Source organism: Medicago sativa, chromosome 7 (genome assembly GCF_051527215.1).
Source record: "Medicago sativa cultivar Bolivia chromosome 7, Bolivia_mono, whole genome shotgun sequence".
Lineage (NCBI taxonomy): Eukaryota > Viridiplantae > Streptophyta > Magnoliopsida > Fabales > Fabaceae > Medicago > Medicago sativa.
The window spans coordinates 29,043,781-29,115,598 of record NC_140755.1 but is presented as its reverse complement, the minus strand read 5'-3'; the positions used below and the strand labels follow the sequence as shown (position 1 = coordinate 29,115,598).

The following is a 71,818-nucleotide window of genomic DNA, read 5'->3' as shown; positions in this document are numbered from 1 at the left end:
TTGTCATTCTCTCCTATAGCTTTCTCACTTTGAGGCTTATCACTTCCTATCTCTCCTTCATTGTTCTTAATTTTCACAACGGGGTCCTCTAGTTTGTTACCATCCCTAAAAATAATAGCACTTATATGGTCTTTGGGGTTGGTTTCGGTTTGGCCTAGAAGGACTTCAGAGGTTTGAGGGGGAGTAGCCAGCTGTTGGGGTACTTGAGAAGTCTGAGTCTCTATCATCTTACTGTGAGTAACTATGGAGTCTACGTTCAATGTATGTTTGGCAAGAGAGTCCTTCAAAAATTCAGTTTGGTTTTTAAACTCTTGGAGCTGCTCAGATTGATTTATAAGAAAATTTTCTAAAAAAAGTTCCAAGCTGGATTTTTGAGGGACTATTTGGCTGTTTGCATAACTGAGTGGTGTTGTTTCTTGTCCAAAAAGATTTTGAGGGGTTTGAAAAAAATTTTGGTTATTTTTAAACCCTTGATTATATTCAGCATAGTTTACTTGCTCAGGACTTCTAACAACACTACCTAGTTGGCAATCAATGCCAATATGGCCAAATACACCACAAACTTCACAAAGAGGTGATACAGGGGCAGGTGTGACAGCACTAGTATTTATTTTATCAAATTTTTGTGAGAGTGCGTCAACTTTAGCAGCCAGATGATCAAGGGAAGAATTTTCATACATACCTACCTCTTTCTGAGAGGGTGAAGGAGCAACATTAGTGGTGTCCCTTCCGTAGGTCCACTGATAGTGGTTTTGTGCCATGTCCTCGATCAAAGCATATGCTTCTGTGTATGTTTTGTTCATCAAAGCTCCACCTGCAGCTGCATCAACATAAATCTTTGTGGGATACAAAAGACCATTATAAAAAATGTGAATAATAAGCCAGTTCTTTAAACCATGATGGGGACAAAGTCTAAGCATTTCTTTGAAACGCTCCCACACATCGTAAAGAGATTCTCCATCTTTTTGAGTGAATTGTGTGATTCGATTCCTTAATTGAACTGTTTTAGAATAGGGGAAGAATCGGGCAAGAAAAGTTTGCTTCATTTGATGCCATGAAGTGATAGAACCAAGTTTCAATGAATTAAACCAAGCACTAGCTCTCCCCCCTAAGGAAAAAGGAAAGTAGTGCAGCCTTATGACCTCTTGGTTTGCATTCACGGTTCCACTGAGTCTTAAAAAAGTTGAAATATGAAAATTCGGATCCTCAGTGGGTGATCCGAAAAATTGATTTTGCTGCACTAACTCAATAAGTGCAGGTTCTATTTCAAAATTGTCATCAACCGTTGGGTACACAATAGCATCGTATGACTCAATTGAAGATGGGATTGCTTACTCTATGAGAGTGCATTCCTTAGCCATATCGTTATTATCTTCCCAAGAAGTTAAAGGCAAAAGAAGAAATAGAAAAAGAAAGAATAAACAAAAAGATTTTTTTTTATATATAAAATAAAATAAAGAGAAAGTTTTTTTTTTTTATATGAAGTAAAATAAAATAAGGAAAAAGATATATATATATATATATATATATATATATATATATATATATATAGTCTAATCACTATTAAAAAGTTAATCAAATTACAACAACTCCCCGGCAACGGCGCCAAAAACTTGATAGAGCCAAACCGCAAGTGCACGGCCTATCGAAGTAATAGTAGTAAGTAAAAGTATCGTTCCGCTAGGGAGTTGTTCAACTTAATTAACCTTTAGTGAATGATTAGAGGGAGAGAAAGTTTAGTAAAAAGGGGTTTTGATTGCTGAAGATAAAAACAATATTAATAAAAAGCCTCGGGATCATTGGTTCATCATAATGACAAATCCTTCACTAGACAAGACCTAAACATCTAATTTTATGGTTTACACACTAATTTCTAAAGACCGGTTTCCCTTAGCCCCTCACCTTTCCGATGAAAGTCCGGTGAGAGTTTACTTCTAGCAACCAAGCCTATTTCACTGACATGATTACTAGAAGATGCATAGAGGATTGAAACTACTCTTTGTATCAATAATTGCGAAGACTATTTCACTGGTTTGCAATTATTGTCTAGATTCACTTGTTCCAACATCAAGACTCCGCTCTCGCTTTATGAATTGATGTTTGGGATGATGGATTAATGATTATCAAACCCTCCGCTTTCGCTTCCACAGTTTGATAATTGTTAATCCACGTTAAGACGGTGAATCTAGATTAGAAATTAGGGTTACATAGAAATTAGGGTTTAGGCTTGTTTTGTTTAGGATTGAGTCATTAGACTCCCCAACAATCCCAAGACGAAGAAGTCTACTCACTCATGTTCATTGTAGACATGGGGGAAGAAGAGAGAAAAACAGTAAAATAAATTGCAAAGAAAGTAAAATGGAAATAAAGACTTTTTATTGAAATAATACTTGAAATAAACATAGTAAAGGATGATTGTTTATGGTGGAGAGCTACTCTATTTATAGCTTTACAATTGACTTAGAAACTAAGCAACTAAAAGGGTAAAACAGTAAAGCTGCAACAGGGTAACTTAGGCCCGAAGAAAAAGCAGCAAAAGAGGCCTCTGGAGGTGGCACGGCCGTGCCACATGTTGGCACTGGCCGTGCCAAGCTTCTGACTTGGTGGGAACATATTTTTGTTTTGTATCTTCGTATTTTCGCACTGTATTTGCTCTAGTCCTCTTTCTTTCGCTCCAAGGCACCTTCCACCATATATTCATTCCTAAAATAAAATAAAAGACAATTTAAAGTAAAATATTCTAAAAGGAAATAAAATGCAATATAATTAAATCAAATCTTATTTAAAACTAAACTAAATAAAGCATTAAAATATACTAATCTATGACTCATCAAACTCCCCCACACTTGAATCCTTGCTTGTCCTCAAGCAAAAGGCAATAGACATAGCAGCAACAAAAGATTTATTCATGGCAATATTAAGAACACATGTCTCAAAGAAAGGCTTCGCTTCAAGTACACTAATTACAATTTCAAATACTTCTCATGAACCTATTCTACCCAACATCAAGTCTCAAGTGAGTGTGTGTGTGTGCAGTCCAACCCTTTTCTTGCTCCTGTATAAGACAGATATTATGAGGAATAGGTTCTATCCTTAATGCTAAAGTAACCGAGAAAAGTCCTTTCTTCATTTCATATAAGAGTGATGGGAATTTAAGTTAAAATCAGATTAGATTAACAATTAAGCACAAGGGGCTGCAGATGCTTAGGGGCTATCTATCCTCGTAGGAAGTCTTCTCGGATGTAATTGTCCTCTCCTCCTAGATTCAAAATCACCCTAAGCAGTGCTGCAAAATTTTATTTGTTTCATCTCCGCGCATGAAGTCTTTTTGGATGTAATTGTCCTTTCCCCCTAGCATTGATGAATTTGTTTCAATTTTTAAGTTCAAATTAGGGAGTCACCACCACAATTAGGAAGTTAGGGATTGTCCTTTCCCCCACATGTTGCTCCAGTCCTCTTTCTTTCGCTCCAAGGCACCTTCCACCATATATTCATTCCTAAAATAAAATAAAAGACAATTTAAAGTAAAATATTCTAAAAGGAAATAAAATGCAATATAATTAAATAAAATCTTATTTAAAACTAAACTAAATAAAGCATTAAAATATACTAATCTATGACTCATCATATGTCAAAATCCATTTCAAAAATTGCATTTGAAGTCATTTTGAGTCAGTTTAGCCCCTAGGGGCATTTTAGTCATTTCCAGTGTTAAGACCCTGTTTAATTTCTAGAAATTGTCTCTGAGTCCTTTAATTTGCTTGTATAAACTCTTGCTTTAATTCCTTGTTAAAAACCTTTTTAAAATTGCATTTGAGTCGTTTTAGTCCCTAGGGGCATTTTGGTCATTTCACACGAAATTTTGGCAGAGAGAGGTTACTTTGAAGTACCTCATTTGTGTAGATGGTTCATTTTAGTCCTTTTGATTCATTTTATTTTTGGTTTCACTTTACGTTGTTTTTCAATTTACATTTTTATTCAATTTTACTCTTAATTGCATTTTAGTCCCTAAAGTCCTATTATTTGCACTTTAGCCCTTTCCCTATTTCATTTCGGTCCTCTAAGTCTCTTTTCAATTTTATGCTTTTAGTCCTTTAAGTTTTTTTTACAAGTTAAGTCCTTTAGTCTTAAAATTCTGCAGTTCAGTCCTTTTTTTTATTATTTTTCAGTTTTGTCCCTTTAAATTTTGAATTTGCAGAATAGTCCTTCAAGTTCCCAAAATTGCAAAAGGGTCCTTAAATCCCAAACCCAGCAAGGCCGAGTTAGTTACAAGTCCAAGTACAGGTGTCAACAACACATTGGTCCAGAAGATACACATGTCAGCTATAAATAAGTGCACAGTGTCAAGAGCCATTAACTACGAGCCACATCACACAAACAAATTTCACATTCTCTCTCCATTCAGTTACGATCAAAAGCACAAAAATTCCAAGAACACAGAACAATTCTCAAACCCTAGAATTCCAGAAATCAAATTCATCATCAATTTGATGAATTCATTGCGATTCTCAGAGACTCAAGCTTGAATCATCATCATCGAATCACTTCCTCTGCAATTCGAGCCCAAATTCATCACAAATGCGATGAACTGGACGATCACAGAGAGGTTTTGAGGTGAGAAGAAAAGAGATCGAAGCAATTTTGAACCAGTGAAGAAGAAGAAGAGGATAACCGATTTATTTTCGGTTCCAGAACTTACCAGAAGCTTTAGCAAGGATCTTTTCGTTCGAATCTCCAAATAAAACCAGGTAATCCTCAAAAACTTCTTTGTTTTCATCGCAAAAGCTCAATGAAGATCCACAAACACAAATAAACGGTGAATCGAAGCATAAACTTTGAAAAGATTCGAAAAACTTCGAAACAAAACCCTAAAAATGTAAATCTTCAAAGATTCACCGTTTATTTCGTAAATCCAGGCTCATAATCATCATCAGTGAAGAAAATAGTGTAGATTAGGGTTTCATTTCAAGAAATTACGAAAAGTTTTGAAAACCTAAAAAACGTAAGATTCAAGTTCAGATCTGCTCTTATCAAAGCCTCGTTTTGAAAAACTAGTTCCAGAATCTTAAAGAGGAGGCAAAGACGAACGTAACGGTGTTAAAATTTTTAGAAAAAAGCTTCAGGTATGGCGGCGCCACCGGCGGGCCACTGTACCTGCACCGTTGTGCTCGTCGGAGAAGACGACGGAATCTTAGAGAGAAGTGAGAGCTTCTCTCACTAGGTTTGAGAGAAGAGAGAGAGAGAGCGAAGTGTAAAATGACCTGGACCGGCCTGTTGTGTTTTTAAAGGGGCTTGAACCAGACCGGTTCGCCTGAACCAGTCTGGTTCACCCCTGAACCTGTGTCTCCACCGTCTGATTTAGGGTTAGATTGACCTGGATCAATCCAACGACCCTGATGCGTTTGGATGATCCAGGATCCACTTTCTTTTGGGCCTGGACTTGTTCAGTTGCAGATTTTCGTTTTTACTTGTTTTTGTTGCTATTTCCACATTGTTTTTTTGATAATTGCACCCCTGTCATGATTAATTTGTTTTAGAAAATTTCATGAGATGTATAGATATTTTCTTGATGATTTTGTGATGTGTTTGTGCTGCTTGTTTACTAGAAATTGAATGAAAAATATTGTGACATGTTCTTGCTTTATTACTTGAATTTCTTATTAAAAAACCTATGAAAATGGTATGATTTGATCCTCTTTTTTGATGGATGTTCATGATTCATGGTATATGATTTTGTGGGAATTTTGTTACTATTTGAATGTGTGTTTGTATTGGATATACACATGTGTTGGTTAGTTGCTTGCCTTGCAAGCTATGTTTGTGAATAAATAGAGCAAATAGGTCTAAATTCACATTAAAATGCAAGGCTTACAATGACTTTTAGATTCTCATTCTAAACCCTAGATTTCATGTCTTGAAAATATGTTGAACCATGAGAACTATAAGCCATAGTTAAGCCTTGTCTTGGTGATGAATTTTAGGTCTATTACATAGTGTTCTTGCTTTCTTTATATCCATTTTCTTCCCTTTTGTTGTGATAGCTTTTCTTGCTTATATTTCTATTCTTTTATGCCTTATATTACTAACCATTTCATTTCATGTTTCACACATTCCATAAGCATTTCATCCTCCATCTTATATTCTTAGTCCTTATTATCATATACTTTAATTTTTACACAAAGGCTTAGAATGTAATAACCTAGGGATTCTTGTATTTTACTTTCATGCAACTTAAATTCTTGCAAGACCATAACATGTAATTAGGTCATGATGTAAAGGACAATGAACTCTAATAATGTACACCGACACAAGCACCGACACATGCACACACATCACCTAGATACTTTAGATGTATGATTAGGATATGCATGTTTAGATGTATGTTTAGGATTGAATGTTTAGATGAATGCTTAGGATTTACACTTAGAAAAATCAATTTTCCAAAAAAACTTGAACCATCTCACTCAAATTCTTTTTTCAAATAAACTCTTGGAACACATTCCAAGTGATTTTTTATCTTTATTTTCTTAATCAAATTTCAATGAAAATTAATCATACTTGACTTCTTTTCCAAAATCACTAATCAAATCTCACAATTTCACAATCTCATGCCATTAAGGCCTCTCAATCTCTATTCTTCAAATTCCAATTTTCAAACTTAAAATCAACCAACAAAAACAAAAACATTTTTTGGAAGAGAACTACGGTGGATTTGATCCCTTAAAAGGGTACGTAGGCAAGGAATCAAAATTCCTTCAATTCAAATAAAACAAAAAAATCAAACATTATTCTTCTCCCTCCAATTCTTCACTTAGTAAATTTTAGGTATAAATAACACTTTTCAAATAGCATTTAAAAATAAAGCGCGCGCGTAGAAAGTAAAGACGGTTCCTATAGGATACTATAGTCGTTATGGGTGCCTAACACCTTCCCGTAGCGAAAACAACTCCCGGACCTCGATTCTCAAGGGTTTTGCTTATTTTTTCCCTTCCCAAGAAAAAATGAGATATCAACGGTTTAAAAGGTTCAAACGTAATCAATGTTTGACACCCGAAAACCAAGATAAAACAACGGGCGAAAGACACAATTTCGCACAACATCAGGTCTGTACTGCACTAACTCGCAGTGGCGAGTTAAACAACTCGCAGTGGCGAGCTCAACGGGGAAGCTCGCAGTTGCGCACAACATTGCTCGCAGTTGCGAGCTAAGGGGTTACTCGCAGTTGCGAGTAGGATCGCTCGCAGCTGCGAGTGATGACAGAACAGGGTTTTGTCGCAGCTCTCATCTCTCATCTCAGCACACGAATTTCACTTCCCAGTCCTCTAAATTCATCACCAATCAACATCTAAACGTTTTTCTAAGACTAATTAACATCTGTCTACATCAAACTACATCAAAATTCACTTAATTCTTCCATTTTAATGATTTTTGACCTAATCCCAATCCCTTAAACCTACAACAATTGATCACTTCTATGAATCAAAACTTGTTAATAATGAGAGTTAGTCTCACCCTTACCTTAGATTATGATTCTGAAATCCAACAGCCGCGTTCTTCGTTCTTTAGGGTTCTCTCTGACTTCTCTTCTTTCTCTCTTCTTTTCTCTGTTGTACGCGTTCTCATTTTCTCTCCCAATTACAGACTTTTATTCTTTCCCTAATTGCTCTTCTCACCACAACTTACTCCTTCCCCTAATAATTAATTATTTCAACAAAATATAATATTTCTCTCCCACTTAAGAAAATACTTATATAATAATTCACATAATATTCTAATAAAAAGCCATAAATCACTTAAATATTAATTATGAAAAAGTGGGCGTTACAACTCTCCTCCACTTAGAATATTTACGTCCTCGTAAACGTACCTTGCTCAAACAACTCTGGGTAAGATTCCCGCATCTTACTCTCCAATTCCCATGTCAAACTTTCACCAGCTGCTCCTTCCCAAACGACCTTCACAAGAGGTATCTCCTTGCCTCTAAGCCTCTTCACTTCTCGATCCTCTATTCTCACCGGTAGGGTCTCGATTGTAAGGTTATCCCTTACCTGCACAGCATCTCTTGGAATCACATGGGATGGATCCGGCACATACTTCCGAAGTTGCGATACATGAAACACATCATGCAAGTTCGAAAGATGTGGTGGTAAACCCACCCTATAAGCAACCGTTCCGACCCTTTCTGAAATCTGATACGGACCAATAAACCTCAGAGTCAACTTCCTTGACTTCAATGCACGTCCAACACCCGTCACCGGAGTGACTCTCAAAAACACATGGTCTCCTTCTTGAAACTCAAGGTCTTTCCTGCGCTTATCATGATAGCTTTTCTGTCTATCCTGCGACTCTTTCATCTTCTCTCTAATTAACTTCACCTTCTCGGTAGTCTGTTGGACAATTTCTGGTCCCAACACCACACTCTCACCGGATTCAAACCAACACAACGGAGTTCTGCATCTCCGACCATACAATGCTTCGAAGGGTGCCATTCCAATACAAGCATGGTAACTGTTGTTATACGTGAACTCTATCAGAGGTAGATAACTATCCCAAGTTCCACCTTGCTCAAGAACACAAACTCTCAATAAATCCTCCAGCGACTGAATTGTCCTTTCCGATTGTCCATCCGTCTGCGGGTGGTACGCCGAACTTAACTTCAAATTAGTGCCCAAGGCCTCATGCAAACTCTTCCAGAACCTCGATGTAAACCTCAGATCCCTATCCGACACAATACTTGATGGGACACCGTGTAACTTCACCACATTTCTAACATAAATCTCTACTAACTGGGACACTGGAAAAGTAATATTAATCGGAATGAAATGAGCCGACTTCGTCAATCTGTCTACGATCACCCAAATTGCATCATTCCCTTTGTTGGTATTCGACAAACTCGTCACAAAATCCATGGATATAATATCCCATTTCCATTCTGGAATCTCTAGCAGTGTCAATAACCCAGCAGGTTTCTGATGCTCAACTTTCGACTTCTGACAAGTCAAACATGCATACACAAACTGTGCCACGTCGCGCTTCAAACTTGACCACCAAAACATTTTCTTCAAATCTTGATACATTTTAGCAGCTCCTGGATGAATACTCAAACTGCTTCTATGGCCTTCTTCAAGGATCATCTTCTTCATCTCATCGTTGTCAGGAATACAAATTCTTCCTCGAAACCTCAACACTCCTTGGTCATCAACCTTAAAGTCACTCTCTACAGCAGGATTGCTTGCAACCATTAAATCTACCAACTTCACATCTACTTTCTGCGCCTCTCTGATACTATCCAGAAATTCATTGTTGATCTTCAACATTCCCAATTTCACACTCCTCGGCGACATTTCGCAAACCAAACTCAAGTCTTTGAACTGTTCAAGCAACTCCATCTCCTTAACCATCATTGCCGAGAAGTGTAAAGTCTTCCTACTTAAGGCATCTGCAACAACATTAGCTTTACCCGGATGATAATTAAAACTAAAGTCATAATCTTTCAACAATTCGAGCCACCTTCACTGTCTCATATTCAACTCCTTCTGATCAAACAAATACTTTAAGCTCTTGTGATCACTAAACACTTCAAATCTCGAACCATACAAGTAATGTCTCCAAATCTTAAGTGCAAATACGACTGCAGCTAATTCAAGATCATGAGTAGGATAGTTTCGTTCATGAGTTCTCAACTGTCTTAATGCATACGCAACCACCTTACCATCTTGCATAAGTACACCTCGTAAGCCCGACTTGGACGCATCACAATACACTACAAAAGGTTCATCAGGTTTCGGCAAGATCAAAATCGGAGTCGTCGTCAAACGCTTCTTCGACTCATTAAAACTGTTCTCGCAATGAATATCCCACACAAAGGTTTTACCCTTACACGTCAACTGCGTTAACGGAAGTGCTAACTTAGAAAATCCTTCAATAAATCTTCGGTAGTAACCCGCTAAACCCAAAAAGCTTCTAATCTCTGTAACTGACTTCGGAGTCTCCCATTGCAACACTGCTTCAACTTTAGATGGATCAACTGCAATACCATTACCTGAAACAACATGGCCAAGAAAACTTACTTCCTTCAACCAGAACTCGCACTTAGACAATTTAGCATACAACTTCTTTTCTCTCAGCACTTGCAAGACAATCTTCAAATGCTCAGCATGTTCTTCCTCCGTCTTAGAATAAATCAGAATATCATCAATGAACACAACCACAAAGCGATCCAAAAATGCATGAAAAATGCGATTCATATATTCCATAAATACACCAGGCGCATTACTAACACCAAAAGGCATCACCTTATATTCATAATGTCCATACCGCGTCCTAAAAGCCGTCTTCTGCATATCTTCATCTCTTACTTTAATCTGGTGATAACCCGACCTCAAGTCAATCTTGCTGAACACGCGTGCACCCACTAACTGATCCATCAAGTCATCAATTCTTGGAAGTGGATACCTGTTCTTTATAGTTACCTTATTCAACTGACGATAGTCAATACACAACCTCATACTGCCATCCTTCATCTTTACCAGTAACACTGGAGCTCCCCATGGTGAAACACTTGGTCTAATAAACTTCTTGTCAAGTAGATCTTCCAACTGTTTCTTCAACTCAGCCAACTCAGAAGCTGGCATACGATAAGGTGTCATAGACACAGGCTTCGTTCCCGGAACAAGATCAATAGAAAATTCAACTTCTCTTTCCGGTGGTACATCATGAATTTCGTCAGGAAAAACTTCAGGGAAATCGCACACTACTTGTAGCTTATCGATCACTACTTGATTCTCCAAAGTTAAGGATGCCATCAAAGAAAACATTAGGATTCCATCGCGTTCTAGCTGCTTCAGCTGCTTAGTAGACAAAAACTCCGCTCCACTTTCCTCTTCGGCAGAAGAGAAACACACCGACTTACTAAAACAATTGATGAGAACATGGTTGTACTCTAACCAGTTCATACCAAGAATCACATCCATTCCACTCAACGGTAAACATACTAAATCAATCTCAAAATCACGATCAAACATAGACAGAGGACAACGTAAACAAACGAGAGAAGTGGTCACCGAACCCTTAGATGGAGTTTCGACAACCATTTCTCCATTCATATCAGACATAGCAAGGCCCAACTTAGAAACACAATCAAAAGCAACAAAACAAGGTGTAGCACCAGTATCAATAATAGCAACTAAAGGAGTATCATTAATGTAGCAAGTACCTCTGATCAAACGATCCTCATTCTCAGTCTGAGTACCAGTCAAAGCAAAAACCTTACCCCTGGCCGGGGCCTTCTTTGGTTCAGTACACTGAGCAGAAATATGCCCTTTCCCACCGCAATTGAAACAAATAGTGTCATCGTGCTTGCATTCTACAACGGTATGCCCCTTGACACCACAACGGTAGCACCCTCTCGTCTCAGTAGCACCACAAGCATTACTCTTGTGACCTTTTTCTCCACACTTGTAACAAACAATCCCAGCAGGAGTCTCATTCTTCTTAGGCTTCTTCTCATCATTCACTCTTTGCTTGCCCTTATCAGCTGGAGTACTATAAGGCTTCCTACGATTCTGTTGCTGCTTACCCCTCCTCTCAGTCATAATCTTATAATGAGCCTTTGAATCATCTTCGTAGATTCTACACCTACTCACCAAAGCAGAAAAGTTACGGATTTGTTGGTAACCAATGGCTCGCTTGATATCCGCACGCAGACCACCCTCAAATTTGATACACTTAGAAAACTCAACATCGTCTCCAGTATAGTGTGGATAGAACTGAGCCAGCTCTACAAACTTTGCCGCATACTCTGTCACTGACATGTTTCCTTGCTTCAGCTCAAGGAACTCGGCCTCCTTCCTTCCACGAACATCTTCAGGAAAATATCTGTTTAGGAACTCTCCCCTAAACACAGCCCAAGTAATAGCCGCACCACCTTGCTCTAATTCAGGTGAAAGACCCACCCACCAGTCATCAGCTTCCTCAGATAGCATGTGCGTACCAAAACGCACCTTCTGATCATCAGTACATTGCATAACCCTGAACACCCTCTCAATCTCCTTGAGCCATGCCTGTGCTCCATCAGGGTCGTACCTTCCTTTGAAATTGGGAGGGTGATTTCTCAGAAAGGCCTCCAACATCCTTACATCAGCATTAACACCATCACCAGCATTTGGTTGTTGTCCTATAGCTTGGGCCACCGCTTCCAAGGCAGCAGCCGCCGCAGCATCATTTCTTCCAGCCATTCTAGTTCTCTTATAACAGATAATAAATTAATACTCGGTAAATTAAAAGTAGCATACAGTAGAAACTCTTTAAATTAATACTCGGTAAATTAATAAACTCTCTAAAATAATAAATTTGTCCGGTCCCGACTTGGGCCAATGTAAAAAATTGAAAAACTCGATAAAATAATAAGATAATAATTTTTCGGGAGATCCCTTTATAATTTTCGGTCCCAAGAAAATCATAAATTAATAAGTCATAGAAACTGAAAAAAAATATTTTAAGAATACATTGAACACATTTGTTCATCTTGTTTACATTTACTGTACTTCAAAAGTCATTATTGATTTTCAATGCATATGAAGACAGTAGTTACTAATTTGTTGATTCCCAAGGTTCGCTGCAACATAATTCTAAGAGGTGTAACACCCCGTTTTCCCAACTTAAAAATTTCATTAGAATTATCAGAGTTCATCAACATAACGGAGCATCACATACATCAATACGTCACTTTCAGCAAATATAGTAATACTTATTTATTTAAGCAACCTGTCTTTATAAAATTCAATAATCAAATGCAGCGGAAATTTAGTTCGCAACGTCACATAAAATATTGGCATAAAAGGCCACAACTTAACATCTCAAATAGTCTTCATAAAATGTTCAACAATTATTAAATAAAATACGTAACAAGGAAAACAAACATCAGACAATCCCCATCCCGTTACGTATCAGAGCATCCTAGACGGCACGGTGTGAGGAGTCTACTCACGAACACAGCTAGTCTTTATTACCTGCACATTACCCACGGTCGAGGCAACATATACGCAGAAGGGGTGAGATTTCACAGTCATTAAGAACAAATAATAATTCATAAAAGATAACCAACAACATATATCTAACTTAATATCATCATTTAATCATCAATTAACAAGGTTAAGTAACCAACAACTTCATAGTTATTCAAAGGTAGCATATTCATCTTAATTTACTTCATTTACATCATTATAATTTAATGGGACAGCAACAACAACAACAACAAACAGCAACATCATCACAACATTCATCATTTATTTTTAGTTATGATGACTCTACAATGCAACAACAACATCAACAACAACTTAGACAGCAACAACATGCATGTGGTATCACCAGGGCATTAAGCCCCCATCGCTAAGGTCATATTTGGACCGTCGGGCATTAAGCCCCCATCGCTAAGGTCATAAAAACCTGTGAGGCATTAAGCCCCCATCGCCGACTATGCAACAACTCGACTCTAAATGCAACAATCTTCATTTTTAATGTTAAATTAATTAACAAATAATCCACATCAATTCATTACATCAAAATAGCATCACTGGAACATCGTAATTAGCAGCATCATCAATAATATAAACATCAGAAACTAACTCATCAAAGGAACGGGCGAAAGACACAATTTCGCACAACATCAGGTCTGTACTGCACTAACTCGCAGTGGCGAGTTAAACAACTCGCAGTGGCGATCTCAACGGGGAAGCTCGCAGTTGCGCACAACATTGCTCGCAGTTGCGAGCTAAGGGGTTACTCGTAGTTGCGAGTAGGATCGCTCGCAGCTGCGAGCGATGACAGAACAGGGTTCTGTCGCAGCTCTCATCTCTCATCTCAGCACACGAATTTCACTTCCCAGCCCTCTAAATTCATCACCAATCAACATCTAAACGTTTTTCTAAGACTAATTAACATCTGTCTACATCAAACTACATCAACTACATCAAAATTCACTTAATTCTTCCATTTTAATGATTTTTGACCTAATCCCAATCCCTTAAACCTACAACAATTGATCACTTCCATGAATCAAAACTTGTTAATAATGAGAGTTAGTCTCACCCTTACCTTAGATTATGATTCTGAAATCCAACAGCCGCGTTCTTCGTTCTTTAGGGTTCTCTCTGACTTCTCTTCTTTCTCTCTTCTTTTCTCTGTTGTACGCGTTCTCATTTTCTCTCCCAATTACAGACTTTTATTCTTTCCCTAATTGCTCTTCTCACCACAACTTACTCTTTCCCCTAATAATTAATTATTTCAACTAAATATAATATTTCTCTCCCACTTAAGAAAATACTTATATAATAATTCACATAATATTCTAATAAAAAGCCATAAATCACTTAAATATTAATTATGAAAAAGTGGGCGTTACAAGAGGCATGGACTAATTTTCCTTTTTGTTTGGTATGTACAGTATAATTACTTAAAAACTCTTTAAATTAATAATTATTAACTTATCGATAAATTAATAACTCTCTAAATTAATAAGATTCACCTTCCTTTGTATTTCTGGGTATGCTGCTCCCTTCTTGGTCTTCTTCGGCGCTCTCATATAAGAGATAAAGTTAGACGGCAACACCAGTAACACAGAAATTCTACCGAAATCACCGCTGATCTAAACATGCACTTAGTGTCTACCTTCTTCAACATGTTTTCTATTTATCTCTTAATTAATAATAATAATTTAAGGGTCCTTCACTGACATTGCAAAAGTGACCAAGAAACCAAAAGCTTATCTACCTATGCCTGCTACAGTACTACCCTTTTAAAATAAATTGAAAGTTGACATGTTGTAGAAGCCCTCGAACATGAGATTAATTGTATTTCTATTTTAAACCATTTCTTGGAGCACCAGATTCTCATAGTATCTAAAACCGGTGAATTCTTCAGAATAAATTTTGCCAACATAATGTGATAGCTTTGTATGCCTCCAAATGCAAAGTCACGCATAGTACAAGTTCTAAGGTTTGATGAAAGGCAGCCCGAAACAAATTTTGGATGGGCCCAGGTTTCAAACTCATATCGTCCAAAGTAGTCATGCCCAAGAATCTTGTCTGGTATTATCTGTTAATAGCAGAGAAGAAATAAAAAACATGTATGATAAAAAAAGAAAAATCAAATATAATTGTTAAATTTAAGAAACAAACCTGATAAAGGTCAAGATTTTGAAGCTTAGGACAATAGAGAAGCATTTTTGGAACTGTATCCCAATCATAGTTCAGCACCAAATGAGTCAAATTATGGAACGTATGAAAGGGAAAACCTCGAATAGCCTACATTATTTAAAAACAGAGCATTAAAAACAAAAAAAAAATAGAAATGAAGAATGAAATTATTCATTTTAAATCGCATGCATGCATCAATGATATACATACCCTGGATAGTCTTATGCGTAGAAACTCGACATTTGAAATTGCTTCCATTGGAATATAACATTCGGTAACATCTGCTCTGTTCAACATTTTTAAGGTTATCCTTTTCCAGCCTGAATAAGTGCAATCGAATACTTCAAATAGGTGAAGATCTTCAAGAATTGGACATTGTTTTAAAAGTATCATGAGATCATTCTCTTGTCCAAACGTAATGTTTGTCAAACGTAGGGTTTTGAGTGAGGGTAATCTTACGTGAAAAGGAGAAAAGTTGTCACCCATATCAATAAAATTGAGCTTAAGAACAACTAGTGTTGTACAACAAAGGATAGAATAAGGCAATTCAGGGGGATCACCAACAACGATATCATAAAGTCGAGATGAATCATGTTCAACGTCCATAATGAAATGATTACCTGCAGTTTGTCGCGACCGCAATACGTAGTAAACAAATTCGTCGAAGCTGTCTTTGGAGCCAGAGTCTTTGGCTTCCATGAATTCGACATCTGGAACGTAACACCATAGATTCTTCCATCTCTTTGAAAGAATTGAAGTGAGAAATGCTTGTTTGATGGGAAGAGAAGAGAGATTGTGAATCAGGATATCTTCTGGTAAATTGCTTATCCTATCTACGGCCACCGCCGTTGAAGTTTCCGGCGAAGACATTCTGTTATGGGGGCGAGGTGTTCTTTTCTTTTCTTTTCTTTTCTTTTCTGTGAGTGAGTGAGTGGTTAAGGGTTAGTGCGTTGTCGATAGATATTTTTGGGGTGAGAAATTAATGTATGTTGGGTTTGCTAGAGATCTTTTTATATAGGAGAGGTCATGTTACTTGCTCCTAAAGTCTTGCGTTCTTGCGTAAAAAAAAAAGAAGCCTTGATTATTTAGGGTCCATTTGTTACGGATTAAAATAAAAGTGATTTTGACATAAAATAATTTAGAGATTATATTTTAGAGATTTTGTGAAAAATCAGAATTTATTTTGTGTTTGTTTGCCCTAATAAAAATCACTTTTTTTAAACAAATAATCTAGTTTGTTTGGATACAACTATATAAAAGGGATTTTTTGTTACAAAATTAGTTCAATCTTTTAAATCATATTTTCTCTCTCCTCTAAAAAAAATCTATTTTTTGAGAAGTTGTTCTTAACAGCTTCTCATTTGAAGCTGTTTTAGATTATTTTTAGATTCTGATTTTTTTAAAAATCTGTAACAAATGGATGCAAAACTCTTAAAAGTGATTATTATTTTTTTTAAAAAAGTGATTTTTTTCTTAAAAAAGCTATAACAAACGGGCTCTTAGTTTCTTATACTTAGGTCTCGTCTTTGGAGACTTAGCCTAATGAAATTTGACGATGAGAAAAACATAAGAAGGGGTTGATTTTTTTTTTTTTTAATTTTTTTTCTAAGAGTTTAAACAAAGCAGAGCAAGTAAGATAATAAAATGTAACAAAAAAAAAGTAAGATAATAAAAAAGAGACAACACGATGTTATCCTGTTTTACCCTACAATTTGAGGTTAGTCCAGTCCCTTTGCATTTTCAAGGGATTTTTCACTAGACAAACAAGTCTAACATTTTCTTGTCTATACAAAGATGACTTCTATAGCTGGAGTTTACAAATAAATTTTGATTGTTTACACTTTGTACTGAGAGAGTGTTAAACTAACAATAAACTTAATTGACTTCCAATACTTCAAAAATTCTATGATATGAAGTTTTTATGAATTTCTCTAAGTGTTTGTGCGCTATATAGTTTGATAGAGTTTTGACACTTGTAAAATTACGTAAACTATATTGTGTTCTTTAAACTACAAGTCCTTGAATATGAGAGAATAAGAGAACCTTTGTTAGAAGAATGTCAGCGCATCAAAAACGTCCTTGAGAAGTTTTGACCAGGTTTGAAATAGTCTCTCTCTCTCTCTAATGGATAATTATGTCGAATAGCACTGGAGGGACCTTTTGCTTCATTGGTATTAAATTAGGGTTAAATACGTTTTTAGTTCTTATAAATATACAAAATTTTTGTTTTAATCCCCGTAAATTTATTCTTCGACTTTTTATCTCTAAATTTTTTTCCATAACCATTTTTGGTACCTCTTGTTTAACCATTTTTATCTCTTAATATTTGTTCAAGTTGAAGGTGAGAAAAACACAAGAAGGGTGGGTTGAATTGTGTTAGCTTTTTCTTTGTTTTCTCTTAAGCTGAAAACACTTGATTAGAAGCAGATAGAGTACTGCTTCTGAAGTGATGTTCAGAACTAACTTGCAGCGGATAAAAACAGAGAGAGAAAGAAGAAAGACACAAAGCAATTATACAGGTTCCTTCCACAAACAGGAAGTAGTCATGTCCCTCTTGCACTTCCAAAGAGAGTTCACTATAATGTAATATCTGATTACAACTGCTCACTGCTACAACTAACAAGAGACTTCAAACTGCCAGAGCACAACTACAAAAGACTTCCTATGCTCCTGAACACAATCAAGAGACTTCTAATGCCCAAGCACAACTACAAGAGACTTCTAATCAGATATTAAAAAGTTATATATTTAATACAAAATGTACAAATTTTAATGCAAAGTTACTACTTTAAACTTCTTAACATGTGCCAAATTACATACGATAGAAAATAAATTGTTGCAAGATTGTGCATTGTTCATAAAATGAAGTGGGACTGGTTTTGAAATATGGATAATCAAGGTCAAAATTGAAAGAGTCAATTAAGTAAGGATACATATAAATATTCAGAATTACATTTTTATTCCCTTCAAAACAAAAATCGCATTTTTTAATCCTTCTAAAATTTCCATCAACATTTTTAGTCCTTAAAAGTGCTAAAGGAAAATCTTATGGGATGAAAAGTGTGATTTTTTGGAAGGACTAAAATCTAAATTCTGAATATTTATAGGGACCATTTACTTAATTAACCCAAATCAAATTATACAATTGTCTCATCCAATTGTGAATTTGTGATTGAGAAAACTGTCTAAAAATGTAGCCCAAAGATTGACCAGTCATTTGAAGAAACAAATTTCAATCACTTGGTCAGAATCATTTGGAAGGTACTAGGCCTTTGAAGTAACATAATATCAAAAGTTTCATGATAAAACTAACATTTACAATTTAATCATCGTCTATAATTTCTCAGCATAATGTTACCATGCGAGTACAAAAAAAAAATACACATCCTAATTTAATTTAACAAAAAATTACACAAAAAAAAAATATTTGAGTCAATGGAGGAACACAAAGGGAAACTGAAGAAAGCTACGCAGTAGTAGTGTGGCATTAAATGTTCGTGTGCCCAACCAGATTTAATGTTTACCACTATATTCCTTCTGATTCTATATATCCTTCCAATTACCTTAGCAGGTGTTAGATATCATGAGTTGTCAAAGAAATTAGAGGAAGTTTACCAAAATTTATTAAAATACAAAAGTATGAACTCTTCGGAAAGAAAGGAAAAAAAAAAAAAAAAACACATCTATGACATATGGAAACATATGGAAAGGCAGGTAAATCATCTACACATACCCATTTTACTAACATCATATTGTCAGAAAAATATGCAAAAAATATCACCCACACATGGATCATATCCAAATATAGGACTATCTTCATCATAAACACGCGATATATTAAAAAATAAATTCCCTATTATCTATTGGTGATCCAAATATCCAAGATAGTGTGGCACACTAAAATCACCCAGCAAGAGGATTGAGCACCTGTCCAACAAAGATGATTGTTCCAGTCAATTCTTCTCTAATCATAAACAAGAAAGGGTGATCAGCTACAAAGTCTAGTCGAGTTGGAAAACCCATTCCACTGCTAGTGAATGCAATAGATGCGGTGGCTGCAACAGCTTCGGTGCCTTCTTCATTTACGTCAATAAAAGACTTGTGAATGATTTTAGAAATGCATAGGTTTTGAGTAGAGTTCACCATTTTAGTAAGACCTCCATTGGTGAAAGGTAAAACCACGCCTAGCTCCTTCAGCATATCAGAAGTTTCAAGTCCAAATGAAATATTGAACTTTGGGATCCTAAAGTCACCTACTTCCACTTTATCAAGAGGAAGCTTGTGTTCCAGTAACTCAGATTCGGAAGCCAGCTTCTCAAGCAAAGTTGGCAGCCCATCTTTTGCATTTGGAAGGAAAAAGTACATAGTAAATTGACGCTTATCTTCACCTTGCTTATAAGGAAAGATGTTTATCTGCACAACTTGTAGTGAAAGTGGAGATAACACCATATTCTTGTCTTGATAAGATTCTTTGGAGAAAAGATGTTTGGCGATGGTGAGGGAAACATTGCTATGGTTGTTGGCGAGGAAGGATTCTGATCGGAGGAAGTCGAGAAGCTGTTGATGTTGAGTGGGATCGATTTGGATATTGCTTATGGTTCTCTTCGGAAAAATGACTTTTGGATCAAGGATGATTAAACAAGCCACGATGTTGAGCACGAAGAAGCAGAGAACAAATTTGGCGATGGCGATTGTTTTGCGAGAGAACCTCATTCTTTGCAGGAAAAAAGGAAGACGAAACTACCCAAGACCTAAATTGACCTAATTTGAGGAGCTTCTAGTATTTAATTCAAAAAAATAAAAATAGATCTCGCCAAATTAATATTAATAGGTCGGTGCTATCAATTTTTGTCAGCAGTGTGTGAAAATTATGAGAAATTCTTAGGTGGTCCATGACCAAGAAATTTTCTTTGGTCACAACCAAAGAAAGAAGAGAGACAAGAGAGAAGAGAGAGAAAATGAAAAATATTTGTTTATTTGTGAAGAAAGAGAAAGCAAAAACTCTATGTGTGACCAAACCAAATTTCTTGGTCCTGGTTCACACAAGAGTTTCTCTTCATTATACCCCCAACTCCAAAAATAGCAAGGATAAATGGATAACAGCCAGCCAATTATATGTTGACATGCTGGTTGATGACATCATACTAGGAATAATCAATGTCGTCTTTTACGGAATGCAACCAGCTCTACGGTTGATGACGTCTACTGTAGCTGACATGTTAAATAATTTTTTTTTTCCGGAATAATTGCTAATTAATTCTTCTTTTTTGCTAATTTGTTAATTTAGAATTTTATTTGTTAATTTTATTACGTCTGCAACAACTTAACCTAATTTTTTCCCGCTCATTTGCTTTATTAGGTTTGCAATTATTTAACCTAACAAATTCCATCAAAAAAAATGCATTGCACACCAATTTCATTCCTATCCGCTTTCTTTTTTTTTTTTAAAAAAAAAAAATATTTTCTACCATATCAATGATCACGTATGATCCTTCTATTTTATACTTTTTTTTTCTGTCAAGAATTTCACACTTTTTTTTTGGATTATTTTTTAATTTCATGCCTTTTTTTTTACATCCTTATTTATTTATTCTTATTTATTAATTTTGTTACGTCTGCAACAACTTAACCTAATTTTTTCCCGCTCATTTACTTTATTAGGTTTGCAATTATTTTACCTAACAAATTTCATCCAAAAGAAATGCATCGCACCAATTTCATTCTTATCCTCTTGCCTTTTTTTTTTTTGAAGAAAATATTTTCTACACTTATTTGATGCTGCACGTTTGTTCTAGAAACTATGAGCATATCAATGATCACGTTTGATGCCTTCTATTTTATATTTTTTTTTCGGCTACCCTAATTTCCATGTAAACTTGGTTATATATCTGAATTATTGATAGGATTACCGAATTTTCTTTTATTATATTTTCAGATGTCATACATTTTATGAAGTGTTTTATTTTGTTTACTATGGATTATCACGTGTTATTTTTTCACCGTTACGTATTATATATTGCATTTTATTATTCGTATGTCAATCCCTTTACAATAAACCCGAGCGGAGCACGGGTCAAAAATCTAGTTAATAAATAAGGATAAAGCAAATGAGCGGGAAAAAATTAGGTTAAGTTGCTGCAGACGTAACAAAATTAATAAATAAGGATAAGGATTGATATGGTAGAAAATATTTTCTTCAAAAAAAAAAAGGCAAGAGGATAGGAATGAAATTGGTGTGCAATGCATTTTTTTAGATGGAATTTGTTAGGTTAAATAATTGCAAACCTAATAAAGCAAATGAGCGGGAAAAAATTAGGTTAAGTTGCTGCAGACTTAACAAAATTAATAAATAAGGATAAATAAGGATGTCAAAAAAAAGGCATGAAATTAAAAAAAAAAATCCAAAATAAAAAGGTGTAAAATTCTTGACAAAAAAAAAAGTATAAAATAGAAGGATCATACGTGATCATTGATATGGTAGAAAATATTTTCTTCAAAAAAAAGACAAGCGGATAGGAATGAAATTGGTGTGCAATGCATTTTTTAGATGGGATTTGTTAGGTTAAATAATTCCAAACCTAGTAAAGCAAATGAGCGGGAAAAAATTAGGTTCAGTTGCTGCAGACGTAACAAAATTAATAAATAAGGATTTTCTTCAAAAAAAAAGGCAAGCGGATAGGAATGAAATTGGTGTGCAATGCATTTTTTTAGATGGAATTTGTTAGGTTAAATAATTGCAAACCTAATAAAGCAAATGAGCGGGAAAAGATTAGGTTAAGTTGCTGCAGACGTAACAAAATTAATAAATAAGGATGTCAAAAAAAAGGCATGAAATTAAAAAAAAAATCCAAAAAAAGGTGTAAAATTCTTGACAAAAAAAAAGTATAAAATAGAAGGATCATACGTGATCATTGATATGGTAGAAAATATTTTCTTCAAAAAAAAAAAGCAAGCGGATAGGAATGAAATTGGTGTGCAATTTTAGATGGAATTTGTTAGGTTAAATAATTCCAAACCTAGTAAAGCAAATAAGCAGGAAAAAATTAGGTTAAGTTGCTGTAGACGTAACAAAATTAATAAATAAGGATATATAAAACCCACTCACTCACTCACTTGTTACAAACTAAGTTCAACTTTTCTTCAAAACTCTTTCTACTTTCTCTCTCTAGAAACTCAAATTCAAAACCACAACGAAGCGCTCTCTCTCTTTCTCTCTCTCATCGTCGCAACGTTCTGATTCGTGGAATCAAAGTTCTTCTGCATCCTTCGTTTGTTAGTAACAGTAACTGGTAAAATATCGCATCTTCCTTTATCAAACAATGAAACCCTAGAATAGAATTAAATCTTATTGCAAACCCTAGATCATAATTGTTGAAATATGATGCACATTTCTAGATATTTCTAAAATACATTAGAGAAAACTAGAATAATATAAAGTTGTTACATGTTTCTAGATAGTTCTATTAATGTCTAGGTTAAGTTGTAGTCTAGAAACATCCATAATATTCTAATGTAGAAAAGGCAAACAAAGACCTAGATTATTCTAGTTCTAGAAACATCCTCAAGCACCTATAAATAGACTTAGATGGGTGCAATTGTATTCAAGCCTTTAAGCCTTTGAGATGCAATGTCAATAATATTGAAGGCTTCATCATATCACTAATGTGTCTCCTCCTACAATATGCTCATCAAAAATGTGTGTCCCTACCACTAGATTCCTCACGCTCTATCTTTTCCAACAGTGGTATCAGAGCTGCGTTCGGTCATTAACAGGGTGTCGCAAAATATGACCTCGTGTCACCAACTATATGTTCTTCTATAACATGAATTCTACAAAAGTAGAAATTCTCAGTCTATGACTCAAACACAAAAGGAGTACATGTAGCCACAAGGCTCTACTCTGTTTGAGTTCAAACAAAAAACTAAGAAGGCTATAGAGGAGTTCAGATAGCCTAACAGCCCGATCCTCTAAAGTTCAAGTCCGACTAATGTCGAAGACCTATGGAGAATAAGACACTCAAGTTCGAATAGAGCACAAGTCCAGGCAATAAATATAAATGGAGACCTGTGACCTCTGATGCTTAACTTGAGTACAAGCATAGGTAACTACTAGAGCAAGAATGAGTCCCTGTCAAGAATCTACTACATGAGTGACAAGGAGACTCACAAGCAACTATGGACAAGAAATTCTCCCTGTCAGAAATCTTCAACAATGTCGACAAGGAGATTCACATGTAACTAAGGAGGAAGAATGGTCCATGCAGAAGTCTTCAACAAGACCGGCAAGGAGACCAACAACAAATATTATGGCAAGAGGTGGCACAAATTTTCTATCATGTCAAATTGATCAACTATGAAGAGTATCAATGCAGGAGGAGATGATAGCACAAATCTATGTTTGAGCAACTACGTACTACATTTGAAGTTTTTGAAATGTGCATCAAGGAGGAGTGTTGAAATATGATGCACATTTCTAGATATTTCTAGAATACATTAGAGAAAACTAGAATAATATAAAGTTGTTACATGTTTCTAGATTGTTCTATTAATGTCTAGGTTAAGTTGTAGCCTAGAAACATCCATAATATTCTAATGTAGAAAAGGCAAACAAAGACCTAGATTATTCTAGTTCTAGAAACATCCTCAAGCACCTATAAATAGACTTAGATGGGTGCAATTGTATTCAAGCCTTTAAGCCTTTGAGATGCAATGTCAATAATATTGAAGGCTTCATCATATCACTAATGTGTCTCCTCCTACAATATGCTCATCACTAATGTGTGTCCCTACCACTAGCTCCCTCACGCTCTATCTTTTCCAACAATAATGACTAGCTGGATGATGATGATTAAAGATGAGAGCAGCTTCCAACACAAAAGCCCCAAAAGTAAGATTGAATTAATGAATTGGTTAACAAAAACTTAATATGCATTCTATCACATTATCTAGAAGATTAGCTTCTAAATTGTTGTAAAACATGTTTTATCAATTGTCAATCTCACACCAACACACATGAGGGATTTTGATTTTAATGGTGTTAGATCACACTACACTCTCTCATGCGTAAATTACACTTGCACATGACCTATGAAGCATAGAGACCGACACCGGATACGACTCTCAATCTCTTTCTGCTCTTTTCTAAACTCCTTTTTCTTTGCTGGCTTTGATAGAGTCCTTTGTATCCAATCTCAAGTCAAAGACATATCGAAAGAAACGCAAAGGTTTTAGGATTCGAGGTCGTCGAAGTGCATTGAGGAGACATATTATCAAGGAGAAATTTGTCATACACGATCACAGCAAGTGCATTGAGGCAAATGAAGCTTCAATATCATGTTTCGAAATACAAGATGATTTCCCTCCAGATAGGAGTAAACCTATGTATCCCTTAACTTTGACATTTTTTCTTCTTTATGTTGATAAATAAATCTCCTAACCACATTTTATCTCTGCAGATGGCATACCTTTTCTCCTCGAGGAGATACAGGTATTGTGTTTTGCATCCCTTTTTTTACTTTCACTTTTGTTTTTTAATCATCCACTGGAATTAATAATATGAAGCAACACAGTTATTAGATTAGATACTTTTGCTGTTTGTTTCATTCGTCTGTTTTCCCTCATGTTTTTTTTTCCCCTTCTGGTTTTAGGTCCCTGCTTCCCCTCAGTACTGCCTAGAACTAGAATATGCAGACGAATTCCGCACAACTCTTTGGTTGGACAATCCATTTAAACAAATGCCATTATTTCATGAACTTATGGAATTTGATCCGGAAGAAGAAAATGATGCATAAGTGTAACCTTCTATTTTCTGTTATGGAAAACAATAAGTGGATTCTACAGTTTGAATTCATTGTTTCTTTCTTCTACTGCTGTACGAACCATTTATGAATGAATTTGAAGCTATTTTAACAATGTATATATTTAGTGCATTAGCAATGTTATTCTATTGGTTTTCGCTATCATGCAGTGATGTGTCTATAACAAAATATGGCAGAAATTCCATCTGCTGCCTGTCCAATATGGCCAGTTTTTAGAATTCTAAGTTCCTTTATCTCTAGTAATCAATTGAATGGAATGCTATCAAATGTACTACGGGGATATGGGGAGAAGATATCACTTTCCAAAAGCAAAACAGTTTAATTTTTATTGGACGAGTAATGCTAAAAACAAGGGTTAATCGGGTTCAAGTAGGTGTGCGTTTTTAATGTCAATAAATACATGTTTCATAGCTTTCTTTTATCGTGTCTACAAGTATGCAATATTAAAATCAAATACATGTTTCATAGCTTTCTTTTATTGTGTCTGCAAGTATGCAATATTGAAATCAAGAGCTCAATAACTATTGGGTTATAGGGGGCTTTTCTTCTAAAACACTTGTGGTTTTTCAATCAATAATACTATTTTTATTTCTTAATTTTGGGTTTCTTCTAGTTTTCTTGTTGTGATTGGGCATCAATATTTGATTGAGTCTAGGTTTAGCCATTGGCAACGTTGGGTTTCTGATTCTATTTCATGTCTCTTATTGAAATATTTGGGTCACCTATTTATTGATGCTTTGTATTTGACTGTAAAAGTCCTTGCCAGTTTGTTTTGATGAGAAATGGGATCCGATATGTCGATAGGGGCCTGTTGAACACTATAGGGAATAAGTTTTTTGGGATTTCATTCAATGTAAACGTATCACATGGGAAGAGTTTATATGGTTGCCGGTTTGTATTTATCGCTATATTGGAGTTTGTACATTTAAGGTCCAGGGATGCAGTTGGTGATTAAGCTGTCAGCTATCGCATGGATTACTGCTTTGTTTGTGCTAGGGAAGTGTGTGATCTTGCAACCCACATTCTGAAAAAGGGCAGGTGAATTCTTTATTCCTTTCAATGTTACATCTACTCAATCAGTTAGGTTTTTATTATAATTGTATGCTATTCGGTTACTCTTATTCTAGTGGTGAATAACCGTTTAGGAAAATTCATTTTAGAATAATGATCATCTGAGTATTGGAGATCTATTGGTTAGATAGACTACTTAATTAGGAATTTGTCAAGAGGGAGAACCTGGTCGTTAAATAGTAGGAAGGAGAGAATAGAGGGGAGTTTGTAAGTTGTGAATGAGAGATTTGGACTTCTCGAAAGTACCTGGAGTTGTAGTATTATCCAAGGAAGTTTTCCTGCAACTTTAAGCATAGAATTTGATTTCCTTTACAGTCTTGACATAAGTCATATGAGAAGAAGACAATTGGAGTCATCTTCAAATTAATCCTAAGTACATTGCATGTTTCGAATTCATCCTAAATTATATATTCATGAGAAGAAGACATTTTCTCATTAAGTACTAACTATCAATTGGATAACAATGATAAGTTTTACTTCAACTAAATATTCAGCAATATTGTATTAATTAACAAAAACAAACAATAAATCACAAACATGTGAACAAAAAGAATTAATACACATGAATGAACAAAAAATGAGCTAACGAGAAGTTGAATCGCCACACACTTATGTTTAAAATCATTAATGATATGAACTAGTACAGTCGTATCAATTACAATTACAAAGGTGTTGAAAAGTTTGATTCGCCGCTCTTATACTAGTGGTATGATTGTGACCCAATTAATCAAGGAAATCACAGTTGTTGGAATATATAAAATATGGCTGATGAACGACCAATCTGCACGAGTGGAGACCATATAGCTGGTGGTCCAACGAATCTTCAGCTTTGATACTAAAAGTTATGAAGCCAATCAGTATTATTGTACGAAATACTCATGTAGGGAGTAGCTTCATAATCCATAAGTTGCTTGGCATAAGAGACTCGTAGGGGTGATGTTGATACTGCTCCAAATAAATACCATACAATTATGGCTTCATAATACCCATGTAGAATTCATGATATATCCCTTGGAGATCATGAAGTGTATCTTGTCCACTATAAAGTCCACATCCATAGAATGCAGCTTTAGGAAATAGAAATAACACACTTCCATTAATGGATTGTTAAACCTAGTCTATTCTTCTTTTTTTGAATGAAACCTAGTCTATTTTTATTGACCTAAAGAATATAAAAATTAAAGAATCGGCCGTACTGATCCCAAAAAAGACCAGTCTTATCCCCTTGCTTTAAACCTCTTCTTTAATTTGTACAAAGTCTTTGACCTACATCATCTCTTGAATTTGAGGAAGTGCATGGACCTAGTGTCAATATCCCATATTTCAGCTTGAATTCCTATCTCAGAAACACCCAACACATGCAACACTATGTGGTACAAGGGTGAGATCTCTTGTGACCACCAAGTGCTTGTCAATATCCCATATTTCAGCTTTGCATCATCTTCGTCACTTGATAGTGAACAAGAAGACCTTTTAATCCTCATAGGTTTTCTCATAAGCATGCTCTCCTGTCTTGGTGGAGAAGTTGCTAGTAATTAATCAAGGAAATTACAGTCGATGTATTCACCGGAGATGGAGACATGGAGACTGCAGACCAAGATTTAACAGAAGTTAAAAGAACAGAAGACAAGAAATCAAATTAATTAATGGTTGCAACACATGAATGAATAAAGAAACGGATTGTTGAATGATCATACCTGTAGTCATGGCTGGCATATACGTCTGAATTTGAAAGAGTGGATCAATTCCTTTGGAAAAGAAAGCATAAGGACTAAGGAGCAGCGATGACAACTTGAGGTTTCAACTTTGAACCCTAATGACATTCCAATCTTCTAATAGCAAGGTGTTTGGTTTTTTATAGCACGTTGGTGTATTAGGTTTTTTATTTAGACGAAATCTTTGTTTTATTTGTTTTGTTTATATTCTAAAAGTTTTAAAAAGATTTATTTTTATTTTATTTCTAGGTACATTTTTGAAAAAAAATTATCATATAGATTTGTGTATATTTTATTTTATTTGTTATTAAAATATTTAAAAGCTCTAGAAAGATCTTTCAAAAAAGAAAAAAAACTCTAGAAAGATTTTCATGTTATTTTAGTTACTATTTATTTCACAATATCGTATTTTTGTTTTGGATTTGTTTTGTTTATATCCTAATTTTTTTTTTTTGAATATGTTGTTTGGTTCTATTTTTAAGTCAAATATTTCCAAAATACTAAAAAAAATTTCTTTTATTTTACGTTGTTCTCTTTAGGTCAAATATTCTAGAAACATGAAAAAGAAATTGTTTTATTTTGTTTTGTTTTTATTTCTTGGTCAAAGACTCTCAAAACCTCCAAAAAGATTTTGTTTTATTATATTTTATTAAAAAAACCACAAACAATTACGCTTTTTCACTTCTAGATAGATCGGTTCTACCAAGGTTAGATAGATTAGTGCTACTAAGGTGTCCTGTTTTTTTTTTTTTTTTTTTTTTAAGAAGGTATTGTGTTTGTTGTGCACTCCTGATTATGTCTATGAATTTTTGCGCTATGCATCATACAGTTGTTATCTGAGCGCCTGCCTCAAATGTGGGTGAGTTATTCTAACCCTTACCATCCGGTGTGGGATGATCGGTCTCATTTCTAGTGAATGGGCAATCAAGGAACAATGCCTGATCAACATGTTTTTCAAATTCGACAAGGAGAGACGTCAAATCTAGGGGAAGTTTTCGCTCAGTTCATGGAAGTGTCGCAAGACAACATTGAGGCATTAGTAAAAACTCAAGAAGTGTCAACCAGAATAGTGGAGCAATTATCAAAAGCTTTGAAACAAATCTTAGACAACTCGCAAAACAAATGGCTAACTTGGCTAGAGGTGGATTTTTTGGTGGATTTTTCAAGTAGTATACTTGATAACCCCAACAATGAGAGTTGCAACGCTATTTAGTTGAGAACTAAAACAATACTCACTCCAGTGGGTTCTAAGAGCACAAAGAAGAAGATGTTTGAAGTAGTGAAAATAGAAGTTGAAAGTGAGTGTGAATTTGTGAAAATGGGAGAAACAATAAGCAAAAAGGCCAACTTTTATTTTAATTTATATATTTAAATCAATTGCATTACCTACTGTAATCAGTTTTAATTTGGGATGTGATTCACAGCAGTCAAAATAATAATACAGTCATGCAGTCAAATTAATTACAGCCATTCGATCAAAGCAATGCTTCAGATTCACTCACACTTAAAATCCACAACACAGCAAATCCAAATGTGTGAATCTTCTCCCTTTCTCCTCCAAGTCTCCAACCCAGCAAGCAGCTATGGTAAAAATTAAAATGCCTCACGTGAAATTGATAAATTGGAATGGAGCCTTCCACAACGGGAGGTGGAGGAGAAAAGGAACAATTTTGTAATTAAACAAAGACGTGGTCCTGTTATTCAAATTCTGTCACACCATCTATTACTCCCACCGCCTTCCGTGAACTCATACAGTTTTCCTCTTAATTAGTTTTTTTTTTTCTTTCTTCATATTTCCAAATTGTTTAACTCTTCTATTATAGAATCCTATTGTTCAATTTTAATCATGGAGCAACCAATCAACAATCTACCGAAACATGATTCCACTGGCGAAGACAAATCAACGATTTCGGATTGCGAGAGTGTCGCCAGCAGCCACGATTCCAGAAGACAACAGAGGGTACGGATATCAACCTAACCGAAGCAGATTCGTTTGTGGTGAAAGGGATATCAACCCAACATAGCTGCTTGCTGGGTTGGAGACTTGGAGGAGAAAGGGAGAAGATTCACACATTTGGATTTGCTGTGTTGTGGATTTTAAGTGTGAGTGAATCTGAAGCATTGCTTTGATCGAATGGCTGTAATTAATTTGACTGCATGACTGTATTATTATTTTGACTGCTGTGAATCACATTCCTTTTAATTTACATTTTAATTTATATTTTCTAAAGGGTGCATATTAGAGACTTCGACAAACAAACATGTTTATATCATCAATTCACGGTAACTTTAAAAATCTCATATCCTAAAGTAGTGGAAATAGAAGTTGAAAGTGAGTGTGAATTTGTGAACAGGGGAGAAACAATACGCAAAGAGGCCAACTTTTATTTTAATTTATATTTAAATCAATATGCTAAGAAAGATCAGAAGAGTTCATGTGAAGTCATCAAATGTCACTCTAACACTTGCAATAGATTGATTAAACATCCATATGTAATAGTGAAGGACATGGTGGAGCAAGTAGACAAGCATTTCTGTCTGTCAAACTTCGTGACATCGGAGATTCAAAGAAAAATTCTTTGGCACCAAGAGTCACATTATTCTAGAAGACGGGAGTAGAGCACAATATTGCAAGCTTTTATTGAGGGGCACATGCGAACGTTGGCGTCTTAATGCCAAACTCATGGAGTTCCTACAAAACAAGATGAAGAGGAAGGATGTGATGCACAACATAGCTAGAACTTCCACTTTAACATTTCTCTATTCATCAATTTTATATGTAATCTCACCACTTTCTTATATATTTTTAATTTATTTTTTGTACTTTTTAGCATCCTTTATTTGGTTTCTTTTTTCATTTGTTAGAATTGTTTTTTCCCCTGGAATCACTGATCTTTGTATACCTTTTGCTTTAACAACGGTCATGTTAGACGGTCGCAGTCATGACCAACCCTTGATATTACAGAAAATTGGGATCAAATAGGGTCTGTGTAGTATCAATCACTGTTACGTTGAGGTTTCGGCAACATAGAAAACCATTATATTCCGGCCGCAAACCTTTAACTAAAACCTAGACCTGTCTATTTAATACTCCCTCAGGTCACATTTATAAGCAAAAAAACACTTTTTAGATTCATTCAATTCTTAATGTAGTTGGTCAATATATGGGCCAAATACATTATGTATTCAATGAATCTAAAAAGTGCATTTTTGCTTATAAATGTGACCGGAGGGAGTAGTAGTATATATCAGTAAAAATGGTTCTGTGAACAATAGACTTGCCATGTGCCTGAGACGAATGAATGAAAAAGCAATGTGTATAGAATTAATATTATCAAGGGCCAGAAAAGCAGATGGTTTACGATCTTCTCGATGAAATGCAAGCTCAAAACTGCTCCCCTAATGTGGTCACTTACACTACTATCATGTGTGCACTCGCAAAAGCAGAGAAATTAGACGAAGCATTACAAGTTGTCGAAAGAATGAACACTTTTGGATGTAGGCCTGACATGCTTTTTTTCAATTCGTTCATTTATACGTTGGGGAGAGCAAGCAGAATAGACGATGCTACACATGTATTCAAGGTTGCGATGCCAAAGGCCAGTGTCGCCCCAAACACATCAACCTATAACTCAATGATTTCTATGTTTTGTTAATTGTTACTATGCACAAGAGCAAGCTTTTGGCATTCTGAAAGAGATGGAAAAATCAGGTTTTTGTAAGCCTGATATTCAGACTTATCACCCATTGATCGAGGAGATGGTTGATCAAGATACCGTGCCAAGATACAAAACTTGTCGTTTGCTCTTGGATGAAGTCAAACAGAAAAATATGTATCAAGCTGTTGAGAAAATTGAGGTTCTTATGAAGAAACTTTAAATGTGTGAGTCTCTTTGGTATGTACTGTTTCTGATTATAATAGAAAAACTCAATCACATTCCAAGTACTTTAAAGACTTGGTTCTCATCTCAGTCTCGTCAACTTGTTTGGTTGGAGAGAAGAAAGTGGGAAGAGAGAAAGAAACATGTAAGAACGATAGAGTTGTGAAAGAGTGAATATTTTGTAATTTTTATTAGAGAACAATAAAAGAAAGAGAAGAGAAAAAACTCTTGAGCCTAAAACAAAGAAGCTTGATCAGAAGAGAGATATATATGATGCTGGTGTTTGAAGGTTCAGTTTGCCCCTAAAACAAAGAAGCTTGATCAGAAGCTCGAATTGGCAGCTGATTAGGTCTGATCTGTTGAAGGATGAACGGAAGGAGACAAGTGAAATTCTTAAATTATGTAACTGTAAAGTAGAGAATCAGTTTGATTCTTTGCCATACAATCACCACCGTAAAATCACATGAAACAATTCTTGTAGAGAGTTTATGACCTCTATTGCTCCATAATTGTGATCATTGTTGGATTGGAACAGTGTAATGGATTCTTCAACGCCTAAAAAAAGATGAGTTTCAAGTGTCTCCATTGAAACATGTCCAAATAGTGTTGAATCATTGTGGTTATGATTCTGTTAAGTGATGATTAACTGAGAAGAGGCTGGTTCATAATGTTCATAATCACGCATGATTCTCATTCTCTCAAGTCGCTAGAGTATAGAGTATTAGCGTACATATTTTATCGACATTCAGCGATTACAGACGAATGGTAACAACAACCTTGTTTTGATGCTATCTTTGTAATACACTATTGTAGGTGATACTCTTTGGAATTGGAATTGGAATTTTACTCATCATGTATTTGGTCAATTCTCCATGTATCTTGTTCACAAAGTAATAAGAACTTTTCTCAAATGTAATATCCTTGTTTATTACCATAATAATAGTAAACTTCAATAATTTAACAATACATGATTCAACAGTAGTATATATCTTTTTCACGTTTTTGTAAGCCTGATATTCAGACTTATCTTTTTCAAAAATATATATATATTTTTTAAATGGCATGCATGCATCAATGATATACATACCCTGGATAGTCTTATGCGTAGAAACTCGACATTTGAAATTGCTTCCATTGGAATATAACATTCGGTAACATCTGCTCTGTTCAACATTGATAAGGTTATCCTTTTCCAGCCTGAATAAGTGCTATGGAATATATGAAATAGGTGAAGATCTTGAAGAATTGGACATTGTTTTAAAAGTATCATGAGATCTTCTCTTGTCCAAACGTAATGTTTGTCAAACGTAGGGTTTTGAGTGAGGGTAATGTTACGTGAAAAGGAGAAAAGTCGTCACCCATATCAATAAAATTGAGCTTAAGAACAACAAGTGTTGTACACCAAAGGATAGAATAAGGCAATTCAGGGGGATCACCAACAACGAGATCATAATGTCGAGATGAATCATGTTCAACGTCCATAATGAAACTGTGGATGGAATGATTACCTGCAGTTTGTCGCGACCGCAATACGTAGTAAACAAATTCGTCAAAGCTATCTTTGGAGCCAGAGTCTTTGGCTTCCATGAATTCGACATTTGGAACGTAACACCATAGATTCTTCCATCTCTTTGAAATAATTGAAGTGAGAAAGGCTTGTTTGGTGGGAAGAGAAGAGAGAATGTGAATCAGGATATCTTCTGGTAAATTGCTTATCCTATCTACGGCCACCGTTGAAGTTTCCGGCGAAGACATTCTGTTATGGGAGCGAGGTGTTCTTTTTTTTTTCTTTTCTTTTCTTTTCTGTGAGTGAGTGAGTGGTTAAGGGTTAGTGTGTTGCCGATAGATATTTTTGGAGTGAGAAATTAATGTATGTTGGGTTTGCTAGAGATCTTTTTATATAGGAGAAGTCATGTTACTTGCTCCTAAAGTCTTGCTTGCTTGCGTAAAAAAAAAAAAAGAAGCCTTGATTATTTAGTTTCTTATACTTAGGTCTCGTCTTTGGAGACTTAGACTAATGAAATTTGACGATGAGAAAAACATAAGAAGGGGTTATTTTTTTTTTTTTAATTTTTTTCTAAGAGTTTAAACAAAGCAGAGCAAGTAAGATAATAAAATGTAACAAAAAAAAAAAAAGGTAAGATAATAAAAAAGAGACAACACGATGTTATCCTGTTTTACCCTACAATTCGAGGTTAGTCCAGTCCCTTTGCATTTTCAAGGGATTTTTCACTAGACAAACAAGTCTAACATTTTCTTGTCTATACAAAGATGACTTCTATAGCTGGAGTTTACAAATAAATTTTGATTGTTTACACTTTGTACTCAGAGAGTGTTAAACTAACAATAAACTTAATTGACTTCCAATACTTCAAAAATTCTAAGATATGGATTTTGTATGAATTTCTCTAAGTGTTTGTGCGCTATATAGTTTGATAGAGTTTTGACACTTGTAAAATTACGTAAAGTATATTGTGTTCTTTAAACTACAAGTCCTTGAATATGAGAGTATAACAGAACCTTTGTTAGAAGAATGTCAGCGCATCAAAAACGTCCTTGAGAAGTTTTGTCTAGGTTGAAATAGTCTCTCTCTCTCTCTCTCTCTCTAATGGATAATTATGTCGAATAGCACTGGAGGGACCTTTTGCTTCATTGGTATTAAATTAGGGTTAAATACGTTTTTGGTTCTTATAAATATACAAAATTTTTGTTTTAATCCCCGTAAATTTATTCTTCGACTTTTTATCTCTAAATTTTTTCCATAACCATTTTTGGTACCTCTTGTTTAACCATTTTTATCTCTTAATATTTATTCAAGTTGAAGGTGAGAAAAACACAAGAAGGGTGGGTTGAATTGTGTTAGCTTTTTCTTTGTTTTCTCTTAAGCTGAAAACACTTGATTAGAAGCAGATAGAGTACTGCTTCTGAAGTGATGTTCAGAACTAACTTGCAGCGGATAAAAACAGAGAGAGAAAGAAGAAAGACACAAAGCAATTATATAGGTTCCTTCCACAAACAGGAAGTAGTCTTGTCCCTCTTGCACTTCCAAAGAGAGTTCACTATAATGTAATATCTGATTACAACTGCTCACTGCTACAACTAACAAGAGACTTCAAACTGCTAGAGCACAACTACAAAAGACTTCCTATGCTCCTGAACACAATCAAGAGACTTTTAATGCCCAAGCACAACTACAAGAGACTTCTAATCAAACAGAATTACAAAGAAAAATGTTTGGGGTTGAACACTTGATATACAATCAGTGGTGTTCACAATACAAATCAGATACAGACTCTTAAGACTCTAGAATTTCTACGATATGAAAGTTGATAAGAAATTCTAAGTGAACTTTTGAATGCAGAACAATTTTAGCAGAGTTTTGACACTTGTAAATTGTTGTTGAGTCTCTACCAATCTCTAAGTCTTCACTCCTTTATAAAGAGGTGTCAAAGGGACGTTGTGAAATTGTCAGCACATCAAAAAGAGTCGTTTGAAGCTTTGATCAATCACCAATGATCTTTTGCCTGATATGGTTATTGTCCTATGAAGGATCAATTTCAAATCTATTCCCATTGTGAAGGAACATTGTTGCAGGCAGAGCTGTTTTACAAATATTTAATTATTTATTAAAAAGTTATATATTTAATACAAAATGTACAAATTTTAATGCAAAGTTACTACTTTAAACTTCTTAACATGTGCCAAATTACATACGATAGAAAATAAATTGTTGCAAGATTGTGCATTGTTCATAAAATGAAGTGGAACTGGTTTTGAAAAATGGATAATCAAGGTTAAAATTGAAAGAGTCAATTAAGTAAGGATACATATAAATATTCAGAATTACATTTTTATTCCCTTCAAAACAAAAATCGCATTTTTTAGTCCTTCTAAAATTTCCATCAACATTTTTAGTCCTTAAAAGTGCTAAAGGAAAATCTTATGGGATGAAAAGTGTGATTTTTTGGAAGGACTAAAATCTAAATTCTTAATATTTATAGGGACCATTTACTTAATTAACCCAAATCAAATTATACAATTGTCTCATCCAATTGTGAATTTGTGATTGAGAAAACTGTCTAAAAATGTAGCCCAAAGATTGACCAGTCATTTGAAGAAACAAATTTCAATCACTTGGTCAGAATCATTTGGAAGGTACTAGGCCTTTGAAGTAACATAATATCAAAAGTTTCATGATAAAACTAACATTTACAATTTAATCATCGTCTATAATTTCTCAGCATAATGTTACCATGCGAGTACAAAAAAAAATACACATCCTAATTTAATTTAACAAAAAGAATATTTGTTGGGTGATTTAATGTTTACCACTATATTCCTTCTGATTCTATATATATCCTTTCAATTACCTTAGCAGGTGTTAGATATCATGAGTTGTTAAAGAAATTAGTGGAAGTTTACCAAAATTTATTAAAATACAAAAGTATGAACTCGGAAAGAAAGAAAGAAAAAGAAAGAAAAAAAAAACATCTATGACATATGGAAACATATGGAAAGGCAGGTAAATCATCTACACATACCCATTTTACTAACATCATATTGTCAGAAAAATATGCAAAAAATATCACCCACACATGGATCATATCCAAATATAGGACTATCTTCATCATAAACACGTGATATATTAAAAAATAAATTCCCTATTATCTATTGGTGATCCAAATATCCAAGATAGTGTGGCACACTAAAATCACCCAGCAAGAGGATTGAGCACCTGTCCAACAAAGATGATTGTTCCAGTCAATTCTTCTATAATCATAAACAAGAAAGGGTGATCAGCTACAAAGTCTAGTCGAGTTGGAAAACCCATTCCACTGCTAGTGAATGCCATAGATGCGGTGGCTGCAACAGCTTCGGTGCCTTCTTCATTTACGTCAATAAAAGACTTGTGAATGATTTTAGAAATGCATAGGTTTTGAGTAGAGTTCACCATTTTAGTAAGACCTCCATTGGTGAAAGGTAAAACCACGCCTAGCTCCTTCAGCATATCAGAAGTTTCAAGTCCAAATGAAATATTGAACTTTGGGATCCTAAAGTCACCTACTTCCACTTTATCAAGAGGAAGCTTGTTGTCCAGTAACTCAGATTCGGAAGCCAGCTTCTCAAGCAAAGTTGGCAGCCCATCTTTTGCATTTGGAAGGAAAAAGTACATAGTAAATTGACGCTTATCTTCACCTTGCTTATAAGGAAGGCCAAGAACTTTAAAATCATCGAAATCTCTAATAAACTGCTTCTTCTCACTAGTCATGAAGTCAACCTTAACTGAGTTTCCATTCAAAAGGTGAAAATCATAGGTATTCGTATCCGAAGCATCAAAATTATCATTCCACTCTCCTTTAAAGTACAGCGCATTAGCAAATATTAGCCGAGTTAAGTTGTCGACCGACCCTAGAGGAAGAAGTTCTTTAATAAGACCGTTTGTCTCTCTTTCAGCCCATAAATTCACTTCATTGGTCACTTCAATAGCCTTTCAAACCATATCAAAATTTAAAATCAATTATGCAAATATATAGTTGAGTTCTTTTCACAAGTATTGCAATACAAAAATTTAACAAAATCAGGACATGCATAAGTATTTTGTAGTGAAAAGAGGGGAGATATAGAAACATACCTTGTTCTTGAAATCGACAGAAGACAAATTTGCTTTATAATCATTAGACACAATTCCTTTGAAAGAAGGTTGAAGAGAAAGGGTTTTTTCCACCCATACACCATCGACGAAAGATAGATGAGGCCCGCCTGCGGGAGCACCGTTTTGTAGAATGACGGAGACGAGGATAGAGGCGAAGGAGTTGAGTTGATCGGTGGATTTGGATTGGAGGAAGTTGAGAAGTTGTTGTTGTGTGGGGCCCTCGGAGCCAGCAGCGATGATGCTTAGCACAACTTGTAGTGAAAGTGGAGATAACACCATATTCTTGTCTTGATAAGATTCTTTGGAGAAAAGATGTTTGGCGATGGTGAGGGAAACGTTGCTATGGTTGTTTGCGAGGGAGGATTCTGATCGGAGGAAGTCGAGAAGCTGTTGATGTTGAGTGGGATCGATTTGGATATTGCTTATGGTTCTCTTCGGAAAAATGACTTTTGGATCAAGGATGATTAAACAAGCCACGATGTTGAGCACGAAGAAGCAGAGAACAACTTTGGCGATGGCGATTGTTTTGCGAGAGAACCTCATTCTTTGCAGGAAAAAAGGAAGACGAAACTACCCAAGACCTAAATTGACCTAATTTGAGGAGCTTCTAGTATTTAATTCAAAAAAATAAAAATAGATCTCGCCAAATTAATATTAATAGGTCGGTGCTATCAATTTTTGTCAGCAGTATGTGAAAATTATACCCCCAACTCCAAAAATGGCAAGGATAAATGGATAACAGCCAGCCAATTATATGTTGACATGGTGGTTGATGACATCATACTAGGAAAAATCATTGTCGTCTTTTACGGAATGCAACCAGCTCTACGGTTGATAACGTCTTCTACTGTTGCTGACATGTTAAATAAATTTTTTTGCGGAATAATTGCTAATTAATTCTTCTTTTTTGCTAATTTGTTAATTTAGAATTTTATTTGTTAATTGCTAATCTTTATTTATTAATTTTATTACGTCTGCAACAACTTAACCTAATTTTTTTCCGCTCATTTGCTTGATTAGGTTTGCAATTATTTAACCTAACAAATTCCATCAAAAAAAAATGCATTGCACACCAATTTCATTCCTATCCGCTTTCTTTTTTTTTTTTTTTTGAAAAAAATATTTTCTACCATATCAATGATCACGTATGATCCTTCTATTTTATACTTTTTTTTCTGTCAAGAATTTCACACTTTTTTCTTGGATTATTTTTTAATTTCATGCCTTTTTTTTTACATCCTTATTTATCCTTATTTATTAATTTTGTTACGTCTGCAACAACTTAACCTAATTTTTTCCCGCTTATTTACTTTATTAGGTTTGCAATTATTTTACCTAACAAATTTCATCCAAAAAAAATGCATCGCACCAATTTCATTCTTATCCTCTTGCCTTTTTTTTTTTTGGAAGAAAATATTTTCTACACTTATTTGATGCTGCACGTTTGTTCTAGAAACTATGAGCATATCAATGATCATGTTTGATGCCTTCTATTTTATACTTTTTTTTTCGGCTACCCTAATTTCCATGTAAACTTGGTTATATATACCTGAATTATTGATAGGATTACCGAATTTTCTTTTATAATATTTTCAGATATTATACATTTTATGAAGTGTTTTATTTTGTTTACTATGGATTATCACGTGTTATTTTTTCACCGTTACGTATTATATATTGCATTTTATTATTCGTATGCCAATCCCTTTACAATAAACCCGAGCGGAGCACGGGTCAAAAATCTAGTTATCTCATAATATTATTCATTGCTTCAACTTCAACGCTACGAAATTAAACAACATCATTAATAAATTTTGATGTTATTGATTAGAATATTGATGTTTACGAACGTTATTCATAATTTAAACATTAGATTTCTCTTTAAAAAAAAAGTATGTTCTTATTTAATTAGAGACAAATTATTCCTATAAGAGTTGGGCCCCCAATTTGATTAGGATGGCCTTGTTAGAGATGATAGGTAAATGGCAGGAGCCAACTAAGCAAAAGATCATGTTCGACACTGGTCCACAACCCAATCGATTCTCATTGTTCCTCTCCAAAGTCCTTATCCAACGTAATTATTCTCCCGTCTCGGATTTCCTGTGACTTTTAATGCACTAACAACTACCAACGCTTTCGACGACCACCAGAGCAGTTTCCCACCATTTTTTCACCTAGGTCAAAATCTCCCTCCCTAAAAATACGAACACTTAAAAATGGCCAAAGATCAACAACCTTGTCCCAGCAGTATCATTTGTTGCCCTAATCTGATGGACGGAAGAACCTCTTCGCCACCACTTATCACCACCCCTGACAGGTGGTTGCACCCCACTACCGACAATATGAAAAATTATCTCATGTACAACTTGGTTCAGTTTATGCAAAACCATAACCAAATAATTCATGAATAGAATTTGTGATTGCAACAAGTGGAGAGTCGTGACATTCATTAACACGGCTAAATGCCTCTAAAATTATAAAGAATAATCAATTATAGAGACAGAATAACATATGAAATTTGTGTCAACATGTTATAAAAGTAGCATATCTTCAACTCGATGAATATTTTAGATCATTGTTAAAGGTTAAGGTAATGTGTGTCCTTAATAAGAGGATGCCACTACTAGTTACCATATAGTTATGCAATTAGCTTAATAATGACAATTGAGAACAAATGTAAAATTCACCATTCAGTAACTAATGGAAAGTATAGTTACAACAAACTCTCCTCTCTCTCTCTCTCTCTCTCTCTCTCTCTCTCTCTCTCTCTCTCTCTCTCTCTCTCTCTCTCTCTCTCTCTCTCTCACTTATATTGATCATCTCTCTAAATGAGTCACCATTCTATAAAGATTCTCTATTTCTCTTTGATTGTTGTTGGATATGCAAGAAGTATGTGTTGCACTAACAATTGGCATCGAGATCCTAGTTGTGATTCTGCGAAACACAAGAGATTATGGAGGGTAATTGTCTCTGGAAACACGAGTGAAGTGTGTTTGATTTCATAATTTCTTGCAAAGCAATCATGAATGTGAATGGTGGTTTTCCACCAAATATGTTGATTCTGGATGGAAAACCATGAATCGTATTGGCGGAAATTTTGTTCCATACCACCACAATTAAATTTTAGCTTAAAGCGCACCCCCCCCCCCCCCCCACCCCCCGCTTAAGTTTGAAAAAGTTACGATTGTGACCCCCTATGAACAAAAATGACAGATTTGATCCCCTAAGTTTTAGCCCCTTTGCAACTTTGATCCTTTTGGTCAGTTTTACCTAGTCAAGGCCACGTGTGTAATTACTAAATTTTTTTAAAATTAGAATGCCACATAATCATTTTCTAAATAAAATAAAAATTTGCAACATCAATCGTAATGAAACCCTAAATTTGAGTGAGAGAATTTTTGAAGAAGTGGCAATGATGAGTGCACGTGACACAAACTCAACAGAAGACTTGTGAAGTGTTAAATATATACTTGTTGCCTATAGAAGACAAATTTACTATGAAAATTAGCTGCAATAAAAATTCGTAGCAATTTGCCAAAACTCTTGTATTGTTTGCAGCTCTTGTAAGTTGAGTCAGAGAAGATCCCTATCAAGCAAAGAGAAATGCTAGCAACACACACTTTTTAATACACTTATTGATTGGTTAAAATTTATATTGGTTCTATCAAATTTATATAGGTTCACATAATTTGGTGGGACCCATGTGAATTTTAATCAATCAAAGAGATAGTGTTAAAAAATATGTGTTAAAACGTGTGTTGCTAGAATTCCTCGTTATAATATATCATGGATTAGAAAATTGAATATGTCTAAAATGTGCAATATTGCACATGTTAAAGCAACTAAAAGTGGTAAGTTTTTATTGAAAAACAACAATTATTTATTAAAGGTTGTATATTTAATACAAAATGTACAAGTTTCAATGCAAAATTACTACTTTAAACTTCTTAACGTGTGAAAGATTGCACATGATAAAAAACTCTAGAAAATTATATTTACAAATATTTAATTATTTATTAAAAAGTTATATATTTAATACAAAATGTACAAATTTTAATGCAAAGTTACTACTTTAAACTTCTTAACATGTGCCAAATTACATACGATAGAAAATAAATTGTTGCAAGATTGTGCATTGTTCATAAAATGAAGTGGGACTGGTTTTGAAAAATGGATAATCAAGGTTAAAATTGAAAGAGTCAATTAAGTAAAGATACATATAAATATTCAGAATTACATTTTTAGTCCCTTCAAAACAAAAATCGCATTTTTTAGTCCTTCTAAAATTTCCATCAACATTTGTAGTCCTTAAAAGCGCTCAAGGAAAATCTTACATGGGATGAAAGGTGTGTTTATTTGGAAGGACTAAAATCAAAATTCTGAATATTTATAGGGACCATTTACTTAATTAACCCAAATCAAATTATACAATTGTCTCATCCAATTGTGAATTTGTGATTGAGAAAACTGTCTAGAAATGTAGCCCAAAGATTGACCATTCATTTGAAGAAACAAATTTCAACCACTTGGTCAGAATCATTTGGAAGGTACTAGGCCTTTGAAGTAACATAATATCAAAAGTTTCATGATAAAACTAACATTTACAATTTAATCATCGTCTATAATTTCTCAGCATAATGTTACCATGCAAGTACAAAAAAAAATACATATCCTAATTTAATTTCACAAAAAATTACACAAAAAAAGAATATTTGAGTCAATGGAGGAACACAAAGTGAAGACTGAAGAAAGCTATGCAGTAGTAGTGTGGCATTAAATGTTCGTGTGCCCAACCAGATTTAATGTTTACCACTATATTCCTTCTGATTCTATATATATCCTTCCAATTACCTTAGCAGGTGTTAGATATCATGAGTTGTTAAAGAAATTAGAGGAAGTTTACCAAAATTTATTAAAATACAAAAGTATGAACTCGGAAAGAAAGAAAGAAAAAGAAAAAAAAAAAAAAACATCTATGACATATGGAAACATATGGAAAGGCAGGTAAATCATCTACACATACCCATTTTACTAACATCATATTGTCAGAAAAATATGCAAAAAATATCACCCACACATGGATCATATCCAAATATAGGACTATCTTCATCATAAACACGTGATATATTAAAAAATAAATTCCCTATTATCTATTGGTGATCCAAATATCCAAGATAGTGTGGCACACTAAAATCACCCAGCAAGAGGATTGAGCACCTGTCCAACAAAGATGATTGTTCCAGTCAATTCTTCTCTAATCATAAACAAGAAAGGGTGATCCGCTACAAAGTCTAGTCGAGTTGGAAAACCCATACTGACTGCATCAGATGCGGTGGCTGCAACAGCTTCGGTGCCTTCTTCATTTACGTCAATAAAAGACTTGTGAATGATTTTAGAAATGCATAGGTTTTGAGTAGAGTTCACCATTTTAGTAAGACCTCCATTGGTGAAAGGTAAAACCACGCCTAGCTCCTTCAGCATATCAGAAGTTTCAAGTCCAAATGAAATATTGAACTTTGGGATCCTAAAGTCACCTACTTCCACTTTATCAAGAGGAAGCTTGTGTTCCAGTAACTCAGATTCGGAAGCCAGCTTCTCAAGCAAAGTTGGGAGCCCATCTTGTGCATTTGGAAGGAAAAAGTACATAGTAAATTGACGCTTATCTTCACCTTGCTTATAAGGAAGGCCAAGAACTTTAAAATCATCGAAATCTCTAATAAACTGCTTCTTCTCACTAGTCATGAAGTCAACCTTAACTGAGTTTCCATTCAAAAGGCGAAAATCATAGGCATTTGTATCCGAAGCATCAAAATTATTATTCCACTCTCCTTTAAAGTACAGCGCATTAGCAAATATTAGCCGAGTTAAGTTGTCGACCGACCCTAGAGGAAGAAGTTCTTTGATAAGACCGTTTGTCTCTCTTTCAGCCCATAAATTCACTTCATTGGTCACTTCAATAGCCTTTCAAACCATATCAAAATTTAAAATCAATTATGCAAATATATAGTTGAGTTCTTTTCACAAGTATTGCAATACAAAAATTTAACAAAATCAGGACATGCATAAGTATTTTGTAGTGAAAAGAGGGGAGATATAGAAACATACCTTGTTCTTGAAATCGACAGAAGACAAATTTGCTTTATAATCATTAGACACAATTCCTTTGAAAGAAGGTTGAAGAGAAAGGGTTTTTTCCACCCATACACCATCGACGAAAGATAGATGAGGCCCGCCTGCGGGAGCACCGTTTTGTAGAATGACGGAGACGAGGATAGAGGCGAAGGAGTTGAGTTGATCGGTGGATTTGGATTGGAGGAAGTTGAGAAGTTGTTGTTGTGTGGGGCCCTCGGAGCCAGCAGCGATGATGCTTAGCACAACTTGTAGTGAAAGTGGAGATAACACCATATTCTTGTCTTGATAAGATTCTTTGGAGAAAAGATGTTTGGCGATGGTGAGGGAAACGTTGCTATGGTTGTTTGCGAGGGAGGATTCTGATCGGAGGAAGTCGAGAAGCTGTTGATGTTGAGTGGGATCGATTTGGATATTGCTTATGGTTCTCTTCGGAAAAATGACTTTTGGATCAAGGATGATTAAACAAGCCACGATGTTGAGCACGAAGAAGCAGAGAACAACTTTGGCGATGGCGATTGTTTTGCGAGAGAACCTCATTCTTTGCAGGAAAAAAAAGAAGACGAAAGACCTAAATTGACCTAATTTGAGGAGCTTCTAGTATTTATAAAAATAGCAATATGTGAAAATTATAGGTCGGTGCTATCAATTATATGTTGACATGGTAAAAATGGCAAGGATAAATGGATAACAGCCAGCCAATTATATGTTGACATGGTTGTTGATGACATCATACTAGGAATAATCATGCAACCAGCTCTACGGTTGATGACGTCTTCTACTGTTGCTGACATGTTAAATAATTTTTTTTCCGGAATAATTGCTAATTAATTCTTCTTTTTTGCTAATTTGTTAATTTAGAATTTTATTTGTTAATTGCTAATTATCTCATAATATTATTCATTGCTTCAACTTCAACGCTGCGAAATTAAACAACATCTTTAATAAATTTTGATGTTATTGATTAGAATATTGATGTTTACGGTCGTTACTCATAATTTAAATAGAAGATTTCTCTTTAAAAAAAAGTATGTTCTTATTTAATTAGAGACAAATTATTCCTACTAGCGAAAAGACGGGCACTCCGTGCCCGTCTTTCCGCTCTTTTTATTGCGCTAACGTTTGAAAAGTATGAACGGTATTTTTTTTATGAAATTTTGGTTTTGATTAAAAATAAAAATACAAATGTGTCTTGCTTTTTTTTTTCATGACACAGACAATAATCTTTATTATAGAAAAAATTGTTTAAGAGTATAATCTATACTATATATAAAGAAAACTACCCCTTTCAGCACACTTTTGGGTTGGAATTTTCTTTCCAAAAATACCCTTAATTTTAAATACAAATAGCCAATTATAAAATAACATGTGGATTAATAATCAACGTCACTAATCGTCACCGTTAACTTTCTTTTACCACCGTTAACAACAGATCAAACTCACAAAGTTTAAAAATTATATTTGCATTCTTTATGTCTCTTCTCATGAATTCAAATCGATCCAGAATTCATCATAGTACCCTCTGATCACATCTCATCACCTCTAAAAAATTAGAAAGTTCCAAGGCTCACGAACTTGATTAATACTTATGAAGCAACATTGAATGGAATATCTTTAAGATCCACTTCCTGAATTGAATATCTTTCTGTTTTATCCATCGAGAAATTTACTTTCCGTCAACATTACAATTCAAGCTTTGTTTTTACTATTTTTTTGTTAGAAGAATGAATGAATGAATCAGAATTTGAGAAAATCAAAGTTGAACAATAATCACTTATGAAAAAAAATAATCCAAAGTTTATGTTTTTTCCTGCTTTATTTCTCACGAGTCTATGAGTTTTTTTAATTTTTTTTTACACAAAAATAATAGCCGATGATGATTGGAATATAAAGAATGGACTTTAAATCCTCTAAAAAAAGATTAGTAACAAACATGAGCAAAAAATAATGTTAAAGATTAGACTTTAAATCCTCTAATAAAAGATTAGTAACAAATGTGAGCAAAAAAAAAAAAGATTCGTAACAAACTAAGCAAAAAATAATGTTAAAAATTGGACTTTAAATCCTCTGATAAAGATATTAGTAACAAACGTGAGAAAATATTATGATTCAAAATCTTTTAGAAAAAGATTTGTTAGCACTATATTAAATGGACTGTAAATCCTTTAAAAAAATATTAGTAACAAACTTGAGCAAAAAATATTGTTAAAGATTGGACTTTAAATCCTCTAAAAAAATATTAGTAACAAACATGAGCAAAAAATAATGTTAAATATTAGACTTTAAATCCTCTAATAAAATATTAGTAACAAACGTGAGCAAAAAAAAAAAGATTAATAACAAACATGAGAAAAAAATAATGTTAAAAATTGGACTTTAAATCTTCTGATAAAAATATTAGTAATAAACGTGAGCAAAATATTATGATTCAAAATCTTTTAGAAAAAGATTTGTTAGCACTATTACTAAGTAGGGTTCTCACAGTTCATAGTTCGTTCCTGCATTGTTTAGTTTTTCTCAACCTCTCTCCGCCCTCTGCATCAGAATTCAGAATTAATCTGCAAGTTTTTTTTTTCCTTTCAAGTTACAACTAATCAAAGTTGATTAATTTTATGGATTATTTGACTTTGCTGGTTTATAAGTGATTATGATTCAAATTATTTACGATTAATTTTAAGATTTTTTTTTTGTGAAGAATTTTAAGAATTGTTTGACTTTGCTGGTTTATAATTGCTTATACAAACTATGATAGTGTGTTTTTTTTATTTATAAGCACACCTTTGGGTTGGACTTTTCTTTCCAAAAATACCCTTAATTTTAAATACAAATAGCCAATTATAAAATAATACGTGGATTAGTAATCCATGTCACTAATATCGTCACCGTTAACCCTCTTTTACCTCTATTAACCAAAGATCAAACTCACAAAAAAACTAGAACAAAACAACAACTCATGTTACTTTTTTATCAGCCGCTTTTATGTTGTACATCTGTATTGTTCCCCTCAATACAACCGACAAAGATTGTCAAGTATTTTCATATCCCTTCCACAAAAAACAATATTCCGTATTATTTTATTGATATAAATTACTCATCCTTAGTCTTTGATCAATTGTAACAAACGTGAGTAAAAAATAATGGAAAAGATTGGACTTTAAATCCTCTAAAAAAAAAGATTAGTAACAAACGTGAGCAATAATGTTAAATATTGGAATTTAAATCCTCTAAAAAAAATTAGTAACAAACGTGAGCAAAAAATATTGTTAAAGATTGGACTTTAAATTCTCCAAAAAAAGATTAGTAATAGACGTGAGCAAAAAATATTGTTAAAGATTGAACTATAAATTCTCTAAAATAAAGATTAGTAACAAACGTGAGCAAAAAATAATGTTAAAGATTGGACTTTAAATCCTCTAAAAAAAGATTAGTAACAAACGTGAGAAAAGAATAATGTTAAAGATAGAACTTTAAATACTCTAAAAAAAATATTAGTAACAAACGTGAGCAAAATATAATGTTAAAGATTGAAATTTAAATCCTCTGGAAAAAAATATTAGTAACAAACGTGAGCAAAATATTATGTTAAAGATTGGACTTTAAATCCTTTAAAAAAATATTAGTAACAAATGTGAGCAAAAAATAATGTTAAAGGGCAGACCATTCCCAATGTCGGAATCTATCTTCCACGAGATGTTTTCAGTCATGGTCAATTATATGTAGCTCTATCGAGAGGAGTTTCTCAAAATTCAACAAAAGTTCTCATTAATGAAGGAAAATAGAAGGAGAAGATGAAGACTTTACGAAAAATGTAGTTTTTTAAGATATTCTTTTATCGCAATCATAACAATGTTTCTTTTACATAAAATGTCATCTATACATTTATGTTATGATGTTACTAATTACTATTAGAATAAACAATAGAAGATCATTATTTTTTCTTTATTTTATATGCAGACAAACTAAAATATGTTGACTTCATAAATAATTGTTATATAACTTGACAATATTTTGTTTATAAATCAATATATCAATAATTTACATTAATATTTAAAAATTTAAAAAATTTAATCAAAATTATACAAACAAACATAATAAAATAATCACATGCGTTAGCGCAGTAGAAAGAGCGGACACATGGGCACGATAGTGCCCGTCTTTCCGCTAGTTGGAATAATGAAAAAGTAAGTATAAATATACTCATCTAATTTGTTATACTTTTTAAATAATAAAGGGAAAAAAAACAGATAAACATATATTCATATCGTGTTTGTTACATTTGTTTTAATATTTAAATTTATTCTTATCTATTTGTTACATGTGTTACTTGTATTTAAAATTAAGAGTATTTTTGGAAAGAAAATTCCAACTCAAAAATGTGCTGAAAGGGGTAATTTCATTTATATATAGTATAGATAAGAGTTGGACCTCCAATTTGATTAGGATGGCCTTGTTAGAAATGATAGGTAAATGACAAGAGCCAACTAAGCAAAAGATCATGTTCGACACTGGTCCACAACCCAATAGATTCTCATTGTTCCTCTCCAAAGTCCTTATCCAACGTAATTATTCTCTCGTCTCGGATTTCCTGTGACTTTTAATGCACTAACAACTATCAACTCTTTCGACGACCACCAGAGCAGTTTCCCACCATTTTTTCACCTAGTTAAAAATCTCCCTCCCTAAAAATCTGAACACTTAAAAATGGCCAAAGAACAACAACCTTGTCCCAGCAATATCATTTGTTGCCCTAATCTGATGGACGGAAGAACCGCTTCGCCACCACTTATCACCACCCCTGACAGGTGGTTGCACCCCACAACCGACAATATGAAAAATTATCTCATGTACAACTTGGTTCAGTTTATGCAAAACCATAACCAAATAATTCATGGATAGAATTTGTGATTGCAACAAGTGGAGAGCCGTGACATTCATTAACACGACTAAATGCCTCTAAAATTATAAAGAATAATCAATTATAGAGACAGAATAACATATGAAATTTGTGTCAACATGTTATAAAAGTAGCATATCTTCAATTCGATGAATATTTTAGATCATTGTTAAAGGTTAAGGTAATGTGTGTCCTTAATAAGAGGATGTCACTACTAGTTACCATATAGTTATGCAATTAGCTTAATAATGACAATTGAGAACAAATGGATTTTTTATCAGCGGGAACGGAAAGACAAGTAAATTAATCAATTTTTTTTTGCCTAAAGACCTCAAAGGAATCAGTTAATAGATTGAAAACTAACTGGGGAAGGAGGAGAAGTCCATGTAGTCCATTGGTCAACATTCATAGCCCCAAACTTAGTTAGCTAATCAACACATTCATTGTCTTATCTCAAAGTATGGATAAAGGAGACCGTCCAAGGATGAGAGGAGATCTTCCTAATGAGGAAAAGAATAGTCTCATGAGGATGAAAATCGGAGTTATGAACATCTTCAATCAAATAGAGCCGCTTTAGAGTCAAATTTCAAAATAAGATACTTATGACCAAGTCTCATGCCAATTGAAAGTTAAGCCTCGCCAAATGGTCAGGGTTCAGCAAACATATTCGATAAATGTATCACAAAAACAAAAATCCAAGTCCCATTAGAGTCTCTCAAGAGGTCACCAAAATCCACATTACATGGGTTGTTAAAGGAAGAACCATCCACATTGACTTTGATATAACCATCAGAGGGTTGGTGCCAACGAACATGTTGAAGGACAGGACGATCCTAATGTCGAGCAAGAGCATTTATCATAGAAGAATGATATGGGAAAATACTATTAACTGAAGTTCAATTATCCTTCTTAATATTTTAAAATATCTCTTCATTTTCAATCCCAACAAATGACTATGAAAAGCGAACATGTCTTAGACATAACATGATGCTTGGACCAAACCTCTCAACTATTAATTGAGAGCGGAAGTTAATATGTATAATATCAAAGTTAACCAACATTTTGTTGAGTTAGTTAATCCATAAAGTGAATAAAATTTAGTCAGAATAAGATAAGGGTTTCTTTAGAAAATTAGTTGGTTTGTTAAACTAGTTCTTAACTAACAAGTTACTTCTAGAAATAAGTTGTAAAATTCACCATTCAGTAACTAATGGAAAGTATAGTTAAAACAAACTCTCCTCTCTCTCACTTATATTGATCATCTCTCTAAATGAGTCACCATTCTATAAAGATTCTCTATTTCTCTTTGATTGTTGTTGGATATGCAAGAAATATGTGTTGCACTAACAATTGGCATCGAGATCCTAGTTGTGATTCTGGGAAACACAAGAGATTATGGAGGGTAATTGTCTCTGGAAACACGAGTGAAGTGTGTTTGATTTCATAATTTCTTGCAAAGCAATAATGAATGTAAATGGTGGTTTTCCATCAAATATGTTGATTCTTGATGGAAAACCATGAATTGTATTGGTGGAAATTTTGTTCCATACCACCACAATTAAATTTTAGGTTAAAGCGCACCACCCCCCGCTTAAGTTTGAAAAAGTTACGATTGTGACCCCCTATGAACAAAAATGACAATTTTGATCCCCTTAGTTTTAGCCCCTTTGCAACTTTGATCCTTTTGGTCAATTTTGACCTAGTCAAGGCCACGTGTGTAATTACTAATTTTTTTAAAAATCAGAATGCCACATAATCATTTTCTAAATTAAATAAATAAAATAAAATAAAAATTTGCAACATCAATCGTAATGCCACATAATCATTTTCTAAATTTGCAACATCAATCAATTATTTATTAAAAGGTTGTATATTTAATACAAAATGTACAAGTTTCAATGCAAAATTACTACTTTAAGTGTGAAAGATTGCACATGATAGAAAAACTCTAGAAAATTATATTTACAAATATTTAATTATTTATTAAAAAGTTATATATTTAATACAAAATGTACAAATTTTAATGCAAAGTTACTACTTTAAACTTCTTAACATGTGCCAAATTACATACGATAGAAAATAAATTGTTGCAAGATTGTGCATTGTTCATAAAATGAAGTGGGTCTGGTTTTGAAAAATGGATAATCAAGGTTAAAATTGAAAGAGTCAATTAAGTAAAGATACATATAAATATTCAGAATTACATTTTTAGTCCCTTCAAAACAAAAAACGCATTTTTTAGTCCTTCTAAAATTTCAATCAACATTTGTAGTCCTTAAAAGTGCTAAAGGAAAATCTTACATGGGATGAAAGGTGTGTTTTTTTGGAAGGACTAAAATCATAATTCTGAATATTTATAGGGATCATTTACTTAATTAACCCAAATCAATCCAATTGTGAATTTGTGATTGAGAAAACTGTCTAAAAATGTAGCCCAAAGATTGACCATTCATTTGAAGAAACAAATTTCAATCACTTGGTCAGAATCATTTGGAAGGTACTAGGCCTTTGAAGTAACATAATATCAAAAGTTTCATGATAAAACTAACATTTACAATTTAATCATTGTCTATAATTTCTCAGCATAATGTTACCATGCAAGTACAAAAAAAAATACTCCCTCCGGTCTCAAATATAAGAAAAGATTCCTTTTTTAGGTTCATTGAATAATTAATGTATTTGCTTTACAATATAGACTAGATACATTAAGTACTCAATGAACCTAAAAAAAGAATCTTTTCTTATATTTGAGACCGGAGGGAGTACATATCATAATTTAATTTCACAAAAAATTACACATAAAAAGAATATTTGAGTCAATGGAGGAACACAAAGTGAAGACTGAAGAAAGCTATGCAGTAGTAGTGTGGCATTAAATGTTCGTGTGCCCAACCAGATTTAATGTTTACCACTATATTCCTTCTGATTCTATATATATATCCTTCCATTACCTTAGCAGGTGTTAGATATCATGAGTTGTTAAAGAAATTAGAGGAAGTTTACCAAAATTTATTAAAATACAAAAGTATGAACTCTTCGGAAAGAAAGAAAAAAAGATACATCTATGACACTTCTTTGGCCACTTCACTTGCCTTTAAAACTATATCAAAATTCAAAATCAATTATTCAAATAGATAATAAGTTGAGTTCTTTTCACAAGTATTGCAATACAAAATTTTAACTAAATCAGGGCATGCATTTGAATTTTGTAGTGAAAAGAGAGCAGATATAGAAACATACATTGTTCTTGAAATCAACAGAAGACAAATTTGCTTTATAATCACTAGACACAATTTGTTGGAACGAAGGTTGAAGAGAAATGGTTTTTTCCACCCACACACCATCGACAAAAGAGAGATGTGGTCCGCCAGCAGGAGCACTGTGTTTTAGAATGACAGAGACGAGCTTAGAGGCGAAGGAGTTGAGTTGATCGGTAGAGTTGGATTGGAGGAAGTCAAGAAGATGTTGTTGTGTGGAGCCTTCAGAGCCAACAGCGATGATGCTTAGCACAACCTGGAGCAAAAGCGGAGATAACACAATGTTCTTGTTCTGGTTAGATTCTTTGGAGAAAAGATGTTTGGCGATGGTGAGGGAAACACTGCTACGGTTGTTGTTGGCGGTTTCAGATCGGAGGAAGTCGAGAAGCTGCTGATGTTTAGTGGGATCGATTTGGATATCAATCGTAGTTGTCTTCGGTATCATGACTTTTGGGGCGAGCATGACTAAACAAAGCATGACGTTGCACACGAAGAGCGTGAAGTGGCAGGCAAGATCGATTGGTTTTCGAGAAAATTTTCTTAAACTTCACCATATCCATGGTGAAAACTCAGAGAAAACTGAATCTTGATGATGAAGGAAGAGAGAAAATGAGTGAAAATTCTGATTTCATTCAATTGAGAGTGTGAACTATTACAACAATGGTATTTATAACAGTTCATGAACCTAACAAACTTGTAACTAACTTTTGGATCAAGTAAAGCTAGTACATAATAAGGTTCTATGGAATCACAAGGAAACTTGCTCTCCAAGTTATCTAATGTTGGTAACTTGCTCTGCAATTTACTTAACGATACAAGGAGTAAACAGTTTAACACCCACCCTCAAGCTTAGCATGGTAAATATCTAGCATGTTAAGCTTGGGAATGAAAGACTGGAAGTTTTTAGCTGGCAAGGGCTTTGTGAATATCATCATATGCTTTTGAAGTGTCCTGATGTAGTTTGATAGATGGATCAAGTGGTGTTGATACTAGTTTTGAACCAAGTAATCCAGTGTCATGAATAAGATCAAGACAATATTTCCTTTGGCAGATGTTGATTCCAGTCTTAGAATGTGCCACCTCTATGCCAAGGAAATATTTAAGCTGACCAAGATCCTTGATCTTAAACTCTGTGTCAAGAGTGTGCTTAATTTTATGAATCTCAGTTAAAGAGTTCCCTGCTACTATAACATCATCTACATAAACCAGGAGTGCAGTGAACATAGAGTCTGAATGCAGAGTGAAGAGGGAATGATCAGAAGCAGACTGTTTATACCCTTGACTAATTAAAAAACCAGTCAATTTTTCATACCACTTCCTGCTTGCTTGTTTCAAACCATAAAGAGATTTCAACAATTTACACACTTGATTTGGTTTAGGACTGACAACACCTTGAGGGACAGACATATAAACATCCTCAGATAAATCTCCATGTAAGAAGGCATTATTTACATCCAATTGATGTAAATGCCATGAGTTAATAGATGTTATAGCAAGAAGAGTTCTGACAGTAGTAATCTTGGCTACAGGTGAAAAAGTGTCAAAAAAATCAAGGCCCTCAACTTGATTATAACCCTTTGCTACCAATCTTGCTTTGTACCTTTCTATACTCCCATCTGCCTCATGCTTCACTTTATACACCCATTTACTTCCAATAGGTTTAACATTGGGTGGAGGATCCACAAAAATCCAAGTTTTATTGTGTTCCAAAGCATTAAGTTCAGAATCCATAGCCTTAACCCAGCAGTCACTTTTGCTTGCCTAATTGTAACTGGCAGGCTCAGAAGTATTTGTAACAGCTAATGCAAACTTTTGATTAGAGGGAGACAAACTATTGAGTGAATGAAAATGATTAATAGGATAGAGTATACCTGAAGATGATGAATCAGCTGCTTCTTTAGAGGAATTGCACACATAATCTGACAGATAGGTAGGCTTTTGTGTGGTTCCGGTTGACCTTCTCAGTGATGATGAATTAGTGTTAGGTAAAGTATGTGTAGGTAGTGGATCATGATTGTTAACCTCTATGTTAGGGGTTACTTCAGGTTCATAAATGTCAGGGTGGATATCATTGGTTGTGTCAGATTGTTACTGGTTAAGATTTGTATTGTTAATTGGTTCAATAGGTTCAGGTTCAATGGCAGAAGCAATGGGGTTATTTGAATAGTATTGCCATTGAAAAGGCTGGTTATGATTAGTATAAGGAAGAATATGTTCATGGTAGGTCACATGTCTAGAAACAAAAATGGATTTGGTGTAAGGTCAAGAAAAACAGCTCCTTTAACACCTTGCTTGTAACCTAAGAAAAGGGACTTTTTGGCTCTAGAATCAAATTTTGTTCTATGATTTTGAAAAGTAGAAGCATAACAAAGACAACCAAAAACTTTAAAATCATTTGGATCAGGATTTTGATCAAATCTAAGAAAATAAGGGGATTTGATTTGCAGCAGAGGTGTAGGAATTCTATTAATGATGTAAACTGCATGCAAAACTGAATAAGACCAAAACTGTTTAGGTAATTTTGACTGGAAAGTAGTGCTCTAGCAACATTCAAGATGTGTTGATGTTTTCTTTCTACTCTCCCATTTTGTTGGGGAGTCTCAACATAACTTGTTTGATGCTCAACACCTTTAGAAGAATAGAAATCAGGCATGAGTAATTCAGGACCATTATCTGTCCTTATAGTTTTAACTTTGCAACTGAACTGATTTTTTATCATGATAATGAAATTTTTAACATGATTTTGGACTTCAGATTTGGATTTACAAAGAATAATCCAGGTAAAACGACTATAGTCATCAAGAGCAGTAATGAAATATTTGTAACCATGAATAGATTGAATAGAAACAGGACCCCATATGTCAAAATGAAACATTTCATAGCATTTGTTTGCTTTATTTACACTGAGTTGAAAAGGTAATTTTCTATGTCTAGAGTAGTGACATATATCATAGACTGAATTTTCATCAATCTTAATACAAGGAAAGGATTGTTTCAAACTAAGTAACCTATTATTGGACAAATGACCTAATTTGAAGTGCCATAAGGCTTCATGAGGCAGAAAAGAAGAACTTTGCACACTGGTTTGAGATGAGGCTATGACAGGTTGAGGCTTGGTTGATGAAGCTTGTGTGGCAAGGAAGTACAATCCCTCTATCAAATCAGCCAAACCAATCATCTTCAAGTTCCTCCTTTCCTGTATTAAACATTTATCATTATCAAAAGTTACTATGTAATCACTATCAACACATAGTTTAGGTACAAATAGCAAATTCAATTTGAATTCAGCAACATATAGCACATTTTTGGCAATCAGTCCTGGAGAAAACTGAACTATGCCAAAGAATTTTGCTATGGCCATATTACCATTTGGTAGCTTGATATGAACATGTTTAATTGATTGATAAGAATCAAACACTCTAATAGATGAACATATGTTGTCACTTGCACCTGAATCAACTATCTATGAACCAAAACTGGAATGATTCAAAGCATATGAGAGTCTGGATATACCTGATGTCACATGATTAGTGACATGGTTCACCTTGCTAGAAGAACTCTGCTGAGTTTGAAGAAGATTAACCAGCTGTTCATATTGCTCCTTTGTGATACCAAAAGAATCACTCCCTTTGCAACTATTTGAATCATCCAGATCCTCCCTTTCTTCATGCACTTCAAGGGAAGAATTATTAGCAGTGGCATAATTCTTGCCAAAATTTGGAGGAAAACCATATTTCCTATAACAAGTATCAACTGTATGGTTGCTTCTTCCGCAGAAAGAACACACATGTTTTGCACCAGAAGTGGATGAAGAACCTCCATAGCCACGTCCTCTTCCTTGGGGCTTAGGAAAGTTCACTGCATTGATGAGAATCTTAGATCCATCAATAGGAATAGAGACTCTAAACTGCCTTTCATGTTGTAATACCATTGATAAAATCTTGTTGAGAGTTGGTAAAGGATTCATCAACAAAATTTGGGAACGCACAATGTTTTATCTTGGTTTTCCGGGTGTCAAACATTGATTAAGTTTGAACCTTTTTAACCTTTGGTATCTCATTTTTCCTTGGGAAGGGAAAAATAAGAAAAACCCTTGAGAATCGAGGTTCGGGAGTTGTTTTCGTCATGGGAAGGTGTTAGGCACCCACAACGACTATAGTATCCTATAGGAACCGTCTTTACTTTCTACGCGCGCGCTTTATTTTTAAATTCTATTTGAAAAATGTTATTTACACCTAAGGGTTTGCTAGGTTAAGAATTGGAGGGAGAAGAATGTGTTTGGATTTTTGTTTTATTGGACTTGGAGAGGTTTTGACCTCTTGCCTACATACCCTTTTAAGGGATCAAACTCCATGTAGTTCTCTTCCAAAAAATGTTTTTTGTTTTTGTTGGTTGATTTTAATTTTGAAAATGAAGTTTTGAAGAATAAGAGAGAGAGGCCTCAAGGGCATGAGATTTGGAAAATATGAGGTGGAATTAGTCATTTTGCGAAAAAAGAAGTCTAAGTATGATTAAAGTTCATTAAGGTTTTTGTTTAAGAAAATAAAGGGAAAATTCAATGGGATTTTGATCCCAAGGTTTCTTTGGAAAATTATTTGAGTGAAGTTGTTCATGTTTTTTGGAAAAGAGAATTTTTCTAAGTATCGCGATTCCTAAGCATACATCTAAAGCATACATTTCCTAAACATACATCTAAAGTATCCATGTGATGTGTGTGCATGTGTCGGTGCTTGTGTCGGTGTACATCATTAGAGTCCATTGTCCTTTACATATGTCCTAGTTTACATGCTATGGTCTTGCAAAAATTTAAAAGCACAAGGAAAATTACAAAATCCCTAAGTTTTACATGCTAAGTCTGGGCATGAAAGTTAAAGTGCAAGAAATAAAAGCTAAGAATATAAGATGGAGGATGAGATGCTTATGGAATGCATGAAACAAGAAATAGAAGGTTAGTAGCACAAGATATAATAAGGCAAGAAAGTGCTAAACACAAGTGGTAAAATTAACAAGAATAAAGTGCCAAAATACACTAAAAATTTACCATAACCTCTCAATATGCATATGACCTATAATTCTCTCATCATAACACTTTTCAAAAGATTTTATTGTAGCCACAATGTGGAAATTATAGGAATATATTCAAGCCAAGAGTTATGACACACTTTTAGACACATTTGGCACTTTATTTTCACAAACAATTATTTACATGACTTATAAAACAAGTAATTAACCTCAACACATTAACTTTCAGTAAAAACACATCAAACACAGGGGTGAACTCATCACAAATTCACGCATCACAAGTCAAAGGTATGTATCAAGAATTAGGATCAAGATCATGCAATTTTTCACAAGATTTTAACACTACACATCACAGATAAGCAAGAAAATCATCTTATCATTTTAGATTTCATGTACAAAAACATTACAAAATTATCACAAAATTAACAAGAAACATGCATGAATTATTTTAGATTTTTCACAAAAATTTTAAGCATGACAGAGGTGCAAATATCACAAGGCAGTGTGAGAAATAGCAAAAAAACAAGTAAACCACAGGATCTACAACAAACAGGCCCAAACCCAGAGTTCTGATTGGATTCAGATCATCCAAACGCCTCAAAGGCGTTGGATTGATCCGCTTCCTCCAAAACCCTAGATCTGATGGCTAGGAACACAAGACACACAATACACAGGTTTAGGTGCACAGAAAGAATGAATCTAAAGCGTACACGTAAGCAAGAGATAGATCTAACGGTCAAGAGGAAGGGGATAGGATGAACCAAAGTTAAACCAGACTGGTTCGCATGAACCGGTCCGGTTTACATTCTATAAAAGCGCATAAACCGGTCCAAGCCTCATTTCACACCTCTCCCTCTCTCTCTAAGCTTCTCTAGAGAGAGAAGCTCTGCAACTTCCCTCGTCTTCTCCGATCTTCTTCCTCGCGAGATCCGACGAGTTCAAAGGCGCTGGTACGGTGGTTCGCCGGTGGCGCCACCGTACCGGAGTGGTTTTTCAAAGCTTTTTACATGTTTGAACTCGCCTTCTCCTCCTCTTTACGATTTTGAAACTATTTCTTGAAGGAGAGGCTTAGATCGGAGCAGATCTACAGTTTTCGATTCGAACAAAAACCTAAAACGAAAGAGAGAAGAGAAAGAGAGAAGAAATGCTTACCTAGGTTTTAATCGGAGGATAACGAACTCGACGGAAAAACCTTGAATTCACCTGAATCTTCGAGGTAAAATCCGGAAATAAGCCGGTTTTGTTTTCTTCTTCTCCTTCGTATTCTGCTTCTCTGTGAATTTGTGGAACCGATACCGTTTCAATTCGATCTTTCTTCTTCTCTCAAGCTTCCCTTCGTGATCGTGTTTGATTCATCACTGTCAGTGAAAAATCTGCACTTGAATTGCGAAGTGAGTGATTCGATGATGAAGATTCCGCGAAGAATCTCTGAGAATTGCTTCGAATTTGTTGCGATGGATCGTGAATTGAGTTTGTTTACTGTGGAATTGGTAAAAACTGGTGCGAATTTGTGAAGTTTTGCTTTGGAATTGAAGGTTTGAAAACGGTTAGGGTTTGAGTTCTTGATGAATGTTCTTGAAGTTCTAGAATTTTTTTGAGCTTTGATCCTTGAGATCAGAGAGAGAAATTCCAGAGGTGTTTGTTGTGATGTGGCGCGTATTCATCGGGATTGCACTGTTGTAGCTATTTATAAGCTGCCATGTGTACGACTGGACCAATAGAAACTTGACACCTGTGCTTGGACCTGTAACTAACTCGGCCTTGCTGAGTTTGGGACTTAAGGACCTTTTTTGCAATTTTTGGAAATTGAAGGATTGTTATGCAATTATTGAAACTAAAGGACTGGACTGCAAAATAAACTAAAGGACTAAAATGCAATTAACAGAAATTGAAGGACTAAAAGGAAAATAACACAAAGGACTAAAATGAAAATAAAAGAAAATAGGGACTAAAATGAAAATAATAATAAAATTTGTTAAAATTGGTAATTTGAAAATAACGTAAAGTGAAACCAAAAATAAAATCAACAAAAGGACTAAAATGAACCAACTACACAAATGAGGTACTTCAAAGTAACCTCCCTTCGTCAAAATTTTATGTGAAATGACCAAAATGCCCCTAGGGACTAAACTGACCTAAAATGACTCAGATGCAATCTTTGAAATGGATTTTAACATGGAATTGAAACAAGAATTTATACAAACAAATTGAAAAGACTCAGAGACAATTTTCAATGACTAAAATGAGTTTGAATGCAGGAAATGACTAAAATGCCCTTTTTCATGAATTTTTGCAAATAACATTGAAATAAAATGCAGAGAAATATGCAATTGATCAGAGACAATTTCAAATGACTTGATATGCAAGAAAAACCTTTTGGATGGCTTGAAATGCAAGAAAACATAGACAAAGTCACAATTGAAAAATTTTCAAAACAAAGACAGTAAAACATGCAACTAAAACATAGTAAAATATCAGGGTAAACAATATCAAATTGGCAATCTCTCAAGAGTGATAGACACATATCAAAGATGGAAAAACATTTTGAGCAAGTATTTTTAGGTCCAAAATTAGGGTATGACACACAAGATCAAATTGATCATTGACACCAGTGAGAAAACGAATAGAACGCGTAATCTCATGTTGATGTTTAACATTGAGCACACCGGTATTGCAAGTACAACGATGAGAACATGCACAAACCGGTGTTGGAAGATAAGCTTCAAGCTCTTCCCACAAAACCTTCAAAGCAGTGAAAAATTCAGAAACAGAGCGTGAATCTTGCTTCAAACCAAAGATTTCACACTGTAATTCAGAAATTCAAATGTAATTGCCTTGAGAGAATATTTCTTTAAGTTTGTTCCAAACATCTACAACATTCTCATGGAAAACAATACTCTGTGCAATGGAATCTTCAACCGAATTCATGATCCATGAATGAACAAGCATGTTGCGACGATTCCATGCCTTGAAACTTGGATCAAAATCCGTTGGAACAGGGATTGATCCATCAACAAAATCAAATTTGTTCTTCCCTCCTAAAGCTCTGCGCATTGAACGCGCCCAAGAATGATAATTGGAATTGTTCCATACCGGAGTGATAGCAACAGAGGAAGGACCATCAGAAGCGTGAACGTAATAGACATTACCATGTTGTTGAGACGGATCGAGAATCGGAGGAATAACAGGACCTCCAAGAACACGACCGTTCACGGCGGCGTTACCACGCACCATCAGAGAAGAAGCAGAAAAAAACTGAAGAAAGAAAAAATGAAGAAGACGATGCGCAGCAGAGCTCAGAGGAGCTCTGATACCATCTTAAACTTCACCATATCCATGGTGAAAACTCAGAGAAAATTGAATCTTGATGAAGAAGAAAGAGAGAAAATGAGAGAAAATTCTGATTTTATTCAATTGAGAGTGTGAACTATTACAACAATGCTATTTATAACAGTTCATGAACCTTACAAACTTGTAACTAACTTTTAGATCAAGTAAAGCTAGTACATAATAAGGTTCTATGGAATCACAAGGAAACTTGCTCTCCAAGTTATCTAATGTTGGTAACTTGCTCTGCAACAAGTTACTTAATGATACAAGGAGTATATAGTTTAACAAATTTCATTCTTCTTTTTGCGGCACAACAAAGAAGAATAAGAAGAAGAAGAAACCACGGAAGATATCAACTGACCTAATTTGAGGAGGTTACTTATATGTATAATCAAATGCAATATTTTATATTTTATTTTCAAATATAACGAAAAAGATCACGCCAATTAATATTTCCTTAAAAATATACAATCCAACCTTTGAAAACAATTACCACAAACAAGGAGCGTTATGAACACCATTTTTAACATTCACTCTCTTATTGATAGAAATTCAAGTGAATAATACACGTTGAAAATGGATCCTATGTTATATAAAATGGTGATAAGACTCACTTGAATTTTACCCAGTAAGAGATTGAATGTAAAGAGAGCTAAAATGAACACACACCACGTTAACACCATTTGGGATTGAGCTATTCTCTTTCAGAATGGCATGGCTTCCACCTAGATGGTGGCATTCAACTATGTTTTCATTTTTATTTTATTTTTGTCTAAATTTGTTTTACAAATTCTAAATAGAAATTACAATTCTTACTCTCCTCTTCTAACAATTTCTCTCATATCATTTTCTCTCATCTACATATGCCTACACGCACCAAATTTAAATTTTTTAATATAAAGAAGTCATTTGAAATGTTATCAACTCCAACGAAGAGGTTATCAGAGTTGAAGAACAACTCAACTACTTCTTTTTTATTTAGCTCATGATGATACTTGAAAGGTGGTATATATTTCATATTGTGATCCTTACATCTCATTGAAAGAGGATAACAAAGACACTGTATGTTATGACATTAAGCTTTTTGATAATGACGTTGTAGTTGAAGTAGAAGACATGTTTCTTGTTCGAAGAAGGTGGAGAAAGACTGATGAGCGAGGCTGATTGGTAAGGTTTTAGTACCCACAAATTCTTTTCTAGTTTGTCAAGCATAACAATTATGTAGTCATAGCTTACTCAAAATGGGATGCAATAAATCCAACTTCAACAATAACCAACATTTATTTTGTTAAAAAAATAAAGAACATTTATTCTTGGACATATATGAAGTCATGTCACGGTCTATACTATAAAGGGTTAAATATATTTTTTTATTCTTAAAATTATATCAACTTTTCGTTTTAATCTCTTTAAAAAATTTCTTCGACTTTTAGTCCCCAAAAAAATTCCATCTTTACTTTTGATCCTTCCTTCGAAGTAGACTCATGTAGAATTCATATTTTTAAACAAAATTTTGCTAAATAGTTTATAATATTATAAGAAACTCTCCCAAAAAAATTTAGAATTTTTAACAAAACATTAATTAAATATGAATTTGTATATGTTTGACGGTTAAACTTCATATTTAATACATGTTTTGTTAAAAAATTCTAATTTTTTTTAGCGATTCTTATAATATTATAAATTTATATTAGTTTTGTTCAAAAATATAAATTCTACATATAAGTTGACTTAAAAGTAGGGACCAAAAGTTAATATGGAAAACGTTTGGGGCTAAAAGTCGAAGAAATTTTTTAGAGGGACTAAAAAAAATTGATATATTTATAGGAATAAAAAACATATTTAACCCTTATATACTAACTAGCGAAAAGACGGGCACTCACGTGCCCGCCTTTCCTCTCCTTTTATTGCGCAAACATTTGAAAATTATTAACAGTGTTTTTTTGAAAAAAAAAATTATTTTGATGAAAGTTATAACAAAGTAAACTAACAATGATTATCTATTTCAATGACACCAACAATATAACAAAAAAATATAATCTAAATTCTTAAAAAAAATTAATGACACCAACAACAATCTTTATTATAAAAAAAATTATTTAGGGATATAATTGCAATAATGAAAAAGTAAGTATAAAAATATACCCATCTAGTTTGTTGCACTTTTTAAATGTTAAAGGAAAAAAATCATATCGTATTTGTTACACTTTTATTTTAATATTTAAATTTATTATTATCTATTTGTTATACGTGTTATTTGTATTAAAATTTAAGGGCAAAGAAAAAGCCGGAAGGGGTTATATTCTTTGTATATATTATTGATGTATTATAATATGGTAGTAGCTCTAACACAAACGTTGTAGGTAAAAGGCCAAAATAATGTGTACTAGCTTCAAAGATGACAAAACACAATGTCATATAATATGCTCATTTTGCCTTACATAGTTATAAGTGAATCAGGATTATAACTAAAATGAAAAGTCGAAATTATGAGGAGCCAGGATTACATTCACACCTCCTCCATCTAATTTGGTGCCCAAAAGACAAAGTACCACTTGTTGTACGCCATGGAGAATTGGAGATACTGCGTACAGGAGGGATTGATAACCTATATGATTCCATTTGTAAAATTATCTCTTATTTCTAAAAGTTAACCCGTGGCGCAATATTAACCCTAGATTTAACCAATTTTTTTTGCATGACTTTACTATATTAACCGTAGATTTAATTTATGCAAAATGTCATCTCTTATTTCTAAATATTAACCCGTTACGCAATATTAACACTAGATTTAACCTAATTTTTTCGCGTGACTTTACTATAATAACCCTAGATTTAATTTATGCAAAATGTCATCTCTTATTTCTAAATGTTAACCAGTGACGCAATATTAACTTTAGATTTAACCTAATTTTTTCGTGTGACTTTACTATATTAACCCTAGATTTAATTTATGCAAAATGTCATCTCTAATTTTAACCTAATTTTTCCCTCCACACTTTTGCATTTAATGTTTATCTAAAGTAAAATAAAATTATGTTCCTAATTATAAGCTGTTTTTTTGGAAAGGAATAATTGTTAACCCGTCTCGCTATAGTTAACCTAATCTCTTACTTATAAATGTTAACTCATCTTGCTATACTTAACCTATTATGTTACGTTACTTATAGATGTTAATCCGTCTCGCTATACTCAACCTAATTTTAACCTAATTTCCCTTCACACTTTTGCATTTAATGTTTATCTAAAGTATTATAAAATTATGTTCCTAATTATATGCTACTTTTTGGGGAATCTCTTACTTATAAATGTTAACCCGTCTCGATATACTTAACATAATTTTAACCTAATTATGTTATGGTACAATACCAACGTCTATGCTTCTTAATATTATGAAATACTATATGACAATTATGACATTCATCTAAACTATTTTATTACTTATTACCGTCAAATATTACTTTCCATATGACATGTGTGTTAGCACGGGTCGATGGTCTAGTAAGCAACAAGGGTGCTTCTACGGTGCAGTCAGAAAACTGACTTTTTTGAAAAAGTTATTTTGTTTTTTTTTAAGGAAAAAAAGTTATTTTGTTTAGTCAATAGTATAATTGTTGATGTCATGTCAACTAGTGTCATGTTGGTGGACCACTCTAAAACTAAACTTTACCTTATTACAAATCAGTCCTCATATAAAATATTCAGGAGAATTTCAATTTTAGTGCACAAATGGAAATCTATGTGTTGAAGGCGAAAAGTGGTATGGAGATGATTTTTTAGAATTTTCATTATTCAGTTTGTTTTCCGGGTAAATCGAAGAACATTATTTTATAAAGATTTAATTTTTAGGATTTCTAAGAAAATAGGGGGTTTTGTTAATTGAAGGATTAGAACCTTGTGAAAATCGGTTTAACTTCATCAGAAAAGTCATTATAATGACTTCGTACCATAGAATTTTCCAAGCAATAATGCTTACAACAAGTTGAATCTCTAAAACTAATAGCTTTAACACTTGTGTTGCTAATATAGTATATGTAATACCATCACATGTTGTGAGATTTCTGATTCATCTTACAACGCAATTTGGTTCTAGTGTATAACAACAGTACCATAACTCGATATTTTCCCATGTTTAAGAACCACCAATAATCCTAAATGCAAGCAATTGGTCTGAGCCTGTGTTTCTTCACCAAGTTTTCCCCACCCCACCATATTTGCAACATTGCCTTACACAACCCCATACTCCGTATACTAGTACTTGTTGTTAGCGGCAAACATGGCAGCAACTACGTAGCTCATCAGATTTGGTGGCTTGGATGGCGATGGAGGATTCGACACAGCACGAAAGGTTCAATCTGGCGGTTTCGACATTGGTGGTACACTTTGTCGATCATAAGAAAGGCATGTTTACATTGATCCAGTCCACGGCACTACCTTGATCTCCGCCAAAAGGACACAATCGGTTTTCAATATTACTCTCAAACAATCAAGTATAGTAACATAATACACCTAGGAGATGTGATTACAATTAAGGAAAAATAGATGATAGACGGAAAATTTGGCACTAAGCCATTTAGAGAAAATGCATTGAAGTGATGGCAGCTAAAAGGCCAAATAGAGGAAAGAATTATAGGGAGAGAGTAGAACCAATTCCAATCATCATTTTTATGCCTATCTCTTAATTGATCTTTCTTTATAACAATCTTTGGGCATATTTTCTGCTCACTATATTCTCTCAACTATTGGATCAGATTACACATGACCATTTTCCCTAATTAATTTGCTGACCCACTTTGATGACTTAATTAGCATATACTCTATTGGTATCATAATAATGTCAAAGTAAGGTAGGATGTATGCAGATAGATAACATCAAGTTGAAAATATCACAACCTATTCTTATACTCTTGCGAACATTTGAAAAAAGTACTTGGTTATAAAATATATTCAAACAAACTCCTCTACATGTCACTCACACATGGATCGTGTACATCAAAATTTAGTACTGTTCTTATCATAAATAATACATTTCAATCAGAAAACATATTCCCTATTTATTTATTGACAATCCAATTCATTGTGGGTTGCTAAGATCACCCATCAAGAGGATTAAGCACCTGTCCAACAAAGATGATTGTTCCGGTCAAATCATATCTAATTAGAGATATAAGAATGGGTGGTCAGCTACAAAATCCATTTGAGTTGGACAACGAATAGTTCCACATTGTTGTCCTATAGTTACAGCACTTACCGCAGCAGCTTCAATGCCTTCTTCATTTACTTCAATGAAAGATTTGTGGAATATACTGGAAACAAAAAGCTTTTTACTCACAGAGGAGTCCACCATTTTTGTCAGCCCAGCAGCATAGAAAGGTAAAACCACACCTAGCTCCTTTAGCATATCAGAAGTTTTAGTTCCAAATGAAAAATTGAACTTTGGAATCCTAAAGTCACCTACTTCCACTTTATCAAGAGGAAGCTTGTGTTGTAGTAACTCAGATTCAGAAGCCACCTTTTCAACCAAAGCTGGCAGCCCATCTTTTACATTTGGAAGAAAAAAGTACATAGTGAATTGACGCTTATCTTCACCTTGCTTATAAGGAAGACCAAGAACTTTAAAACCATCAAAAGCTCTAATAAACATTTTAGGGCAATTATAAATATAACTTGTATAATTTTCGCACGCTTACGCGTTTATAAATATTTTATGATATAACTTGACCCCACTTATTAAAATTTTTGGATCCGTCACTGGATGAATATATGGCATGACTCACCAAAATCCCAATTATATCGCAGCTAATGCTAGCCTATCAGTTTAAGTATGAAACTTTGACAATCATTTAAGAAACTGATTTTAAAATATACTTATAAACTGCCCTGGTAGGAAAAGTCTCCAACTGTTGCCATCTTGAATCACTAGAAAGAGTCGGGGCATCACTTATAGTAGATAAGATGGTAGAAACTAGATTTAAGTGGTTTGACACGTAGCACAATTTGATTTATGTAGCCGACCGCACTAAGTAGGATAAAGCTTTCTTGTTGCGACTGTTGATGTAAATATACTTCACTATTGGAGAAGGTAGAAGGAAGAACATGGAAGATTTTGTATTTTTTAGTTGGTGTACTATTGCAGGAGAAACATATGCAAAAGGAAAAACATAAGGGTAGTTCAATGAGATTAAAGAGAAAGATTATTATGTTTTAGCTTGAAGAAAATCATGTACTTCTAAGTCCTTAAATTTCACAGCTAAAACATCAACACAATATCAAAAGAGCGATAAATAAGGATTATTTTTAGAATGTAGCCGCTTTCTTGTATCTTTTTCATTGCTTGAGTGTGAAAAAATAAGAAGGTACCAAATCAGAATTTCAATATAGTATACAACTACTCAGAAAATGGACCAACTTGGATGTGACGTAATAAACAACTAAAAGTAAAAATAGTTAAGCAAGTACCTGATCATTTAAGGATCACATTTCTTCTAGTTCTTCACCTACATCAAAGTTCCCAAATTTAGAAATAGCATGGTAGAAGCTATAGAAATGACAGGAATGATAGAGTAACTATTACTTACATGGATCACGATGAAATGTAAGTTTACATGTTGAAGAGGCCCTTGGACTTGAGGATAATAGTCTTTTTGTTTTGAGCTGTCCAATGGTCCCGATTTTCATGGTTTGTAAAACTCTTGCATTCTTTAAAATGTATTTTGCTAGAAAAAGCTCACCCGGTAAGCCTAAAAAGCCGAAAAGATGACAAGTTTTAAGGTGTAATAAAAAGCATGGCGGAACAAAATCTGGATCCACCCAATTTTCTTGGTCATCTATTCCAGTCGATGTTTCCTTCGTCTCAGTCTGTTAATAATACATATAAAATTAAATAACATTAAACATAAATGTGTGATGTGAAAAGATAAATCAGGTATATGATTCTTCAAAAACCTCATTGAGCCTAAGGTATTGAAGCTTAGGGCACTGTTTGAGAACCTCTATTAACATATGCCAACGGTAATTGAGAAAGGTAAGGTCAAGGCGGGTCAAATTATGAAAGGTAGGAACTGCATCATTACAACAATACTCCTAAAATGTTTAGAAAGATAACATATTGTCAGAAATCACTGCAAAACTCCCAAAAGAAACAAAATAAATATTAAATGACATTTTCTTTTTTTTTTTTATATAGTAATCAAACCTGAGGAATTTCAATGCACAAAGAGTTCACATTTTGAAGTGCTTGGAATGGAAAATGAAGATAAGAGGAATCAACATCTGCTTGTTTCAAGTTACTTAACCTAAAGTTTTTCCATTTGTCACAGCTTTGAGAGTCCACCTCAGACTCATAATAGATTTGAGATATCGTTAAATCCTCGAGAATTGGACAGCCACCTAAAAGCAACCTTAGATCTGGTTCTTCCCAGAAAGTTATAGAAATTAATTGAAGAGTTTTGAGCAATGGAAGTTCAACCGATGAAATACTTTGCTTCGCCCAGAAAAAGCAAAGCTTGAGAACTACAAGCGTACTGCAGGTGAAAATGGTGATGGGTAACTTTGGTAAACATTTTTCTGCGTCCCAGCCAGTCATGCCTAAACGGAGGTCAAGGTACTCAACACCATGTTGCAACACAAAGTTGATCCATTTAGTGAAACTTGGAATGCGAACAAGATTGATACTGTCGCTATAATCGTAATGAACATCAAAACGGAAAGTCTTAATTGGAAGTGCTGGATCTCGGGAGAATAAAACGGAATACACAAAGTCGTTAAAGCGAAAATTGGCATCTGGACCTTCTAGTACAAGGTTGCTGAAGTCGAGAACCGGAAGTGAAAGCCAGAGATGGTTCCACCTCTTGGAAAGAATGCTCGTGGCAATGGATTCTTCAGTTGAGAGAAAAGAGAGAATGTGACAAATAATAGGGTCTGGTAACGTGCTTATTATATCTTCAGCCATTGAAATTGAAAGTTTTCACAATTTCACACGAGAAGGAGAAGCACATAAAATGGGTTTGTTATAACTGAAATTGTATTAATAAAGTTGAAGGGGGCGAACCTCGTTGAATAAATTGCATAAGAACTCTTCACCTTCCTCTCATCTTTCTTGATGCCGTTGTCACTCAATAATAAGAAGTTTAATTAATTTCCAATGGAAAGTCATTACTAATCTTATTTGTCTTCTCTCAATTAAGACTCATCAACTTTTTTCATTTTCCAATACTCAATTTTATCTCCCAAATTTTATTTTCATTTTCCCAAGCATGCAGGCAAAAGAAATAGTCATATGAAAGGTCATTAAACATTAAACATGAAAGTGGGATGGAAAATTTGAAATCAAGAAATGAAGTAAGGAAAATTTTAAAAATAAATATTTAATTACATATGAAAATAATTTATCCTCATCTCTTTTAATTTTTTAATCTCACTAATTTGCATATAAAAAATCAATAAAAACACCACATTAATGTTGATATTTTTAAAATAATCATTAGTTCTCAAAATTCAATATCAACTTTTTCATTGCGCTATATATATAATAGAAACACTTTTTTTGACCAAATAAAATAGAAACATTTAAACACTATATTAATGTTGATATTATGAAAATAGTCACGAATTTTCGAAAAATTATCAATTTGACAATCGCATAAGCATAAAAACACATCAACGAGTGCGGTGCAAATATTTAACGGTGTTTTAAATATAAAATAAAAATCTATTTAATAGAAACACTACATTAATGTTTATATTTTGAAAATAGTCATGAGTTTTCAATATTTAACGAGAGGGGTGCAAACAATGAACAATGTTTTACATATAAAATAAAAATTTATTTAATAGAAACACATATTAATTTTGATATTTTGAAAATTGTCATGAGTTTTCAAAATTTTATCATATCGATTTTCTTATATATATACATAAAAATTTATTTTCGGATATATAATTAAATAAAATTCACAACTGATGCGATTCAACTATTTAACAGATATTTGTATAAATAATAGAAAAATATTTAATAGAAACATTACATTAATAATGATAATTTTCTTTTAATATCTTTAAACATTCAACAATAACAATCTATTCTTTTTATCGTGAGCTTAGCTCAGTTGGTATGGACAATACATAATTACCGCAAATGTTATGTGACTTATCCGAAAGCATGGGTCTTTAGTCTTTACTAGTTCTTGTGTTAAGGTTCCTCTTTTATTTTTTATTTAAAGAAGATTTCTCCTCTTTATATATCTTTTTTTTTTCCGTATAACATAATGTTTCTCCTTCTACTCTAGGGAAAATTTATTTATTTTTATTGGACTCTAGCGAAAGTTTTTCACCAATGTTTGTCTGTAAAAAATAAGTTTTTTTTCTAGCTTACCTTTGAAAATTTGCGGGTCCATTTACTTATCAACGAATTAAAATTATTACTCAAAAAAAAAAAACCAATTAACATTAGCTACATTGATTATTATTTTTTTTACAAACATTAGCTACATAGATAAAATTATGAATATTAATTGCAAATTTATTCATGTGCTTAATTTCGACCATGCCCACAAGTTGGGGTTTAGCTATGTCCATTATTCACATAATTTTTTTTACTAATATATGAAGAGAAATGTTAGTATATAATATGTTCGATTTGTCTCAATAATTATTTTTAAAATATCATTTTTTTCTTTATTTTTCACTATAGATAATTAAAATTGTTAGATAATTAAAATTGTTAATGGTCAAATGTGTGCAATGTCACATTGTCATATGTGAACTGGTTAAAAATATTATTTTTTTTAAAAAAGAATATCTAAAAGAATTATAAAATATATTATCATAAAATATTTAATATTTTTAAAATATATTATCATAAAATATTTAATATTTTTTTAAGGAATAAAATATTTAATATTTAAGAATCAATTGGACTCTCTTGTACAGTAATGGCTTAAGACTTAGACTCAGTTTTCTCCTATCTCTTTATTCTCTTTTATGTACTAAGAACACAATTTAAATTGGGTTCTAATCTATCAATTTTATCTTAATTGATTAGTTGATTTACAATCATTCATTTTATTACACTATCAATTGTCGAAACCCTTACAATGGTGCTTTCATCTTTGAACTCTACATCTTGATTGGTTGAATTGAATCAACAATCTAGCTTGCATATGGCGGAATATTCAAGAGAAATTCGAGAGTCATGTGCTAGAATTCTCAAGTTGTTGCAAGAGGAGATCGATGCTTCGGAATTGTCAACAGTTCAAGAGGATGTGTTTTCCTCAGTAGAATCAATTGAGGAACATTACGTCACGGACCAAGAGCAAGAAATCACAAGGTTGAAGGCCAGTGAGGAAATTAAAGTGTTAGGAAGAAATAGAAGAAATCCATAGAATTAAAAGCCTCTTTGTCAAAGGATACCTCTTCGGTTCAAGAGGATAGTGATTTCGGTGAAGATTATCCTAGTGAAGAGGAGATTGAGTTGTTTGTAAGACAATACAACTAGTTTGTTCAAAATACGGTTTGAAACATAGTGACAAAAATTTGATCAATTTTAGGTAAATACAACTTAAATCCTTAGCTAGAAAATCCAACTTTAGATCTTTGTCACTATGAACATAATTCATATGAACATAATCCCTTACCTAAAATTTGAAATCGTGGGAAGAATTGAAACATATGAACATAATCTTTGTCATATGAACATATGAACCATATGTTCATATGTTCATACTCAATTCACTTCAATTTGATCAATTATGTTCATAAGAATTGAACTCAAAGGAAGAATTGTTTTAGGTAAGGATTATGTTCATATGTAAGACAATTCTTCCTTTTTCTCAATTGGATTATGTTCATATTTTAGGTAAGGATTTAACTCAATTGGATTTACCTAAATTTGATCAATTTTAGGTAAATCCAACTTATTGGTAAATCCTTAGGCAAACTAAGGATTTAAGTTGGATTTACCTAAAATTGAAACATATGAACATAATTCACTTCCTTTGAGTTCAATTCTTCCCACGATTCATATGAACATAATCCTTACCTAAAACAATTCTTCCTTTTTCATATGAACATATGAACATAATTCATATGAACATAATCCTTACCTAAAATTGGACAGCCACCTAAAAGCAACCTTAGATCTTGTTCTTCCCAGAAAGTTATAGAAATTAATTGAAGAGTTATAGATCTCGTGAACATAGTTCATAAGAATTGAACTCAAAGGAAGAATTGTTTTAGGTAAGGATTATGTTCATATGTAAGACAATTTTAGGTAAATCCTTACCTAAAATATGTTTCAATTTGATCAATTATGTTCATAAGAATTGAACTCAAAGGAAGAATTGTTTTAGGTAAGGATTATGTTCATATGTAAGACAATTCTTCCTTTTTCTCAATTGGATTATGTTCATATTTTCGGTAAGGATTTAACTCAATTGGATTTACCTAAATTTGATCAATTTTAGGTATATCCAACTTATTGGTAAATCCTTAGGCAAACTAAGGATTTAAGTTGGATTTACCTAAAATTGAAACATATGAACATAATTCGCTTCCTTTGAGTTCAATTCTTCCCACGATTCATATGAACATAATCCTTACCTAAAACAATTCTTCCTTTTTCATATGAACATATGAACATAATTCATATGAACATAATCCTTACCTAAAATTGGACAGCCACCTAAAAGCAACCTTAGATCTTGTTCTTCCCAGAAAGTTATAGAAATTAATTGAAGAGTTATAGATGTTGTGAACATAGTTCATAAGAATTGAACTCAAAGGAAGAATTGTTTTAGGTAAGGATTATGTTCATATGTAAGACAATTTTAGGTAAATCCTTACCTAAAATATGTTT

At 33.7% G+C, this 71,818-nt stretch overlaps 7 protein-coding genes, 1 non-coding gene and 2 pseudogenes across 8 annotated transcripts; 2 read left to right on the top strand and 8 right to left on the bottom strand.

Moving 5' to 3' along the window:
• Positions 1–891: 891 nt before the first annotated feature.
• LOC146905421 (small nucleolar RNA R71) lies at positions 892–998 on the top strand. The gene has a single exon (XR_015020876.1). It is a non-coding gene; the product is annotated as a small nucleolar RNA R71 (small nucleolar RNA).
• A 3,209-nt stretch (positions 999–4,207) lies between these two features.
• On the bottom strand, positions 4,208–12,236 carry LOC146905420 (uncharacterized). Its single transcript, XM_085728537.1, has 8 exons — positions 11,286–12,236; positions 10,890–11,231; positions 10,637–10,838; positions 10,456–10,537; positions 9,204–9,426; positions 8,376–8,786; positions 7,868–8,093; positions 4,208–4,323 (listed from the first exon to the last, which is right to left on the bottom strand). Exons 1-8 carry the CDS (start codon positions 12,234–12,236, stop codon positions 4,208–4,210), a joined length of 2,553 nt encoding a protein of 850 aa, XP_085584663.1.
• A 6,861-nt stretch (positions 12,237–19,097) lies between these two features.
• On the bottom strand, positions 19,098–19,907 carry LOC146905419 (serpin-ZXA pseudogene; annotated as a pseudogene).
• A 2,767-nt stretch (positions 19,908–22,674) lies between these two features.
• Positions 22,675–25,098, top strand: LOC146905418 (uncharacterized). The gene is made up of 4 exons (XM_085725539.1): positions 22,675–24,081; positions 24,368–24,565; positions 24,650–24,681; positions 24,842–25,098. Exons 1-4 carry the CDS (start codon positions 24,021–24,023, stop codon positions 24,983–24,985), a joined length of 435 nt encoding a protein of 144 aa, XP_085581665.1. The 5' UTR covers positions 22,675–24,020; the 3' UTR covers positions 24,986–25,098.
• A 7,847-nt stretch (positions 25,099–32,945) lies between these two features.
• LOC146905417 (F-box protein At4g22280-like) lies at positions 32,946–33,434 on the bottom strand. Its single transcript, XM_085728536.1, has one exon. It carries the CDS (start codon positions 33,432–33,434, stop codon positions 32,946–32,948), a length of 489 nt encoding a protein of 162 aa, XP_085584662.1.
• A 2,744-nt stretch (positions 33,435–36,178) lies between these two features.
• On the bottom strand, positions 36,179–38,007 carry LOC146905416 (serpin-ZX-like). The gene is made up of 2 exons (XM_085725082.1): positions 37,312–38,007; positions 36,179–37,167 (listed from the first exon to the last, which is right to left on the bottom strand). The coding sequence occupies exons 1-2, from the start codon at positions 37,873–37,875 to the stop codon at positions 36,391–36,393; spliced, it is 1,341 nt and encodes a 446-aa protein (XP_085581208.1). The 5' UTR covers positions 37,876–38,007; the 3' UTR covers positions 36,179–36,390.
• Positions 38,008–42,313: 4,306 nt separating this feature from the next.
• LOC146905415 (serpin-ZX-like) lies at positions 42,314–52,085 on the bottom strand. The gene is made up of 4 exons (XM_085728535.1): positions 51,553–52,085; positions 51,448–51,455; positions 43,438–44,058; positions 42,314–43,293 (listed from the first exon to the last, which is right to left on the bottom strand). Exons 1-4 carry the CDS (start codon positions 52,073–52,075, stop codon positions 42,526–42,528), a joined length of 1,920 nt encoding a protein of 639 aa, XP_085584661.1. The 5' UTR covers positions 52,076–52,085; the 3' UTR covers positions 42,314–42,525.
• A 2,688-nt stretch (positions 52,086–54,773) lies between these two features.
• Positions 54,774–55,579, bottom strand: LOC146905414 (uncharacterized). Its single transcript, XM_085726732.1, has 2 exons — positions 55,126–55,579; positions 54,774–54,808 (listed from the first exon to the last, which is right to left on the bottom strand). Exons 1-2 carry the CDS (start codon positions 55,577–55,579, stop codon positions 54,774–54,776), a joined length of 489 nt encoding a protein of 162 aa, XP_085582858.1.
• A 9,421-nt stretch (positions 55,580–65,000) lies between these two features.
• LOC146905413 (serpin-ZXA pseudogene) lies at positions 65,001–65,608 on the bottom strand (annotated as a pseudogene).
• An 830-nt stretch (positions 65,609–66,438) lies between these two features.
• LOC146905412 (F-box/FBD/LRR-repeat protein At4g26340-like) lies at positions 66,439–67,915 on the bottom strand. The gene is made up of 4 exons (XM_085728534.1): positions 67,160–67,915; positions 66,910–67,047; positions 66,543–66,822; positions 66,439–66,461 (listed from the first exon to the last, which is right to left on the bottom strand). Exons 1-4 carry the CDS (start codon positions 67,913–67,915, stop codon positions 66,439–66,441), a joined length of 1,197 nt encoding a protein of 398 aa, XP_085584660.1.
• Positions 67,916–71,818: the final 3,903 nt, after the last annotated feature.

Coding starts and splice junctions, on each gene's coding strand:
- LOC146905420 (XM_085728537.1), bottom strand. CDS start 12,236: ATGGCTGGAAGAAATGATGCTGCGGCGGCTGCTGCCTTGGAAGCGGTG. Junction 10,839..10,889: donor AGTCGGTGTGTTTCTCTTCT/GCCGAAGAGGAA, acceptor CAGCTGAAGCAG/CTAGAACGCGATGGAATCCT. Junction 4,324..7,867: donor CCCAGAGTTGTTTGAGCAAG/GTACGTTTACGA, acceptor ACTTATTTATAG/CTGACATGTGTATCTTCTGG.
- LOC146905418 (XM_085725539.1), top strand. CDS start 24,021: ATGACTAGCTGGATGATGATGATTAAAGATGAGAGCAGCTTCCAACAC. Junction 24,566..24,649: donor TGATTTCCCTCCAGATAGGA/GTAAACCTATGT, acceptor TTATCTCTGCAG/ATGGCATACCTTTTCTCCTC. Junction 24,682..24,841: donor TTCTCCTCGAGGAGATACAG/GTATTGTGTTTT, acceptor TTCTGGTTTTAG/GTCCCTGCTTCCCCTCAGTA.
- LOC146905417 (XM_085728536.1), bottom strand. CDS start 33,434: ATGTCTTCGCCGGAAACTTCAACGGTGGCCGTAGATAGGATAAGCAAT.
- LOC146905416 (XM_085725082.1), bottom strand. CDS start 37,875: ATGAGGTTCTCTCGCAAAACAATCGCCATCGCCAAAGTTGTTCTCTGC. Junction 37,168..37,311: donor CTGTCGATTTCAAGAACAAG/GTATGTTTCTAT, acceptor ATGGTTTGAAAG/GCTATTGAAGTGACCAATGA.
- LOC146905415 (XM_085728535.1), bottom strand. CDS start 52,075: ATGCTCGCCCCAAAAGTCATGATACCGAAGACAACTACGATTGATATC. Junction 43,294..43,437: donor CTGTCGATTTCAAGAACAAG/GTATGTTTCTAT, acceptor ATGGTTTGAAAG/GCTATTGAAGTGACCAATGA.
- LOC146905414 (XM_085726732.1), bottom strand. CDS start 55,579: ATGAATCCTTTACCAACTCTCAACAAGATTTTATCAATGGTATTACAA. Junction 54,809..55,125: donor CACTAATCATGTGACATCAG/GTATATCCAGAC, acceptor TGTTTAATACAG/GAAAGGAGGAACTTGAAGAT.
- LOC146905412 (XM_085728534.1), bottom strand. CDS start 67,915: ATGGCTGAAGATATAATAAGCACGTTACCAGACCCTATTATTTGTCAC. Junction 66,823..66,909: donor AATACCTTAGGCTCAATGAG/GTTTTTGAAGAA, acceptor TATTATTAACAG/ACTGAGACGAAGGAAACATC. Junction 66,462..66,542: donor TACATTTCATCGTGATCCAT/GTAAGTAATAGT, acceptor ACTTTGATGTAG/GTGAAGAACTAGAAGAAATG.